At 40.4% G+C, this 70,059-nt stretch overlaps 4 protein-coding genes across 11 annotated transcripts in view; 2 read left to right on the forward strand and 2 right to left on the reverse strand.

Moving 5' to 3' along the window:
* The first annotated feature begins 244 nt into the window (after positions 1-244).
* Positions 245-41,063, forward strand: IRAG2 (inositol 1,4,5-triphosphate receptor associated 2). Of its 5 annotated transcripts, none has more exons than XM_042889731.1 (41): positions 245-281; positions 1,821-2,442; positions 3,130-3,240; positions 3,970-4,150; positions 4,364-4,440; positions 4,517-4,595; positions 5,640-5,798; positions 6,990-7,107; positions 8,519-8,569; positions 10,128-10,205; positions 10,654-10,710; positions 12,486-12,545; positions 12,655-12,719; positions 12,811-12,910; positions 14,434-14,565; positions 14,805-14,906; positions 16,702-16,865; positions 18,399-18,513; positions 18,945-19,107; positions 20,932-21,009; positions 21,220-21,281; positions 22,144-22,209; positions 23,156-23,270; positions 24,359-24,506; positions 25,285-25,366; positions 28,172-28,218; positions 28,300-28,364; positions 28,490-28,606; positions 30,554-30,627; positions 30,756-30,822; positions 31,617-31,671; positions 31,757-31,784; positions 32,372-32,512; positions 32,901-33,035; positions 33,837-33,984; positions 34,878-34,921; positions 35,568-35,645; positions 35,751-35,815; positions 36,241-36,342; positions 36,434-36,538; positions 37,730-41,063. In XM_042889731.1, exons 2-41 carry the CDS (start codon positions 1,848-1,850, stop codon positions 37,971-37,973), a joined length of 4,473 nt encoding a protein of 1,490 aa, XP_042745665.1. In that variant the 5' UTR covers positions 245-281; positions 1,821-1,847; the 3' UTR covers positions 37,974-41,063. The 5 variants fall into 5 exon arrangements, with proteins under 5 accessions (XP_042745665.1, XP_042745669.1, XP_042745668.1 ...); XM_042889735.1 differs by having other exon boundaries at positions 14,434-14,547; XM_042889734.1 differs by having other exon boundaries at positions 10,657-10,710.
* Positions 38,370-53,352, reverse strand: DNAI7 (dynein axonemal intermediate chain 7). Its single transcript, XM_042889737.1, has 13 exons — positions 53,289-53,352; positions 52,202-52,237; positions 51,586-51,723; positions 48,747-48,893; positions 47,879-47,982; positions 46,636-46,912; positions 44,886-44,991; positions 43,564-43,730; positions 41,713-41,857; positions 40,821-41,035; positions 39,988-40,155; positions 39,648-39,761; positions 38,370-38,701 (listed from the first exon to the last, which is right to left on the reverse strand). Exons 1-13 carry the CDS (start codon positions 53,298-53,300, stop codon positions 38,426-38,428), a joined length of 1,905 nt encoding a protein of 634 aa, XP_042745671.1. The 5' UTR covers positions 53,301-53,352; the 3' UTR covers positions 38,370-38,425.
* A 4,141-nt stretch (positions 53,353-57,493) lies between these two features.
* Positions 57,494-58,470, forward strand: ETFRF1 (electron transfer flavoprotein regulatory factor 1). 2 transcript variants are annotated; one of them, XM_042889592.1, is made up of 3 exons: positions 57,494-57,563; positions 57,997-58,092; positions 58,190-58,470. In XM_042889592.1, the coding sequence occupies exons 2-3, from the start codon at positions 58,048-58,050 to the stop codon at positions 58,403-58,405; spliced, it is 261 nt and encodes an 86-aa protein (XP_042745526.1). In that variant the 5' UTR covers positions 57,494-57,563; positions 57,997-58,047; the 3' UTR covers positions 58,406-58,470. The 2 variants fall into 2 exon arrangements, with proteins under 2 accessions (XP_042745526.1, XP_042745525.1); XM_042889591.1 differs by lacking the exon at positions 57,494-57,563 and adding an exon at positions 57,594-57,781.
* A 2,112-nt stretch (positions 58,471-60,582) lies between these two features.
* KRAS (KRAS proto-oncogene, GTPase) overlaps positions 60,583-70,059 on the reverse strand; it is a 25,026-nt gene continuing 15,549 nt past the window's right edge. Inside the window, exons 5-7 of one of the 3 annotated variants that reach the window (XM_042889590.1) lie at positions 69,782-69,897; position 67,151; positions 60,583-64,079 (exon numbers count right to left, since the gene is read on the reverse strand). In XM_042889590.1, the coding sequence (XP_042745524.1) occupies positions 63,963-64,079; position 67,151; positions 69,782-69,897 (234 nt within the window). In that variant the 3' untranslated portion in view covers positions 60,583-63,962. Of the gene's footprint in view, positions 64,080-67,150; positions 67,152-69,773; positions 69,898-70,059 lie in introns of all 3 variants that reach the window. The other 2 variants (XM_042889587.1, XM_042889588.1) reach the window with 2 other exon arrangements.

Here is a 70,059-nt window from a genome sequence, read left to right on the forward strand (position 1 = left end):
AATCAGGGTAGCACACCTAGCAGGCGCAAAAGACAACAAATAAGGTGGCAAGAAAATTGCAAGCTGACATTTTATTTGCACCTCATTGCAACTTGTTGCCCCATTGGCCCTACAGCTGAGTGGCAGGCAGCAGCAGGTGTACCTTGTTAAGGTGATTTTCCAGAAGGTGAACCCTCTCTGCCTGTATCACTACCAAGGTTCCTTTATTTAAGTCCTAGTCAGAGGAACAGCTAAAATAGGTTTAGTTGGTGTGTGCTGTTCTTGTCTGAGAGAAAGTGAAGGTATTTTTCTGTGTTTTATTCTGCTGTTGTGAGTGTAAGTCTTATGCTAATTTTTAATCAGGGGAATGCAGGTAATACTTAAAAAACATTATTGTTAAGTGATCAGTGTTCTTTTATGATCTGTTGCTTGTATCTGGAGGCATTTGTACGCTTAAAGAATGTAATTAAGCCTAACTGCAACGTGTTTGTGTTTTTTCATTTAAGGTATGTTGTCTATTATTAATATAGAAAACTGCGTTACTTCCTAGCATTTGTTTTTAGGACTAAATTCTGCAAACAAACCACAGTGATAATTAAAAATGAACTTCTTTTTTTTTTCTTTAAAAAGCATGCTGAGTATCTTACTATTGTTATTAATCATAAAGTATTGCTCAGACCAAGGATGTGGTCCATATGTAAATGTTGCTGCTTAAAGAATTAATAGTAGGAAATATATATATATATATGACTGAAGCAGTGAAGATCTCCATCTGTAAAACCAAGCAGTTAGTATGCACATAGCTTACAATAAATAAAATAACTGAGTATTTTCTGGCACTCTGGATTCATAAATACTTGCTTGTGACTTTCCTCTTTTCCTCTTTACGCTACAGGATTGTACATGCAGTATATCTTACATTAAATGTTAATGAAGCATGTTGCTATATTAGAAGAAAATAAATATTTGATAAAAGAAATAGCAAGGAATTGTTTAAACCATTTTTTATGTATCTAAAGGGAAAATGGGGAGTTAAGTTCCTAGGGAAACTGCTATTAATTTGTTTTGTTTTGTGATCCTCAGTCTGAGTAAAAAGATGCAATAGAATGAAACTAAAATCTACAGGTACCTGAAGCTGTAGGAGGTATCTTGAGAAAATAGCTGTTGCTGGTTGCTGTTAAACAGAAGTTTTGATCCTATGGGATCAGGAGGAAGCATATGCTACAAATATAGTCAGAAGTAATAACTAGGGAAGTTATGTGGATTTCTGTTTTTTTTTTTTTTTTTTTTTTTTTTTTTTTTTTTAATATATATATAATGTCCTATGTTAAATATATAATTTCAAATAAACTGGGATGAGGGGTAAAGGTGCTTACTGCTCCCTTTAAGAAGATAGGTAACTATTAGGCTGGAGGGGGGGATTTCAGTTTAACTCCTTTATTCCTTACCCTCCCCCTACCCCTTGGCATGGTTACAGATTATAGAATGGTTTGGGTTGGAAGGGATATTTAAGATCATCTAGTTCCAACCCCCTTGTTATAGGGAGGGACACCTCTGTCTAGACCAGGTTGCTCACAACCCTATCCATCTTATCTTGGATGTTGCATTTAAGAATGAGTAGGAAGATTTCAAAATGTATTTCCCACCCCTTCCAAATCTGCAGCACTTCTAGTTCCCTGGAGAACCAAATGTTGAAGGCTGCTGTTGTGGCTGGTGTGAGGACCAAGGATTTTCACATCCCTTGATAGCCAAGCTTTGAGCTCTCTGCTCAGTGAACGAGATGGCACGAAGGATGTGTGCCCATTGTTTTGACTATTACATCTTGTCCTTGTTCTTTTCAGACACTTTGCAAGAGTGGGGAATTGATAATGTCTTCAGAACGTGGTGCTAGCAAACGGCATCACAACCCAGTGGACAGTATATGCAGGAAGATCAAATCAATCCAAATGATGGATCAAGTCTCTAACCCTGCTTTGCAAATACCAAAATTTCAGTCTCGCAACTTTGACAGTCCACAGTGCAATATCAAAAAAAATCTAGAAGAAATACTGAAGAAAAGAACTTTCAGAAGTCGTAATAGTGCCAGTCCCCCCTTCTTCAGTCCCAGCAGTGACAGCGTTTTCTCTGCAGACTTGCAGTTGCTGTCACCTTGTTCCAGACGTATCTCAGACTGCAGTTCTGCAGATGCTACATACTCTGTCATTGAAAGGGAAGAGAGGTCCAGCAACACATGGTTGCCAGTATGTTCCATGGACAGCTGTTCTCCACCTTACTTCACATCCAGAGAGGAGAATGCCCAAAACCAGCGGTATGCTTTAGCAAGCATTGAATCTGAAGATGTGCACTGCGAACAGAAGTACGTGACATCCAGTCCGCATTTACTGTTGTTTGCATCTGATAAAAAGTTGGAAAGTCCTGCGATCCAGCCCCCTGTGCCAAAGAGACTATCTCTGAGTGAAAGAGGTAAAAGTTCTGGAAACAAAAGCTTCTGAGTATATAAACTTAAACAGATTAACTTCTTTACTCTTTAAATGGGTAACAATACGTTTTAGGATAAGCCTGACTTGATAAGTCTGTTAAAAAGCTGAACAAAATCTCATTTTTTCCCTGAGAAATGTGAATCTCAATGTAAAACATGAATAAAAAATACTTCAGACTTGTTGAGGAAAGGGGGCTTTAGCTATCTGTGTAGTCCACCTTTAATATAAAAAGATCAAAGTATACACATGGACTTTTTAATTAATTCTTATTATTGAAGCTTTGGGCTTGTTTTCTCAACCTGACCAAGATATGGGAAGATTGGAAGGGAAGAAGTAGATACCTGGCTTCATAACGTGTTCTATTTACGTAATATTTGCCTCAAGCAAAGGAAAAGCTAGAGTTCCCAAACATGCATGTATAGAAGTAGACATGTAGGCTGGTTCCCAAATTCAAGTCCTCAGCTATTATCAGTTTTCCTGCTGTTATTTCTTGTGTTTGTGTTTTTTTTTTTTTTTTTTTTTTTGTCACCTGAAAAAATGCAGTGTCCAAGCTGTGGTATGCTGTGCAGCCTTATGCTATTGCAGAAACAATACTGCAGTTAGAAGGTATCGTGCATGGAAATTACTATGAGAAAATGAAGATGAATAATGACAAATTGCTTCTTCACAGGACAGAAGCAGTCACGGGGCTGCAAAACTGATGACATGTATGATGTGAGCTTGATCTGTGAAGAAGACTTACTGACCACCATATTTCACGCGTGTGACATACAACGTACAGGTTTGGTGCTTTTTGTTGCTGTTTTTCCAGCTTTCAGTCAATACGTTTTCAAAACTAAGATCATGTTACAGCTTGGGGCATGGTGATCTGTGGTATGTTTAGAAAGAATAGCTGCCTTAGCTAGGTGGCTGTACATGTGGCACATCGTATGATCATGTCTCTTTTTTATGATGCATCCCTTTCCTTCTCCCCTCGTTTCTCCTCCACCCCAGATAACTTTTGCTGTACAGAAGTGCAGAGCAAGTAGAGTAGCAAGCAGTTCTGACGATCAGCCATATTGGAGATGATCTCTTATTTCTTAGAGTTTTTCCCGTTAGGAACGAACTCTGTGAAGCTTCAGAGCAGGAGGTTATTCTTCCAAGTTCCATCTCAAACATGACTAACATTGTTAGGCAGAAAAGTCCAGCAGAATAAGATGTCACATGTTTTTCTCAATTTGATGAGTGGCCTGAATGCAGTAACACAGTAAATAAGGCATGTTTGTTGTTCTTAAACTGATTTCCACAAATTTAGTAACTTTCATGCTTCTGCATTAGGGGAAGAAAGAAAGAAAAGCCACCACCACCACCAACAGAAAAAGCGTTTCATTTGAGCTGTAGTGATTGATTGCTTGTCTACAGCTCTAGAGGACAATTTTGTGTTCACTATGGCAGATCAGTAATTGCAGCTTTTTTTCATTAGCCTACGAGTCTTCACAATCTGGTACATGGTCCCATGTATCTATTTCAGGAAAAGTAGCAGTTTCCAAGATAGTTGATTATTTGAGACACACAACAAGTCGAGGACTAGAAGACAGTGGTCTTGAAGAGCTGTGCAACATGCTTGACCCAGATCAGAAAGATGTCTCTGTGGACCTTGAAACCTATCATGCCATCATGAAAGAATGGATTGAAGACTGTAAGAGGAAGTGGTAAGGGCTTCTTATCAATTTATCTCAAATATTTTGTGAAAAGTTTTCCTGTGGTTTGTACTTCCTGTACTTTGGAACATGCTCATGATGTCCAGTCATGACCATGAGGTGGTGTTTGGCTGAAAACTTTTAAGTATTACAATTTGGTAAGCAAGATCAACAAGTGCCTCTTTTGTACTCTTGGATGTGACTCTTGATGCTTCTGTATTTCAGGGATGGTAGTGCTACTGAGGAACCAACAGCAAGCATAGAAGACAAGGAGTTTAAAGTACATAGAAACACCTTTGAAGGTGCAGACCACTTTATTCTGATATTACTCAGTAAAGTACTGTGTCTCTTCCATAACCAAAAACAAATCTTTTTCAGTAAAAAAGACACCGCTTTGGATGAATGTTACGTCAGGAAGCTTGGAGGCATTTGGGGGTGATGTGTCCAAAGGAGACATGTAAGTCTGTTAAAGCAATTCTTTTGCAGAATTTGGTACTCTTATCTTTTGGGTTACTTAAGAGCAATTCCTAGAACCACTGAAGCTGATGGTTTCGGAAAACTATTTTGGTGGAAATCCTGATGCTCTTGATAGTGCCGCATTCTTCCTCACAGCTTCTACTCAAAGTGAAAAACAGTAGTAATTTTCCCCACTGGTATCTTAGTCCTTTTGTATCTGTCTGCCTTGTTAATTTCCTGTGGTCAAAGTTTTTCTGAGAGGGGAAAATTATGGTTTTTGTTTTTCTTCTTAATCTCTCCCTTCCTCTTTCCTAATTATTATTTTTTTTCCAAGTTCTTAGGTACATGATAATAGAATAGTGTTATCTCCTGGAAAATCTGATCATTAGTTTTGCTTAGGTTATTTCTTTATTAATAATCATGACTCAGATTTGGATTAAGTTGATACTGAAGTACTTAACACTGGAATTTTTAAAGATCACTTTTTGCACTTTGTGTAGTCACAGATCTTCAGATCTACTTTCTGACACTTCTCTCATTTTTAGGACCTCAGAAAAGTGGTCCTTGTTCAAGTTTCAGTTGAAAGTGTAGTTGCAGGGTGGTTTTGGGGAAGTGGAAGGACTCATTACTCAAGGAGTTGGAAGTATCAGCTAGAGCCTAAGAGTGGGTAAAAGTAAAGGCTGAAGTAAAGTAAAAGATAAAAAATAAAGGCTGAAGGTGCTGTCTTGCAGGCATAGGGATGTGACACTCACCTGGTGGCATACTTTCATCGTAGGGAGTAAAAAACACTTCTTGAAGACAAAATATTTGCCTAGTGCTAGTGTATGTGGAGTTTTAGAACTTACCTATGATTTGATATTTTGGATTTTGACTGCAAATGGCTGTTCACTGCAAGCATTGATAGTCCTTTACAAGCCGTCATCTTGCCCCTCTAATTGCTACCACTCAGCTTCAGGATTAAAAAAAAAAAAAGTCTAAGTTAGTCAGTCACTTTCCTTGACTTTGGTTGTTTTTTGTTTTTTCTCTGGTTTTGGTACTGAAACAGGGAGACATCTGACTTGATAACCTGTGTCGCAGACCTGCAGTACAACAACCTGAAGCTCCAGGAAGAGAACAACAAGCTGAAGCTTACCCTGGAAGCTGTGGATGAGACCAACAACAAATTACTGGCAGATAACGAGAATTTATGCCAACAAATAAAAAGGTGGGAGACCCTGGCACCATCTGTTCTACTGTGTAGTGTAATGTGGGTGGATCTATATTTCTACCAAGTAGTCCAGCCTTGCTTTGTGCTTGCGGCCTCACTAGTGCTTCTTGCCAGCAACTTTCTTGGCTTCGTATTGTGTTTGTGAGGCTTAATCCTCTTGCCTGATTGTTCTGCTCTGTACCTCCTGGTTCTTATTACAGCAGTTACTCATTTTTTTAGCCTGGTTCTTGCAAGCTGACTTGCATCTAGGCAAAATTTTAGAGTAAATATAAATAAACTTGAAGGGAAAATTAAAAACTGAGGTGATGGGGTGAAAGTCTTAATATTACCAAGAGAAGAGTTATGCCCTGTAAAGTTTCCAGTTCTGTGCTCCATTTTGGGGGGAACTATTCATTTTGCTTAGTGCCAAGCAGGGAGGAAATAACTGCGTAAGAGCTATTCTGCTAGTTTCCTGAGGAACTAAAGTATGTTGTCCCACTAGCAAGCATTGCTGCAGCCAGGGGAACCATCAATGCCATGAGTATAGGGCTTTTTTTTACAGTGAGTTCATAATGTTCATCTTAGCCAATTAATTCAAATGTGATGTAGTTATGTCAACTGCCAGAACATTCCCAGCATCTTCTGGGGATATTAGGGCAACAGGCCTGCAGCAGTGCTGGTGTGGGATGTGTGCCCTCATGTCAGACTGTGTGCTTTGTGATGCTGCACAGGCCCAGAGCGAGGCAGAAAAAGGGCCTTGCCACACTGACTAAATGTATATAGGTTAGGGTATCAGGCTGAGAAAATAACGTGATACAAAGCTTATCCTTGAAAACTGAATTGAAATGGCTTTCTTAACTGCTATTGATGAAGTGTTGAAGATTAATTTTCTTGCTTAGGTTAATCTGGTAAGATTAATCTAGAGTAAGCTAGATTGGTAGGTGGATGCAAACAAAAGCATACTGTCTTTAGTGCTATGCCTGCTTGGGCTCTCATCCCTTATTGCAAGTGTGGAAGAGATATGATAAAGTGGGTAATGAATCTGTGAGCCTTTGCTTAAAGCAAAGCCCGTAACTTTTGTTAAGTATCTGTGCCAAAGAATAAGTCCCAAGCAGCTTCTAAAAATACAATGTTCTTAGTATGTCAGCCCTATCTAATGACCACGTGTAACTTGCTGAAGTTTTCTTGGATTTATTTCCCTTCAAACAGCATCCAACATTCTGTGCTGAAAGCCAAATCACTGGAAGAAGAACTAGAAGAAGCAAAGAACAACCTGAACCTTTTGGAAGCGAAGGGGCAGAAAATGCTTTGTCAGAATAAACAGCTGGTAGGTGCTTTTACTTCTCAGGTTGTGTTGCACAATTTCTCATGCCATCTGTAGCACTGCCATGACCATTCAGAGCATAAAAACTTAGTAATATGGCTTTCCCTATGTCAGTAGGTACTGAGGCATTCAAATATGTTCAAAATGTAGTTTCTCAGTATTAGGGAAAACACTGAAGTTATTTTATGGAACTAACATAAACTGCAGTAAAGATTTAAAAGGGTCAGCCTACCATGGAAGTTGACATTAAGAGCTGTTTTTAATGATAACCACACCGCCATCATTAAGCTCCATCTAATTTAATGTTGGCAGTGTTCTGCCAGAAGTTTAGGTGTTGTGCATTACTACTTTTTTAAAGAACCATTGGGGCAGGAGGCTCTGTTCAGATGCACGCACAAAGGAGCTGTTTTTCCAAAGTCATCAGTGGGCTCTTGGAATTATCAATGTGAGCTGGTAGCAATAGCAAGGGCCCAGTGGATATCTGTCTATTCTGATTCTGACAGCCAGGAGCCAGACAGCATCCCTCATACAGCACAAGAAGCCCACATGAAGGCATCTGAATTGCACACTAGATGTCTGAGTGGCAAAGCCCACGTGATTGTAAGATATGTAAAGCAGCACAGTAGAGATGTTGATGCTGCAGCAGTTTTAGCAGGTGTTGCTAGATGCCAGAGCAGTCTAGCTGAAGACCATATTTCTGTGTTGCTGCCATGCTCAATGTTCAGTGACATCTGTCTTGCTGCATGGGGGTTGCTGTAAAATTCCACAGCTGTGTGCTGCTGATGGGGCACAGTATTCAGATGGGCATTTACATGAAAGCAAAAAAAGCTCTTCCATACAGAGCAGCTATTCTGCTCCACTGTGCATGTGGTTTTTTTGTTTGTTTGTTTTCTGGTTTGATTTATACAGTCTTTTCCCTTGTGAAAAGGAGATAAAATGGGAGGGAGAAATATGAGAAGTTCTGTAGTTCTGCTTACAAGATGCTTAGTTATTGTCTCCTGAGCTGTGGAGACACTGAGTAGGACACTACTATTCTTCTTCCTCTGAAATGGAGGGCAGTGATGGAGAAATATAATGTGACGCACAAGGTTTTCAGACTTGTCTGAAACATGAGCATAACTACCCTTGCTCTCTCTGACCTTGAATCCCTTCCTCCTGTCATCTAATGGTCTAAGTTTTATTCTGATTCGAACTGTTGGAGTCACACTCTGAGTTTAGCTAGTGTAGAAGCTGCATAGGTTTCAGCACTCTCTGTTCTTCTCTCTGAGACAAAGGAATGCAAAGTAACAGCTTTGTACTGGGCCTCGTGTTTGTGCTCCAACGCTTTTGCTTAGTTTGGCTTTGCATTTTGAACTTTATGTACTAAAAATGACTGTTCTGTTTCTGTGTTTTTTTTTTTCCTTCTATTAATCAGGAAAAAGAAAATCAATCTCTTCTCATCAAAATAGCTTCTCTTCAAGAAGAGGTAAAATAAATAATGACCTTGCAAGTACATGTTCTTGTCTAGCTAAATGCTTGTTAGTAATAAATTGTTTGTGGGACTTTGAAGCCTGACATGCTAATTGGATTGTCAAGATATCTCATGTTTAACAACAATGACTTGCTGTAATGCTCCTTATCTTGAAATTGTACTATGCTTCAGACTTTCCACTGGCTGGACAAGCAAGAGTATGAGGTGGGAAGCATGAAGGGATGGGATCAAAGCAGCTTTTGAATTTATTTTTCAAATTCAAAGCTTTAGAAACAAACTTCAACTAAGCTTAGTTTGTACAGCTGTGAATACACTAACTCTATATCAAAACAACCTCCAATTAACACTTCTTGATTGATATTCACTTCTGTAACTCTTCTGTAAGATCCAAAGGAGGAGTTCTTCATGGAGCTGTAGTTCTAAAGAAATATGGTGGCTGGGAATTCCACTCCCAGATCTGTCCTTGGCCCATAATGGATCTGCAGGAGGCTAATGGAGCTCTCTATAGGCTGTTTATTTGTTGAGCTTTTTTTGTGTGTGCTCCTTTTCAGAGGGGAGTTATTAATTCTTAAGTAAATATTCTATACAGAAGTCTTCATCAGATGATAAAATTTTAATACTCGCTTACAGACTGTACTTGTATGGTATTTAAAGTGAGATTACGGAAACAGATCATAAAAAATAATCTAAAAATGTGGTTTTGGGGAATCTATCATTATGCCAAAATATAGAATCATAGAATCACCAAGGTTGGAAAAGACCCACAGGATCACCCAGTCCAACCGTCCACTGATTACCGATAGTTCTCACTAAGTATATAGTGTGTGTAGTGTACTATCTACTGTACTTATTTACTATATACTTATATACTATATAGTAGTTGTTGTTCACTGCATGCTTGCTGTGTTGAGATTAGTCTTTCTCAAATACTAGTATGTCTCAATAGCCATTAATTAACAGCATGTTTCTGTTCTTACACTCATGGTGGGCCTGAAAAGCTGATGTTTTCTGGCATTTTGTCCTTCAGTTCAAACAGGGGTTTGGGGGAACTGGAAAATAGAAACTATTCCAGTAGGGCGAGCTTAGCTCATGTAGATGAGAAATAAACTGCTTTGAACTGAATTGGAGATGCTGGTGTCATCAAGTTAACTTCGCCCTTACAATGTTGCTTTCTGACTAAAAGCTTGTCTACAGTGAATATATGCCTTAAGATAGAGGTTGTTACCCTAAACATTCATATTTTTTTGCCTTTAACTTATAGGACTTGCTGAAGGGGGGGAAAAAAAAAAAAAAAAAAAACACAAAAACACAAGTAAGCAAAAAACTACAGTGCAATTCCTATTGTCCAACATGTTTGCAGCCTCAGACCCTTATTTTGATAGGTGTAGAAGCATGAGAGAAAGTAGGAGAATAAAGTTTGTATGTGCATAAATGCTGTTACTGCTTTAGAGTAGGCAGTATCTTGGGGGTGGATGTGTTATTATTCCTAGTTTCTTCAAAGAGAAGCTGTCAATCTGTTCAGCTGTGCCTAAACATTCTCTATTTTGTTCAGAACATTAGGAATAGCATGGACACTGATGGACTTCAAAAGAAGATTTTGGATCTCTCCAAAAACGCGGCAGAGCTTCAAGTAAGAGTTTCAGGAGACATGAGAAGTTAGACGATGGTTTAGTCAGGTCTAGCTTTGTTCTCTGAAAGGTAGACAACCCTGAACTTGTGTATATTAAAGAAATGCAGCGTGATCCTTATTTGGCCAGTTTGACAGCTTTGACAAAGGAAATTGCTGTCTGGAGGCTAAAAACCGGGCAATATAGGCAAACCACATTTTTATTTCATCCCTCAAAGTTAGACTTTCAGAAAACCCTTTCTTCACTGTTTGAGGAGATGCATTAGGAAGTTGCACTTTGGTTAATGTTGCTGACACTGCTGGCCCACACAGGCAAGAAAAGAGAAGGGTTGATTGAGACCTGAGAACACTTCTAATTGGGTGCGAGATTTGAATTTTGAGATATATCGTACCAGGTAAGAGTAGAATTGTTATAGTTCATGCTGGTGACTTTGTTCTCTCTACTCTTCAGATGCAGGTACATATCTATGAGAGCACTGTGGTGAATAAAGAGGCAAGCTTAATCCAGGTTAGTTGCTTTTGTTGATGCCTTGAAAATACTGAGATGGGATGCTTTATGAAAAGGCAAGGCTGTGGTCTTTGCTGTAGTGCTTTGATTTCTAGTGTTCTCACATGACAGAACCTGATCCTATAAATGTCTTCAAAGTAGGCGAGATCTGCTTTAGAACCTGGTAATGAGTCAGCATAACTAAAGGTTGCTGGAATTTGCTGTTCCTTATTAAAATATATATATATATCAGAATCTTTTAAAACAAACTTCCAAACTTCAGAAAAAGTGCGAAGACTTCTGAAAGCTACTTCCTTCACTAGACAGTAAAAGAATGTACCTGCAAATGATCTTTCTCCATCATCTGATTAGCTTTAAATGACTTAATTTTGTGTCAAAATAGCGATCCAGAACTCAGTGGAAAAGAAAATCTGTTTTCTCCATATTGAGATCTGTATGCTGCAGGAAAGCCTAGTTAACTACTTCTGTGATGATTTTTGTACTTGCGCACTTGTGATGTATTTTGTACTTAAATACAAAAACGTAAGACCACATGCAGGTTTTGGCATAGTGGATTGTGCGAAGTGCTTTCTGGGCTAATGAAGTTTCCATTTAGCTGAAGATGCTCTAAATCAGCTGATGAAATGCTTGACTATCAGTTCACTACAAAAAATGTGTGGTTTGAATTCAAATAGTGACAAGACAGAATCAGACTGTGATCTAGCTGGTAACTTTATAGCTGACAAGGTGTTCTTCTCACCCTCACTTCTGCTCCCAGAAGCAGCTTAATAGCTTGTACTTTCCCCTATTTGAACAATTTTAAACTTCCATGGTCCATGTATTCTTCTTTTCAGTGTTTATTTAGTCTGTTGTCAAGAAGGGAATATTAAATGCTGAATACTAGAGTGTGTACTTCTGTAGGTCAGGGTGATTGGTTTGCATCTACTTGAGGAAATTAGTGTAGAAAATTTGAAACCAGCAAATAGCTGGCTTTAGGATCAGTGGGACAAGGGTTTACCTCAAAGGTATTTTTATTAAAAAGCAAAACAACAGCAAAAAAAGCATAGCTCTGTGTCCAAAGAGAAATAGTTTCATCAGTTTGATTAAATAGTTTCAGCTCACTGAAAACAAGTGAGAAGAGAAGATAGAAGTCATTAAAGGGATGAGAGGAGACAGCTCTTTACTTCAAGTTCTTATTTTCTCCAGGAAACGTTTCAGTTGTATGTGTAGCACATAATGCAACTGAAGCCCAGTGCATAACCCTAAGAAAGCTTCTAGTTCTACCAAGTCAGTAGTGTTGTGAGGGTTGATGTGTTCTCTGTCAGACCTTTCACTAGACACTGTTTAATTTACAAAGCCCCCCATGCTCTATCCCTGTAATCATGAAAGCTAACGAGAATAAACGTCTTGGAGAACACAAGTAAATTTAAGGATCAGTTGGCATAAAAAAAAAACAACAACAACAACAAAAAAAAAACTTATGCTATGCACGATATGGTCCAGATTTTCAACTAGAAGTAGAATGCTGATACAGCAACTAGATAACTGATAAGTTAAAACATAGCACCTAGAAAGCATTTTCCTATGCCCTTAATTCTAGGACTTCTGGAAGAGGTCTACCAAGTGCTTCCTACTGGCCAGTAAGCCAGGCATTCTTCTGCAGCTTGCATCTGTGGTGTAATATTGAGTATGCTTTGTAACTAAAATAATACTACAAAATAGATAGCTACAACTATAGCTCAGTGTGCTAATTATCAGGTTGTATGCTTTAAAGCTTTTCTCCACATTCTTTGCAGAAGGAGCATGACATCAAAGAACTGAAATTAACCATTGTGGAGTGTACCTCGATTATAGAGGTATGGGAATAAGCTTAGTTACTGTCTAACTGGGGGAAAATGTGCATATCCTGTGCTGCCTCTGCATGCCAGACTAACTCTCTAACTAGCTCTGATAAATATATTTTAGACTTTGCGGGCAGAGAAGAGTAAACTACTGGAGGACATGCGGCACGTGCAGCAAGAGTTGATTGCGTGAGTACTGAGAGAGAGTCCCAGGAAAAATAGTTCATGAAAAATCAAAAAGGACTGATTCTTATTTTTATTTTCTCCATTTTTCTTTTAGAAATGGTTTGAGCTTCCCGTTGATGAGTAAAGTTAATGGCAGTATTCCTGAAGAGATGAATTCACTGGACTGTGAACTGGAGCTTGCTCAGTCTTCTGAGGTGTGAATCAGATCCTATTGAATCTTATCCCAGTTGTCTTGCATCAGTAAATTAAAAAAAAAAAAAAAGCTCATTCTCTGCAGATTGTTAGATAATTCCAGAGTTAGGATTCATTAGTCCTTGCACATAAGCATAGAATGTGAGGGTTAGAGTGTTGTTTTAAGTATGTCAGAGAAAGCCCAGATAAAAGCAGAGCAAACACTTGCTGATGTATATCTGAAAGAGCTTTGGTCACTTATTTATCTGGCAGAAGAAGAGACTGACAGGAGATGAGTCATCAAACATTTAACAGGCTAATGAAGAAAGTAAATACTGCCTACACTGGACACAAACAATGAGTTTTGCATTGCGGGAGGACAGATGTTTCTTGAAATTTAGTGTAGAGAAGAAGACTAAGCACCAAAGTAAACAGCTGAGAAGGTTGTAGTCTTCATTTAATTTATTCTTTAGAAACTGATGAGCATCTATTTGCAGGTAGCGTTCCTTTGCCTCTCAATAGGAAAGATGTTCCTCACATCTGGAAGTCCTGTCCAGCTGTTTTTTTCTGAAGTCTTTTGATAGGAACTTGGAAGAGAGTGTGAGAAGCATTCTTCTGATAAGTGAGGCACAAGCTGGTGGATCTTAGTGGTGCAGCTGTGCCTGTTGGGTTGGAGGTTTAGTGTTGCCTATGTCCTCTGCAGTTAATTTCTATGAGCAGCACTTTGGTCATGCACATTGGAAGTTTAATCTCTGATTCTCATAGCTTTTCAGTACTCTGGTGGAGAACTGGTGCACCAGCAGTCTACTTTTATGTTGTGGTTTTGGTTTCAGCTATTCTGTGCGCACTTCCCTAAAAGCACTTCATGGAGTCCTATCCTTCCTTGCAGTGTTGTTTTCTCTTCAGATGCAAGTTATTCAGTAGTGCTGATAACGAATGCCTTATTGCAGTGCTTTTATTTTTTAATTATTTCCCTGCAAGTCTTCACTATAACCTTGCTACTTGTTTTTGTGGTTGCTGCATTTTTCAAGAGGTAGGTAGCATTTGAGGGAAAAGATCCTGTGAAGGACTGAAAATGCAGGTCCAGGAGTGAGAGGTATATTTGGTATACCTTGGATTCAAAAGTAATGTCCTGCTACCTATTGCAACTCTACACAGCAGCAGCAAGTTGCTGTGTTTACCTCTCAAGTACTGAATGAGATACAACTCCACCTAATGACCTGTAAAGGAAGTAGGAGTTCTTGCTTTTACTTCACTTGGTAAAACCTACTCTGAATAAGAGGAAAACAAGTATTGACTTCTTGCCTACTTCTGACTTGAAACTTATATTGGATCATTCAAGAGCTTGGCTTGCTTGCTTTTTTTCTTTTACTAAATCTCCAGGACATAATGTGTTTGAAAAGCTTTTGCAGGCTTCAAGTTTCAGTAGCTCTGACCTTCTGGTAAATACAATGCTAGGATACTTCAGAGAAATCTAAATGTCACTGATGCTGGTTTGTAATAAGGATGTCAAAATAAGCTAGCTGGCTCTTCTGTGTCTTCAAAGATTACCAAGACTGAATGGATGTCCCTGGATGAAACACTGGACCGTGAAGTATTGTTCTTACTTCAGGGACCTGAATATGCAGGAGAAAAGTTTAAGGCTGTCATGCAAAACCTGGTCAGTGATCTATCTTATGTGAGTAAGGTTGTGGTCTGTTGTCAGTCTTTTAATTACAACCCGTTCAAACATTATTAATCAGCTCATATTCACTCTCTTTACAAAAAGTAAATGCAAGCAACTTACTTGGATGTAGAGGTGGGGCACTTCTAACAATTTTATTTGGTATATACTATTCCACTGCTTATTAATTGGGTAATGATGAGTAGCATTAGACTAGCAGTTGGATTTTTTTTTTTTTAAATCTTTATTTTCAGCAAGAAGAAGTTTCTGCAGCAGAAGAGCTTGTCAAGACTTCTTTAGAATGGGTAGAAGACCCTGATGTGAATGTGCAGCAGGCCTGGGAGAGAAAACTTGCGGTAATGTTTTTTTAATGCTATTTTCTGTCAGACTTGCCTAAAGTTTTCTGTACGGCCCCAGTATATCTTACTGTTGCATCCTATATGTGTTATTAGAGGTATGGCAGTCCATTTATAGGTCAGATATGGTATATAGGGAAAAGTATATTTTGTTCTAACTCTTAGGGGGGAAGGGGAAGGAACAACTTTTTTCTCTTAAGACCTTAACAACTAATTTTCTCTTAAGACTTGAGGGTATAGAATCAAAGTAACTGTGGCAAGAACTTCTCCCTTTGTTAGCAACAGTCTGCAGATACTGCTCAACCCTCTTGCTCTTGTCCTCTCCCTGACTTCTCCCCTGGTTTTCCACATAACAGTGGTTTCTCAGATGGCCATCATACTGGATGTAGGTTTTTTTTCCTCTAATCTGTTAAGAACTCTTTTACATGCTAATCCATTGTACTGCATATTAATGCTATATATAATCTTTTTATTTCTTAAGTAGATGCAAAACCTCTATTCAGCCTACTTTAGTAATAACAGGTAACACCACAAAACATACTGCTTTAAGCTGTTAGCTTTTAAGCAAAAAGATACTACTTTTTCTTTCCTCCAGTGTTGCAAAATATTATAGCTGTCCCCTCCATCCTTTCTTGGGCAGGAGGAAACAATTGTTAGAGTCACCCAGCCTTCCTGCACTGCTATAGGATTTTGGTCTTGAAAAACTTCCTCCTGCAATATTTCTTAGCTGAAAGATGCATGTTGATTTACCTTTCATGACATCATTGTATTCCCATTAAGCATGTAGAGCTGAGAACTTTTTAAGTGTTGATCTGTTCTGGCTCACCGAGTTTTATACAATTAGAAACTAGAGTAGCAGAGGTTCAAGAAATAGCAGGATGCTTTAAAAATAGGTCTCCCATCCTCAGGGTTCTGGAAGCATGGAATGACTTCATGTCAAGCATATTGTCTTCACTTAGAATGCAGTGGATGTGTGTGAAATATGGTACAGGGAGCTGAACAATAGAAGATGCAAGGAAAAAAGCACTCTTTTTAGTCTTACAGGCAGCTTTTGTGGAAAGTTGGTGAGGTCTTTGGAAACTGGGACCAGCCACTGTCACTTTAAGCTTAAACACTTTTTTTACCCCCTATCTTCTGTAAAATACATTATGTGCATGCTTTGCTGGAATGCTTTAAATTGTTATAAACAAGTAAATTTCAAATGTATCTGTGTGTGTATGTGTGTTTAAGCATATATACATGATGACAGTAAACACTTTTTGCCTCATTCCTGCTGGAAGATAGGGCATGTGTACAGCATAACAGTCTTGATATAAGTCTCTGCCACTTATGTGTCAAGTTATGGTATTTCTAACAGCAAGTGCTGCCTGCTTTGGCTGAGGAACTTATCTTCAGGATGTGGGCATTTGCTCGTGGCCATGTCCCATGTCACTCCAGTAAACCGATCTAATGAAAATGCTCAGGCTTTTTTAGTTCTGTAGTGTGGTACGTTATGCGCTGCTTTTCTTTTGTTTGAAGCTTGTGAACAATGTGAACTCTAATGTGGCCCACATCTGTGGGATCAGTGTTTGTTCCCTTTGAACCAATGTAAGCAGATATGGCTTCCATGTTAAGCATTCTTTAAAGTCAGAGGCCTCCATTTTTTTGCGGTAACGGATGAACAGTGTCAGAGAAAGAGGACTGAGTTCTTCTTTCTTGATATTTTATCCTGCATCACCTAATTCAGGGTTCTAGTTTACCCTGTGTATCTGCTCTTCCTCTAAACATGTGGCAACTCAATCTCAAAATTCCACAGGTTCTCAAGCAGGAGTTAGGAGAGAAAAAACACCTTTGGATCCAAAAACTCAATCTCTTGGAAAAACACAAAGAATCTCTAGATAAGGATTTTATTCGAATGGCAAGCAACCTGAGGAGAACCAAAACAGAGCAACTTCACCTAAGGAAAGAGCTCTCTGCCAGGTACCCCTTAAAAAATAATGTATTTCATTTGTATTAAGTGTATTAAAGTTTACTGAATTCTGAAAGCATTTTTATTTTCCCCATGGATTTTTGGAGAATGGATCTGGTTTTAGTGTAACATTACAGCATGTGAGAGTTTAGGTTTGTGTATGAAATAACTTAACAATCTTGAATTCTTACTTGAAAATATGAGGGAAGACCACAAGCTGAGAAGTTAGAAGGGGATAAGTGGGGGAGAGCACTGCCTACCTCGCAGGTGCAACCATTAAATAAACTGCTGATTGCATGTGAAGCAAGACCTGTGAAATACATATCTATGGCTGTTACTGTTTTTGGTATAACTGAAGCTGTACTCCTGAGAAAACAGGACAGTGAGGTACCTCACTAAATATGAAAATATAGCTTTAAATCTGAGGTTTTAGCCTGTAGTTCCTGCTGGGAGATTTAATATAACAAATACGACAGCAAGTGATAATAAACCTGAAATCTTTCTTTCTTCCCTCTCACCTCTTCTCAGACACTTAAGAAGTGAGCTAGCCAAGTTGGGATTTTTCTTTCTAATTTTCTTTCCAGAAAAATTGATCTCAGTTCTTTGTCCTAAACTTATTTATAGTGTCAGTCTTCCACCATCCTATGCTAAACTGTAAATTTTTACATGCTTGCCATTCCCTAGGTTCAGGATGCAAGCAGCTTACTAGCAAGGCTTTGCATTCCTGTGAGCTAATGCAGAGCAGTCACACTGCGCTCTCACTTCACTCAAATACAACTCACATTGTTAATGTAGACCTCCCACCTGCTCTTCCTTCACTGAAGAAGGAGCTGGCAAAAAATACCAATTTCTTAAAAAAATACTGCTTTCATAGAGCTGCCTCTACATCACCATTCTTTGTGGTGGCTGCAACAAGAAAAAGAAATAATCGTATAAATGAGACAAAAAATAAGCAAGTAAAATGTTTGTGCAGAGTAAAAGAGGCTTTTTGAAAGTGGTCAACTTTAGCACCTGTTCTGTGGTACGGAATCTGCTCACTGCCAAGTGAAATATCTTCTGGAGTACTGGGAGATCAACCAGAGGAAGCTATTACCTGCAGGCACAGCTCCAGGGTGTTTTTGCTAAAATGATTGTCTCAATATTGATAATTTTATTAACTTAGACCAAGCTTTCACAATTTGATCAAATAAGGTTTTTAATTTTGAGATGTCTCTGAATAGTCTATAAGCTTTCACTATGACGCCCAGTTGGCAGAGGCTGGCACAGCTCTTTTTCTGCTTAGTTAGAAACCAGGGAAAAATCTTAATTCTCTTCCTACTTCCAGAGCTACTATAGGGGAGGAGGAAAAAAAAAAACAAAACTGTTTGCCTACTAGGTTAAATTGTTCTCCCTAAGCTGAAAGCCTCTGTTGCTCAGTCCTAGAGATGTAATGGCTGAATATGGTTCTTAATGCGTGTCTCAATGACTAGCATGTGTCATCTCCCAGGCATGCCTGCTCTAAAATGTCAGTAACGGATTGTGGTTTGTGCTCTTGCACCCTGCAGGCAACGTGAGATGGAAACTGTCAAACAGTTGCAAGAAGAAGCTGCTGGCCGGGCAGAAGCTTTTGGTTTGGAGCTGCAAAAAGCTACAAAGCAGCTTGAGGATGCCAACAAACAGGTAAGGGACAGACTAGTTTCCTCTTTGCCGAAAAGATGCAGGCAGATGCAAAACACTGCATACAGTGCATTGCTGCTCTTGGGAAAGGAAGTCCTGCATTCAGAATGGAGAGCCTTATTGCGAAAGTGGAACCAGCGAAGGAAGTAAAATGTGAGGGGGTGGTGACAACAGTTTGCTGATGAAAGAGGCAGCATCGCATATTTGTGGTGGCTTTAAAAAAAAAAAAAGCCAAAAATAGCTTCCATACACAGTCCACCCCAACTGTAAAAATGCAGAAGTTCAGAGAGAGCTTTATCACTTCCTGAGAGAAAACAGATGCAGTTCGGTTTTATCTACATGAACTGTAGAGGCTCCTTGTATTAGGCAGGCTGTTTTTCTTATTTTCCCCTTTTTTTTTTTTTTTTTTTTGTTAAATATTGTTTTGTGCTTAGAGAGAGGACCAAGCTGAATCCTTTCGCTCTGCCTGTGAGGAAGCTGCATCCCTGAAGTGCAAGTTAAAGGAAGCCATTTCTGAGCAGCAAAAGCTCAAGGATGTGAATGCAGCTCTAACAAGCACTTGCCAGTTGCTTCAGGAAAAGATGGAAGAGCAGAAAAGTGAGTAACTATTGGCAATGTGACAGCATTCATCTTTCCGTGGGCAAATACTTTATGGATAAGTTATGGCAAAAGGGAATAATACTGACCTGCAGGTCACCTGTGGTAAAATGCTCTGTGGAAGTGAGTTGGGTGGGATTCCCATGCGTGGTGGCTGGGCTGGACTGGAGCTGTGGACTCCTAACACTACCTATGAGGAAGGTTTAATAATTCCATGGGAGCCTCGCCTTTACTGAAGGTGCTGTTCGTATACCTGCATAGCCTTAACAGTCATCTCTGTGTCTTAAGCTTCCTGTATCAAGGAGACTTGGGTTTTATGCTCTGTGTTCTGCTTGATGTTTAGATTTGCTCTGTGTACACAAATAACTGCGTGGTATCTTTGTTAGAAAGCGATCATGTCACTTCATTGTACATGTGCGACTTCTGCTATGGAACTATGAAAACTTATTTCAACATCTTGCTTGCTAATGTCCCCACTTAACAGAGTTGGTTGAGTAAGTTGTTGGTTTAATTCCAGTGTACATGGCTTTTCCTGTCCAAATCCAAAGTAGCTTTTGCTGCCAGGTAAAGCTAACTTATGCCCACTAAATATCTGGCCTCAGGCATGCATTTCAAAGTGCAGTGTACAGTGTGATTTGTGTTGGCAATAAGCTCAAGGCACGTGAGTGTGAAATTACAGTTTTTCTTGTAGAAAAATTACGCTGTGCTCTATGCCTTAGCCTTAAGGTACAGCTCTTACACACCCCTAGCTGTGCTGACTTATGGACAATGCCAAAGCATCAGTCACATGTGCATGCTTTCATGTTTACTGCTTTCTTCAAGCTATATGGTGTTTTGTAACCAAAGGGCATAACAGTGGAAATAGAACTGAAAGATAGCACTAAATAGATGAAGTGTTTCTGCAAGTCAAGCTAGCATGAATCAAGAGTGAGAACTCCAGATACTACAAAGGAGGCTGATGCCACTGATCTAAAATAAATAAACAAGACCTGAAGTTTCCTGCCTTGAAAATGGCCAAGACTTAGGCTATAAATGACTCCAGGTAGTTTGTAGGGGTCTTTCTAAGATAAACAGAAATAAATTGGTAGTTCTGTCGGAAAGTTGGAATTTGTTATAAAGAACAGGGCAAACAGGGTTGGGGTCAGGACAAGGACAGTGCTTTATATTGGCTCCTGCAAAAAGGTTGGTGGGCTACTGCCTCTTCTGACAAAAGGCCTGGATTACTTGTTTGTTTGTTTGTTTGTTTTCTCCCTGACTCTCACTCCATTTCCCCACTTCCTCATCCTACGTGATGAGGTAACAGATCAGAAAACCTGATAGATGAGGAAGATTGCTGCTAAACCCATGTCAGCCTGGCACAACTCCTTGTGTGTTTCAAATGTGGAGTGATGACTTGAAGCTAACTGCTAATGCCATCATTCAGTGAAAAAGCTGAATGACCTGCTTTCAGTTTTTACTTGGGCACTGAGATGACACTGCTTATAAAAATCTTTCTTCCTTCTCCTTACTTGCACAGTATTAGATTTAGTTTTTATATCACAAGTGTCTTGTATCAAAGTAAAAACCACCGGGGCAGGCCCCAGCGTAACCAAACTTGAACAAAGAATGTTTTTAAGTATGAAGTGAAGCCTATCCCTGGAAGTGTTCAAAGCTGGTTTGGATAGGGCTGTGGGCAACCTTATTTCATGCAACCTTATCCCAGCAATGGTGGAAGTGCAGAACTCTATGGGCTTTAAGGTCCTTTCCAACCCAAGCCGTTCTGTGTAAACTCTTTGTACAAAGCCTTCTCTTCCAAAAATCTGTAATAATCATTCGTTTCCATAGGGAACTGTAACACTGACAGTGTGGGGAAGAATCCCCCCTTCACAGAAGAACAAAGGAGGCATAATCGCAAGTTAAAAGGTTCCCAATTTTGTCTGCCTGATGGAACTTTTGAAACAAAGTATGCTTTTAAAACTATTTCCTGTGAAAACTATTGTAAGTATAACAACACCAAAGCAAAACGTGATAAGTTTGTGACAGGCAGCATTGAGTTTACAGGCACTTTAATACTGGACTGCTCCTTATCAAATTGTGAGGGGCACTCTAAAACTGACAAATGTCTCTTCATAGCCACTGTTATTGCGCTGAGAGGGGAGCTGCTTACAGAGCGACTCTGTGAAAGGCTGTATCAGGTATGAAGCTTGTCTGGTTGGGGAAGAAAAGGTAGGCTTGCACAAGAGGTGCTTTGGTGAAAGGGCATCTATAGCTGAGCTATGCTGCCAAATCACTTGTGGTTCCATTACTTTTTTTGGCTGTGGAATCCAAATGAGATCTATTTGCCAAGCTGCATGACGTTCTTCTCTCCCAGTAAAGATGGACTAGAACTCACTGGTGTGCTGTTGGTCTCAATGTAAGCAGTTCTACATGATGATATTGAATGTAGATTCAGGGAGCTTTCCCTTATGCATGATATGATTTATTACTTTTTTTCCCCAACTGTCCCCTTTCCCAGTCATCTCCTTCTTCTGCAGAGAGGCTCCTTAAAAAATGCTTCCAGCATAAAGGGATTAGGATAAAAGATATAAAATGATTTTTACCTCATGCTCCTCTGTGGAGATATGTTGGAAATTATATAACTTCAGAATAATTTGCTTTGAATAAAAATACTTTCTTCATCTTTAGGAGGAGGTGGAGGGGGAGACGTAGTGGGAAGACTTTCTCAACTGGCTCTAGTAAAAAAATGTTATAGCTTATGGTCTGAGCAGTCTGAATTTAAAAGAGAATAGGAAGGTATTTATAAAGACAAACATAAGATCCTAAAATGTATCTTAGACTGTAACGAGAGCATCAGAGGAGCAGAATCAAAACTCTGGACCAGCTGCATGTGAAATAAAAATTCTATTTGTGCATAGAGGTCTGCAGAATTAAAGACTGAAGACAGCAAGGGGAAACAATTGTGTGTCTTTCCTAATAGTTGAAAATCATTAAATTAGATAAAACTCCTTTTTTTTTTTCTTTTTCTTTTTTCTTTCTACTGCTTCTCCACTGCAACAGCTCTGTGTAGATGAAGAATCTATTTACAGTCTGCTACCTACATCAGTGGAACCAGTGAGAGGGAAGGTAAGTGGTTCTGACCATTGCCAAGGCTGCTAAAACATGATGCTTGTTTTAGTAGTATTTTCCTTCATTACTTAGGGGAAAAAGTCTCTCCTCATAAGAAACTTTGCCAAGTCAATTAAGTTACTTGATTGTATGTTTTATATACATATTTGTTTGTATGTTTATGTATATGTGCACATACACTAAAGTATATTCAAATATGTATTTCAAAGTTTACTATTGCTTCTGAACAGTGCTGTTACAAAGTACAGGCACTTGGTAAGGTGCCTTTTGAGAAGGATCAGAGACTGAAGATGGAGCTGCATTTCTCAATTTGTCTTCTATTAATCACATTATACAACATTTGATAAAATGCAGCTGTGTTAATATTTCAGATGTTTCTTTTAGCCATCTGGAGATAACCCCTCTTCAGCACTATATGGCAAATAAATGGTGTGTGTCTGTAGGGTATGTGGGCAGTGCCTTCTCTCCATGCAACAGGGCTTAAGCTGGAGCTGTCCAGCGACCCCAGCTGAAGGAAACTCGTTCTGCTTAGTAGGTGCCAGGCATTGGGCAAGTGCTCCCTGTCTTGGTCTGCCTCGTTGGTCTTACTCTGGCTTTATTGGAAACAGAGAAGGGGGAAAGAATGGGGTGGCTTTGGTTTGGTTTCTTTCCTCTCCTGTCCTTCACACCCTGCATTTATGCCTTCCATCTTTTTTTCGTGTTATCTACTCCCAAACGTAGCTGAAACCAATATTACCTGCTTCAACTGTGAAGTTGGATCTTGAATTATTCTACTTCTTGTATCAGTTCTGCCCATGAAGGATTTAAGTTTTTTCTAGAAAAAGTGTGGGTGGAGGGAAATGGCATAACTTAGTATTATATAATGCAAAAACAATTCTGCATGTGTGTGGCGCTGATGGCACCAGTACATTTATCATGGTTGAACTTAAGTACTTTTTTTTAGGGCAGCAGAGCTGCTAATAGAAAAACACTGTGGAGTGAGAGACCTACCCTGTGCACTGACTTTCCCAGGACCTTGCCCTCTGATATTTCATACTGGAGTCTTACTCCTCTGCTAGGTAAGACCTAGTGATGTCTGCCAATTTTCTGCCTCTTCCTGAAGTACAGAGGAGTTAATAAGTTGTATAGAGCAGTCTTGCTGCAGCCAAATGTGCTTCTAGATTGTGGAAAGCCTGCTGTTGGCTTTAGCCTATTTTGCATATGATCTGAGGTTGAACCATGCTTTTAATGCTTTCAAATAAAGGTTTCAAAAGGTGGCTGTCTGTTAGTCTACCAATGGTCCTCAAAAGCATAGGGAGCCTATTGAACAAGTCACACATGCAAGTATACTCCTGGCAAGGTACTTGAATTGATGGGACTTATGTTCTTCCTATTTATCCTGTTGAACACGCTTAAGGCAGTGAGTGGCATCCTGCTACTGAGATGGGGACAGTCCTGATTTAAAAATTCAAATGGGTAGCATAGTTTTTGAGAATCAAATAGTAGTATTTCTGACTTCTTTCTTTATATGTGGTTTGTGCTTTCCTGCAACTCTCAAGCCTTACTCCACTGCACAGCAGAGTGCACTTGGGACAGTATTTCCTCCATGAGTAAAGCTGGTAGAACACAGTGACTGTTCTAGTACAAGCTGTGAAATACCCAAATGTAATCTAGCCCCATACTGGGGGGAAATAGAGGATAAACTTGTTTGATTGTATGTGCTTTCTAAAATGCACTAACGCAGTGTAGCTGCAACTTGCTGTATTATTGTGATCCTGCCATAAAGAAGGCAGGTTTTTGTGTCTTGCATCAGTCAAATATTGTTTTAAGAAGTCCTCAGTCAAAGATCTATTTTTCCACTGCCCTCTACCACAAAACAACACTTCACTAGACCAATACTCTGCCATACAGAAGTTTCTGTGACCTGACTGATGGACAAATCCCTTTCCTTGGGTGCTACAGGGAAGTAACACCCTGTACATACTTCCATATACAAAAATAGGCAAAGCCTGGGTAATCCAACCCTTCATACAAGACAAAAACTTTCTTAATCTTTATTAGATTGGTCTGTTTCTTTATTATCTCAGACCTAAGAAATGAAAATTGATGTGACTGTGACAACTTTGCTTGTGGCTGTGCCTCTTCATGCTGCTTTCACTTTCTACAGATGCTCTAAACCTGGAAACCTCCTGCCCAATTAACTTTCCTGTGCACAGCTGGAATCCCCCTTGCAGATGGAGATCTGTCACCAGCCTCTTTGAAAGCTGTGGTCTGTGGCATGCATCCATTTCAGATGTGACATCAGTAGGGTACAAGTAAGATGGCAGGATAACCTCTTTGGGGTAAAGGGTGGAAGACTGCTTGGGATACAGCAGGTCCTGGAAGAAGCTCAGCGCACTAGGTTCAAAAGATGAGCATCTCTTAATATATTGGGCACTCAGTGGCCAGCTAATGGTGTTTTGGGGGAAACGCTTTGCTCCTCTTTTCAAGAGCATTATTAAAACTTTACTGAACCACTGGTACGGCCATCAGGCAGATATGGTGGCAGTGAACAGCATTTCATGCTGAGGCAGAAGGTAGGTGTTCTTGTGTCTATTTCAGTATTTAACTCATGATGACACTTGCATTTTGGAGCCAAATTCTTATCCATTTTAAGGAGAACTTCTTTTGGCAGAATTTAGTGCAAGAATTCTAAAATCTTGCCTATCAAACTGTCTCCTTAGATCTCTTAAACAGATTGAACTATTTAAGACTCTGTAAGCAAGCTAACTAAAGTCAGTGAATATTTAAAAAGCAAGCTAAGGATGTTCCTGGAGATGTAGAAGCAGGCAGTCTGCAGCTTCTGAGGAAACTCAGCAGCTTTTGAAGCTTTTGCCATAGGTTTTCTCTAGAGCAGTGCAGTGTGGAGGAGGTTGGGAAGGACAGGTGGTGGTTCTTGCTGTTTGGGGGAGGAGGGATTGATGTTTGTCATGAATTTCTCTTGGAGACCAGCTGTCTGACTGTACAGATAGCAGTGACTTTGGTTGTTATGTGCTTAAGGCAATGTATCTCACTGTTGTTCAGGCAATATGCAAATAAAATGTGTATTGCCAGGTGGAAAATATACTCTGCTGGTGGCTATACTGATTCAGACCTTCCTGTTTCCATTACAATGATGGACTCTTCACTTACTGAGGTGAGTGCTGTCTCTGATACCCCAAATGTAGTTCTGAATGGGTTCGTGCACTTTGTGCCTTACAAACAGGCAGATGAAGATTTATCAGCACTGCAATGGAGCTGGCACTAGCCAGCAGGGTGCAGAGATGTTGTTTTTCTGGGATATTTCCTTCTGCTTGGGCTCTATCCTGGAATACTGTTACTGACCTAAAAGTATTGATGTTCATGTGCCACTAGGTTATGGTTTTAGCTGGGAGATGACTTTTAAATGGTTTATAGGCTTCAGCCAGTGCTCTTTGAACAGAAATGCTCTGTTTTGCCGGGGAAGTGTCAGTGACCTCACCACATTTATACACCTGTAAGTGATGACAGGATTCTTTAGTTGTGAATGCTGCCTTTCTCTGCACTTTGTCCTATGTCTGTAACAGCTGAAAAATGATGTATTTGCTGTAAGACCTTCCTTCAGTCATGTGCTCGGATATGCTTTCCCTGCTGTAGTGAATCCTGCATCTATCAAACTGCTTCCTCCTACTGTTTGAACTGTCAGTCAGCTTTCTCATGGTGATAGCCACATGAACCATGTCTCAGCACTGTGCTCAGTGCTGCAGCACTCACTGCTGAAATCCAGACCTCAGCCCTGCTACACAGCATGGCTTTCTAATTAGCTTTACAAGCTATAGCATGGGCAGCAGTAAAAATTGGTCGGTGGTTTCTGTGAACCTGGAAACAAGTTGTGCAGCACCAGTGAGCATGCAGCCTCAGAGCTGCCCTGGTCTCAGTGCAGTGCAGAGTGAGGCAGAAAGTGCAATGAAGGTAGAAAGTGGGAGATAGATACTGCCTGTGGTCTCAGCACACTGCTCAGCTGGGAAAGAGAAGGTGGGGTATTCCCTCCCTGGTGCTGCTGCTGCTTATGTTGTCTTAGAGGGGTAATTGCAGTGATTTTAATCCTCCTGGGAAGCGGCAGCTTTGCAAAGTTGTTCAAAATGTCTGTCCTTCATTGTTCTGGAGTTTTCTGTAATTCCAACTGGACTTGCAAGTGGCATTTTCCTTTTCCTAAAGGAAAACAAGGAAAAAAAGGAAAAATGTAAGTATTAAAGCTTGCCCTAAGGAGGAGGTAAGCAGACTGTGTCCAGTACCTGTTCTGAAACCTGTGATGTGTGGAGACATTTGAATACCCCAGATCAATAGGAAAGGTATCTCTAGTGCTTTTTATTTTGCACTGTGGTTGCAGATGTGCTTGACCAGGCTGAGACCTTCTGCATGTAAGTAACTCCAGGGCTTTGTCAGTGCTGTCATTTGTAAGAGATAGATCAGGGGATACTAAATAAAGGAGTGCTTGTGAAGCTAGATCAGAATTGGGCATTTTATGCTTGTTTTGATGGTATGAAAGTAAAATGTATAAAGTGTTTTAGTTGTGGTTGTTCTAAGTGTAGACTTTGCAATCCCAGTACAAGCAGCCAGTATGAGGCCTTCAAAAATGGAGTTGAGGATTTTCCTTAATTGCAAAACAGGAAACTACTGAGGTTACCCAGAGAGGTCATGCAGGATGCTGTGTTGTGCTAGTCAGCTCCAGGTGCCATCTGCTTTGTGTTGGCAGTGCATGTTTGTGCTTCAGGAATCCTTCAGAATTCTCTTGCTTCATTCCAGTGCACCATTCATCTCTTTTCTTCTCCTCAACTACTCCTTTAGTCCTACTGGCCTGAACACAATGCTGAACTTCCTTAAGCTTAATAGAGAATTCAAATAGGAATAAAAATAGCCTGCATTTGCATTAGAGGAAACATCGGCTGGCTGAGGCACAGACTCTGCGAGGGCAGTCAAGCTCTAGTGGAGGGGAAAGAAGGATATTTCCCATTCAGTGTCTCTCTTTGCATATTGAAAGGCTAAAGATGTTCTTCTCAGCTGTGATGCAATAAGACTTGGGACCAGAACCACACTGCAGTGGCTAAAGGCACATGAGCAAAACTAGTTGTTTTTTATGTCTGTGCAGTCAAGTTGTTAAAAGTAATGCACTTATCTATGTAAATGAGTTGAATATTTATAGCTGAATGGAGTTCTGTGCACTTATGACCTTGAAAAATGGGTGCACCCTTAAGCATAGCATTGGGATAGCCAAGTGGTATAGTAATACATGCTTTGGTCATGTGAAAATGTGTTAGAAGCTAAATGTGTTGTCAGGAACAAAATTACCTCACTAAATTTCTGCTGAAAGTTATCACTCCTAACAGTAGTATCACAGTAAGCTGTATGATATGAGTAGAGGTGGCTATAGACTTTGTGCTCATGTACCATCTGGTTTTCTGCTGCTGAGGTAATTCAGGTACAGCTGGAGTAATTAAGATTTTGAGATGACACGATCAGAGGGCTGGAGCATATCTGTTATGAAGAAAGGCTGAGGAAGCTGGGCTTGTTCAGCCTGGAGAAAAGAACGGTCCAAAAAGACCTCATTGTGGCCTTCTGGTATTTAAAGGAAGCTTATGAACAGGAAACTGACTGGTTTGGTAGTGATAGGACAAGGGGGAATGGCTTTGAACTAAAAGAGGGGGAATTTAGGTTAGATGTCAGGAGGAAATTCTTTACTCAGAGGGCAGTGAGGTGCTGGCACAGCTGCCCAGAGAAGGTGCAGGTGCCCCATCCCTGGAGGTGCTCAAGGCCAGGTTGGATGTGACCCTGGGCAGCTGGGCTGGTGAGGGGGCAGCCCTGTCCATGGCAGGGGTTCGGCTGGGTGGGCTTTAAGGTCTCTTCCACACAAGACATTTGATGGCATAAAATATTTTCTACTTGCAAGGCAACCTGATACTAACTCTTCTCTCTTCCTGTTAAGATGGACTGTGCAGAGCCGTCAGTACCACTTGGTCTGATCCCATCCAGGTCAGGTTTTGTGTGAGGCTTTAAAAGTATTAAGATTGTATAATATGGATGAGCATCTAAAAAGTAACTTTGTTTTGACAGTGATGGCTTAACTTCTCCCCAAGAAGTTCTTACATCCTCTTCAGAAAGCACTGCGCCGGTAACAGGTAGGGCCCTTAAACCAGAGTGCAGGTGTGTAAATGTCTTGTGCTGAAACTCTCAAAATAGATATGGTGAAGTCTCTGCATTTACTGACTGATAAGTGCTCTGTCTTCTGTGGCCTGATACCTAGGCGGCCTTGTGATGGAGGAAAAGCCACCCAAGAACTCATGCGCAGAGGAGGAAGTTGTGCCAGCTTCTGTGACAATGGAGAGAAACAACAATCAGGATGCAGCTGGTTCTGTGTCAGGTACAGTAACTGCTGCAGCCACACTGGTGTTCGTGCAGTGAGGAAACAGTTTGCTTTCAGAATGCCTTTAAAATGAAGAAGCTGAGTAAGAAACTAACTTCAACTTCTGAATTTTTGCTGCTGCAAACACTCACACCTGCAAGTGCTCTCAAAGCTAAGTAGGAGTAAGGCTGTGCCCAGGAGGGTGCCTTATAGTGTTGAACGTGAGCATGAAATAACTTGGTGAAATCAGCTGGTGTAACACTGTGTGGGTGCTAAACCCCAGGGCATTCGGGGAGGAAAAAATCTTTTCATTGTTTCATGAGGTTTGGTAACTGTACTAAATGGCATTTTCCTTTGAAGTTGATGTTTAGAGTGTAAAAGGATGGGGTGGGCCTGGAGGAGAGATGAGATGGAGACCTTTGTGTATGGTCCTGTCTTTCCCTATAGTAACATGTATCCATAATTATCACTTTTACCAGATTTGCTGGGGATTCTCTCACTTAAAAACTAAAAGCAAAACAAAACTAGAGTGTGTGCGTGGCTGATCTGAATAAGCACCACAGAACTCGTGGTTGTTTGTAACTATCTTTAACCTTTACCCAAATATAGGGCTCTTTTCTTGTCATCTTGTTTCTTGTTTTGTTTTGTTTCTTGGGTGCTATCTTCCTGAAATCTAATTCAGTCTCCTTTCTTAATATATTTTCTTTCTACTAATTTGCCTTTGCAGTTAATTTTCATAGTTGATGAAAGTACCTTTAGCAAGGAGGAAACAGACATGCAAAGCAGATCAGGAAGAGTCCAAATAGCTTTAAAGTCTGAGATCCTGCTGCTAGCTTTACATCTCCCAGCAGAAAGCATTTCTAGCATTAGGATGGGAGTGTTGTTGAATCTGCATTTGTGATCTTTAATACTACTACACAACGTCTTCTAAAGGTGCTTGGGAGCCAGGTTGGATACTTAGGGCTGTGTAAAAAATAGCAGGGGCAAAGGGAGCACTGAGCAGGGGATGTTGGTTATGTGAAGGATGAAGAGAGAGAGCACTTCAGACCTGAAACTTTTCTTTTCTTGTGCTATTTCTTTCCGTGCATCTGTGTATGTGGGTGTGTGTGACTATATAAACAGCAAAAAAAAAAAAAAAGAATTCTAGATGTTCTAAGAGCTATAAATAGCTGCCAGAGTTACTTGCACACAAGAAATCAGTTTAACTCTCCAAGACTTCCTTCAGTTTCTTAAATATTTTCCCTTTAATAGCTGTGTTTTTGGAGGTTATTTTTGACTGCTTCAAATGCTTTCTACACTATGGCACTTGAAAGAATCCTAATTGGCATCATCAGTTCCTGAACTGAGCAATTTGTTGCCACCAGCCTTTTGGCAAGGAGAGCTCTTCTGTTGGCTCTGCCAGCACCCTACTGGTTGGTGGTTTTTCTGAGTAGGAAGGGCAGCCCAGGTGTCAGGCGTTGGAAGCTTATAGGCTCCTGATATACCACGACTCTGTGCTTTTTTTTTGACCTAGTTACGCTCGAGATGCTCTGTAATGGTAGCTGAATTAAGTTCTGTATCTGATGTGTTGTCTGATGTTTCATAGCATGAAGTTGAAGAATTGCAAACACTCGCTGCTTCTTCTCTAGCTTGTGCATGGGAATTTATCTCCTATATTCCTGTGCTAATTGAAGTTGAAATAAAAACTCATTATAAACTCTTTCTCTAAATAACAAAGAAAACAGCTGGGCGGGGGGGGAAGGACAGAAAATCCAAGAGACTATTACTTGAACTTCTGTGTTCTGTGACTTCACCTGGAGCAACTCCGGTCAGAAGTAAGTCTTGCTCATAAACATGTAGTGCATGTTACTACACTTTTTTTTTGAGGTCTGTTGGTCAGTGGCTGGTACTCTGGGTCTTGGTGTGTTGGAGGCTTGTTTTGATTGTATTACATTTCTTTTCTGGATTGTTTTTTTTTTTTTCCAGAACCTGACCTCATCAAGAAGGAGTCCACCTCCATGATGGAAGAACACAAAGCAGATCCCATGAAGAAAGACCTGGTGAGTGTCCTGGTGATGTGGAAATGTTGAATTGTTTGGCTGAGTGGTAGCGATGCTAAGCAGCAGAGGATGGGCCCCTTCAGGGCTTCTACAGCTTTTGCCTTGGTCTGTGGTTTTTTGTGTTCTAGGAGATGGAAAATGAAGCTACTAAAGAACAGATTGAGGTAACACCAGCCATGGTTCCCAGCAGGAAAGGTAAGAGATTTGTTGAGTTCATTTGCTTAACTTACCAGGTGTGTGCCTTGGTCACCTGTGCCAAGAGCTGTGCGAGTGGGTGTAGAAAACTGCCTGGGCTGTGCCAGTAGTTGTATGAGGCTTCTGTTTTTAGGGATGGATGTTGCAGTTGAACACCAGAATTGGGTTAGCAGTAGAGAAAGGAAAGATGTTAGCATACAAAAACTTGCTTCTCTGATTTCTGCAGATACTGATCTAACCAGCTCCAGCTTCCTCTAGGCAGGAGGAAGAACTTAAGAGCTGCAGAGGAGCTGGGGTGTCTGAAACTGACATGCCTCCTCCTGAGATTTGTAAAGCAGCATCCTTTATGCTAACTAAAATTTAGGGTACTGTGTTCCAGATTAACTGGAAAATGCTTCTGCTGAACTGTGCTTAGTGATCCCCACTCTGTCACCTCACCTTTTGCCTTTGGAGAACAGCAGCGAGTGATGGTGTAACATTCTGAACCTAAGGGTTGAAAGCTTAATCCAAAGTTTATATTAAGCTTTCCCATGCACGCAAGATGTGAGTTGAAATCACATGAACTAACTTCTGTGGTTCCATGCAAGTGTCAGTGCTTTGTTGTTGCTGTTCTACTGAGGTACACAAGAAAAAAAAGAGTTTAACACAGAGGAATTACAGCTGTGGCTTCTGCTGGAGCTCCAAAGACTGACACAAACCATTTTGGTGGGCTGTTGGTTTTTGTTTTGTTTGTTTTTTTTTTTTTCATTTTGGTTGAGAAAGCTTCTTTTTTTTTTTTTTTTTTTCCTTTTCAGGGAGTTCACCCACTACAGGTGGCCTTAAAGGAGATAAAGCAAAGCAAAATGAGCCGTAAGTGTTCTGATTTTCAGTGATACCTGCATATGGGAATTCAGAGTGGCAGTTTGTTACATGATTGCTTCTTCTTATCTCTCAGTGACTCTCCGAGTGAGAAGGAGGTGGAGGTAAGTCTCTACTGCCTGTATCCTTACATATCGTGGACAACAGAAGGGCCTTGTACATAAGCCATTCATTGTGGTTTGCTATCTTTTCCCATATAAAAGAATGGTGCTGAGTAACTTAAACCCAGTCTACTTTTGTGAATTGGCTTTTGAAGTGTTGTTCCCAAGTATGTTGACATAAACAATGTTTCTGTATGTCACAAATATGGAAGGGCTGCGATATGAGAAGGTGGAAATCTGTAAGACTGACTAAAATACTGTTGCAACTGAAACACTCATTTGCAAGGGTGAAGGAGAGCAGAGCTGTGACCTCCTCCTGGCAGAGTGTATTGGTTTAGCCCCATTTTTTCAAAGGACGCTGCATGCTGTCAGGATCTCATCTGTCCTGGCTACGGATTATTTTCTCCATCACTATAGATGGAAGGACTGGCTCTGGGGAAGCAAGCCATGTTTGTTTTATCTTCTGTATCTCTTCTGTAACTTCATTATGGAGTATATTCCAAAATGTCATTTCAGCATTCATATCTACTTAAAAAAAAAAAAAACTGCACTGCTTGGATTGTTCTGAAATCATTTTGTTTCCACAATAGGCAGAATTTCTAAGGCTGTCTTTAGGTTTTAAGTGTGACTTGTTCACTTTGGACAAGAGGGTGAGGCTTGAAGAAAGATCCCGAGAGTTGGCTGAAGAGAACTTGAAAAAGGAGATTACAAATGCTTTGAAGATGCTGGAGGTGAGTGTGAGTGAGGTGCACAGGAGCAGTGGTTATCAGTGTCTTCCAGTATGGCGCTCTTTCTCCAGAATTTGTAGTACATCATGAACTAATCTGAACAAAATTAGGTGATGAATGAGGGAGGGTTAACCTGCATCTGAGTGCTCAGGCAGTAGGGAATTTCTCTATTGCACAGGTGTCCAGAAAGAACCCTGTACTTGATTGATTTTATGCTAGTTAAGCTGAAGTCTCTGCCCACTGGAGCTTGCTATCAGGGTGCACTGAGTGAGGCTGTTGAGTGCTAGTGTGGTGACTCTGAGCCTGAACACTGCCCTTCAGCATCATCAGTTGAGTTTGCCCGTTGTTCTCTAAAGACAGCTCACGTTTTTCTTTTCCGTGTGTTTGTTAGGCTTTAGTTCCTTTGTGTGAAGAAGATAACCAAGCACAGGAAATTATTAAGAAGCTGCAGAAAAGCTTGCAGTTTCTCAGCCAGTATGCAGCCAGAGTTGCCAGCAGAGCAGAGATGCTGGGAGCTATTAACCAGGTAATGCTTCCCACATACACATTTTGTATAAAAGTTGTTGAGGGTTAGCAGTACCTGTTGGCTGGGCTTCTGGTTTCAGGACTAGATGTGGGAACTCATGTAAGCAGAGGAAACTGACCAGTAGGGTCTAGTCCTGGCTCTGCCTTCTCAGACTGCTGCATGTGTTGCTATTGGGAATCACAGGCATTGTGAGAGTGACTGCATTATGGAGGAACACAGCACCAATGTGGTCCTGATTTAAAATAAAAAATGAAACAAAACAAAAGGAAACTGGTAGCCTAGGGCTGCTTACAATAGAGAGCACAAAGATATAATGTGGCAACAGCAGTCTTGTTGCTCTAATGGTAATTGCCTGCCTTCTGGGAAGGGTCCTAACAGGGCTTTGGAGGAAGTGTAAGTGAAATATATGGAAACTTTTAAAAAATCTAGTCAAATGTTGTGTGTAAGCATGTGGAAGAACAGCATGAAGGTAAGTCTTGACAATACAGTGAATGTGTAGTGGGTGTTCAGACTGTTGCTCAAAGGAGGTGAGTTATAAGGACTCAGAACATTAAAGTGTGAGCCACGTTAGAATAAGAAAAGTCACTGAAGAAGTGAGATTTGCGTAACTTTGGTGTGAAGTGAGAGATGGCTTGCAGTGAAACTTTGTAGATGTGATGCAACATCCTCTCACTTCTGTCCACTATGGTACAAGATGGGAGTGGATAGATGATGATGGAGAAAATAGAATCTTAAAATCTAAGCACAGTGTAGCTCCTCAGAGGGCCACTTCATTGACTTACGGCCGTTTCACTCTGTCAGGAGAGCCGTATCAGCAAGGCTGTGGAAGTAATGATTCAGCACGTGGAAAACCTGAAGCGCATGTACGCAAAAGAGCATGCAGAACTTGAGGAGCTGAAGCAGGTCCTGCTCCAGAATGAGAGGTCATTCAGTTCTCTTGGAGATCGAGGTAACTCAGACCAGCCAGTTGGGCCCTCCTCTTGTTGTGGTTTGCCAGGCAGGCCTGCCTAGTTGAGGCTCAACATCTGAGGTAGAGAGATTTGTATGACTGATGTATCTCCTTTTCTAGAACTAGAGGAAAAATACTATGTTACAAGCAAAGTTGTATATAAAGTGTGAGGAATTGTGGGATAGTGGGAAGAAACACTGCCAGGATGTGGCAGTGTTCTGGCTTTTCCACAAGTGCACTGGGGGTATGGTGATGGTAATCTTACTGCTTCTGAACAGTACATTTAGGTGCTTGCTCACTCTGCAGTGTTCCCAGCCTGTTATTTCTATGTAGTTTAGTTTTGACTTTGTAGGTGCTTGCAGCTCTTTTCTAAATTTGAATTTCAGCTGTTGAACTGCAGGTGCTCTGAGTTTCCCCCATTCGGCAAATGGTAGAGTGGTTGGGTTCTCAGACGGTGTCATGAACTTGTGGCTTTTCCAGGAGGAGTGTGAATTTCTTCTGAAATGAAGCGTGCATTTTAAGAGCAGATAAGGTGGTCTTAGTTGTGCACTGCTAAAAATCAGGAGCCTAAACCACAGGTTAATCTTAAATTTTGTCTACGAACCATAAATTACTGTAGAGATTGGCCTAAAACAGGGTGTTTGACTTGATAATGGTAGAAACGCTGATAGCAACAGGAATTGATCCTTGCAGAGGATGTGTAATATATGCATATATTCAGAACTTATCTAGAAATAGAGAGCTTTTTTTCCCCCTGAAATCTCATTTCTGCTTTCTGGGAGCATTTTGATGTACTCTCTGCTTAGGCAGATACTGCAGAAAGTCAGACCTCTAGTTGCAACTAAAACACACTGCATTTGTGTAAACCTTCCTGGTGTCTAATCTGTTCACAGATGAATCTACAAACAAGAAGCTCCCCAATTCCTTTAACTTCAAGGTATGGCCCTTTTAGTTTAATGTGGTGTGTGTGTGTGTGTGTGTGGTTTCCTTTGCCAAGTCGTACACTGGCACTGTGGTGCATGCTTGACATGATGGTTTTCTCTCAAATATGGGCTGGTGTCATCAAACACAGACATATTTTCTCATTTGCCTTGATTCCCCCTTTTCCTCCAGACCCGAGGGAGTTGTGTGTGGCCTCTCTTAGGGCAAATGAGGGGTTCCCAAAAGCTGAAATGACTGTGCTCTCATGTAGCAGCTAAGAAATATTGTTCACATGTGGTTCTCCCATTGGCGTTACAAGAGAAGGGTTTAGCACAGATGAAAAATTAAATTCAATTCCTGTTGACTGGAGGAATTCCTGTGAGGGAATGCATTCACTTCTGGTGTTTTGCTGGAAGCTGTGTGCCCAGCCTCTACTTAGGTGGGGAGGAGCAGTTAATCTGGGAAGATGCTACTTTAAAAAAAAAAATAAATAAATACATGTATTTGGGGCTGTGTGCATCATTTAATTGCTTGTTGTGTGTCACTTCAAGCTAAGTATCAGTGTTGAGTTTTTACAGTTTGTGCCAAAACAGATGGTGTCTTGTGCACTCAGTGAGTAATCCAGTCATTCTTTGAGCCAGTAATGCCTTTTATTCCTGCAGCCATCACCATCCTTACGAAGAGTTAGCATTGCAACATTGCCTAGGAGCTCTGGAAATGCAGGTGTTGGGGTGCCACTGGTGAGTAAGGGCTCTTGTGTGGTGAGGCACGTGTCCCTTCTCAGAAGTGGCTGAGTTTCACTGGGAAAAGGCAGCTGCACTAAGTGGCTTGTGCTTCTTCTCTAGGCCCAACTGCAAGAACCTGTTGGAGATGAATGGAGTGATAAATTCAACAGGAGATCAAGCAGTTGGTAAAGTTGCTCGGCTTCTTCTTTGTCTAGGGTTAAATAATTTTCAGCTCAAGCTGTGCCTATATAAAGCAACCTATGGAGCATCCTGAGGTATAATAACATTAGGCTGCATCTTTCACGTTAGCTCTATGTGCTTCATTAGGTAAATGAGCTTTTGTGACTAAATGCTGCAGCTTTTCTTTTCTAAATCTCTCAACCCTTAATTGAAAAATTATGTTCTCATGCATTAGAACTAAAATACGAAAACCAGGTAGCTAATGTTAATGGATTTGGATTTAATTTTTAAAAATCCCTAATTTTAGGTGACTAATTTTGAAACTTATTTGTCTAAGTCCCAACCAAATGAGTAGGCTGCTGCTAAACTTGTAATTTCATGATATGTTTCTGGTGGGGAAACTCAGGCAAGTACATTTAAAATATGACAGGGGACGACTAGGAGCAAGGCAAAATGAGAAGCGTCCTTCCCTACAGCGATTCATTAGCACCTATTCCTGGACAGAGTATGAGGATGAACATTTGGAAACTAAGTAAGTTCCATGGCAATGCCCTCCGTGTTATGAGCTGTCAAATCACATGCTTGATGGAAAAGCTTTGGAACTGTTGCTTGCTTGCTTTTAGAAATGAGCAGCTGGAATTGCCTGCTGAAATGCAAGAACAACTATCAAGAAAGGAAAGTACCTCTGAAAAAGGAAAGTGTCCATCAAAATGGAACCTGAAGTCAGCGTAAGTTTCTTTTGTTTTTTCCCCTCACATGGTTGTGAGGTAAAGCAGTGGATGGCTGTGGGAAGTGGAACCAAAGCTGTCGCTTTGGGTTTTGTTCTCAACACTGACTGCTGAAAAAAAACAAACCAGGAATGAATAACATCTGATGCCAGACTCTCCTCACGAGGGATCCATTAGGAACCTTAAGGGGGAAGGTAATGAGGAGATAAATGGGAGCTTCATGCTGCAATCCTACTTTTACTACTCTGTGCCTGTATTTATAGCTGAGCTCTGAGCTACTGGGGCATGTGACATCTACTCTCATTTTAAAAACACACAAAAAAACACCATGGATTTTTTTTTTTTTGAGGCCTGTGCAGCACCTAGTAGCAGGTACAAACAGAGACAAGCAGTTATCACCACCAAGTCTAGATTATTGCAGCTAATTTCTCTGGGTCTTCTCTGGGTCAAAGAAGGCTGTCCTCAAGAAGAATCCTTTCAAAGCCCCTAAATTTAAACTCCTGCCCTACAGGAAAGAAATCATGTGTTCTGTACAGGAAAAACTGCATGAATATCCTAAGCTAAACCTATAGTTCAAGCATTCCTGGGCAAGGAGACAATTGCACGCTAGCATGTAAAACTGAAAAGACAGCAGAAAGAACAATGCAATACATTTACTTTCTTTCTATTGTTGGACAAAGAATACATGTTCCCAATTTCATGACAGCTTTAAGAGAGGAAAAGTAGGAAAGAAAAGTCACCGAAAAGTAGGTGAGAAAAGACTATTCCCTAATTTCATGGGAGGCACCAAAGTCCTAGAAACAGTGAAACACAGAATTTTTCACAATCTGCAAGGCAGCACTTGTGAATCCTCTTCAGAAATAGTGTAGAATGGAGCAGGTGGCTGCCTGAACTGGGCTTTAGGTGTGTCACCTAAATCCTGTATCAAAAACTTACTGATCTGCAAAATGTCAGCTAGCACTGTGCAAAGCTCCTAGTGCAACAGAATCCTTGTCTGTCACCTGTGATAGTTAATGATGTATGTGCTTTTTCAAATCTTGGCTTACTGTCTTGATGAGTTATTGTGTTAATTTTTGGTTTGTGGGAGTTTTCGGTTGGTGGGGCTTTTTTTGTTTGTTTGTTTGAGGGTTGGGAGTTCCAAGTTCTGAAGAAGAATGGAAGGAGCATTACATGACTTACTGTATTCTGCAGGTGCAATTTAGTGTCATCGTGGGCATCCCATTTCAAGACTTCCTTTTCCAACGCTAACAAAACTCTCTGGGTTTCCGTGTCCATCCTGGTACTGCTTGCTGCTTTTACAAGCTTCCTCACTGGGCTGTCCCTTCAGCGACCAGCGGATGCAGCACCTGTAGGAACAGGGGACTCCTGGACTTCACTACAGCAACTGTTGTGGCCATATACAGGACTTCAACACAATGGGCCGCCCCCAGTATAACCAAGGTTTGGACCTGTGTGAGTGACACGTCTGAGTTCTAGTTGACAGTATGAGAAGCTACACTGAGATAGGTAATATATTTAAGGTCATGGTTTGGGTTGTGGGCCTTTTGAGGGTTTTTTGTGCTTTTGTTTTTTCATGACTTGAAAAATACTTTTTTCTTCTCATTCTGGCAAAAGTTAACTTTTCAAGTTAATGGGGGGAGCGGGGAGTCTTAGTTCTATTCAGGTTTAGAATAAAACAGGTAGTGATTTTTGAATGTGGCTCACAATAAATATGACTAAATGGTCCAGCCACAAGAGAATAAGTAACTTATTTTAACAAAGATGCAATGGTTACATTTTAGTCATTAAAGCTGTTCCAATAGTTTGAATAGAAAAAGACTGAAGACTTGAAATGTGACTTTATTGGAAGTTTTTGATAATAAAGTTTTAAATGAAAGCATGAAGTATTTAAGAGTATGTTAAAACTCTCGTAGCAAGGAGCAGCTGATAGACAACATCAACAAACAGAAAGTTAGCTGTATTCACTTTATCAATTGCTGCTTTGCTGGCAAAATCTTTCAGCATGTGGTAGAGAGAGGAGTGAAATTCAGAATCTTCTTCTAGTTCCATTGAAAAAGCTTCACTGACTTCAGTGATCTTCAGCTTCTGTGCTCTCTGACCATTAAACATGTAAAGAGACCAGTCTTCATCTTTGACAAAATCTGCTTTAAGATGCTCACTTACCTGATGCGGAAAGAAAATGGGCTGTAAGATAAAGCTGACAGAACTAATTCTAGTATGTGTTTGAGTTTACTACAGAAAATCAGTTTGTTTGGTTTTTTTGAACTCTTAATGTAACATTAGGTCTTCACCTAAATGACTGTGTAGAATTACATCAACACCAGCTTATTCCATGGTTTGCCTCTGTAAACTGCAGGTATCATCACTGCCTTTCTTGCTGTTCTGACTTACACATAAAGAAGAGCTAGCTGCAATGGGCATCATGTATTTCTGTTCTGCTTAGATTAAGTAGTGGGCTTAAAGGCACATGACATTCAGACAAATATTAACCCGGGGAGGAGAACTCAGTATTTCAACAGTATGTTCTGTACCTACAGCCACAAATGGAGGTATTTCTCTGTCTGGGAGAAGTTTTGACCATGTGCCACTCAGTGAGGAAACAAATCAAGTTGTGTGTTCCCTTCTTTACAGTACAGAACAAATGAAAACACCTATGAAGCTAAGAAGTAGCTTCCAGGTGGTAACTGGATGGTAATTCAGAGGACCTTCTTATAGGTTACTTTGAGAAATGAGCATCTACCAGTGTCTCCTAGCCCCAGTAGTTGACCTGTATCAGCTGTACATCTTAGCACATTAGTAAGTGCCTTTGTTATTGAGAATTGTACCATTACAGCTCTCAGCCTTGTTCCTCACAAATGCAGGAGTTGCGAAGCAGGAGAGAAGCAGGCTCTGCTCAACACAGATGTGCTCTTGTTTGTGTGTTGGTTTTGTTTTTTTTTTTTTTTTTAACCCTAAATAGCTAACCTGAAATCTCAGAACTGATGTCCTACGTATATAGATCAGGACAGGGCTTGAAGACAGAGACAGAAACACCTTCCATCATCTGTGCTTTTGTGTGGTATGTTTCTATACTGGTTTGTCCCTGGAAATTTGGTCTAAAGCTACGAACCTTGAACACTACTTGATCTTGACCTGATTCCAGATTCCACTTGCTCCAGCCAAAAGCAAAAGCAGATGCAACCAGGGCCATTTGTTGATATGCCCTAAATTCTGTTAGAGGAGCCTGTAATACAAAGTTAGAAAACATGCATCATTTTCTGCCTAATAAAGCTTAAAAAAAAAAAAAAAAAAAAAAAAAAAAACAACTTCCTTTAAGCAGACACTTGTCTAAGCTGCCACTCACAACTCTGCCTGCTGCCTCTATACAGCTTGCTATATGAAAATGCCTACAAGAAGAGGTGGAAGGAAAAAAAAAAGGGAAAAAGGCAAAGCTACTTGCTTGCACGCACCTTTTTGTTCACACAGATGTATTTGTATGAGTACTCTTCTGGGAAAATATTCAGACCACACTTCTTCAAAACTCTTCTGAAGGTGACAGGGCACATCCATTTTCCTATCAACTGGGAAAGCGCGTTCTTCTCTCCCACCACTACTGCAGCCAGCATGCATTGATTACCCTGTTGCATAAACCAATGAAAGCATCTTGCTGGTGAACAAAGGTTTTTTTTCTGCTTCAGGCATCAACTATTTATTGCCTCATGGCTATTCCGGATACTGCCTACATCAGGTATCACCCTGATCTTCAGATCTTAATTCACAGATCTTGCAGAAAGCCACTTTACTGCCCCATACTTACAGTCACGCTGACTTTTCAGTAACAGACATGATTTTAACCAATTTATATGTCAACAGGAATACGAATAGTTGTGCATAGTTTGAACCTTTGGAAGGAATGAGTAGCATAAAATATAGGTTGTTTGAAATGTTTTTATTTCTTTTGGCACAGTTCGGAGGGGAAAGAAGCAGTTTTTCAGTGCTGGTGGAGCAGTTTTGACTTTGCTAAAGTAGTATCAATATCAAAGAACTTTATTGGAATGTTGCACAACAGATGCTTTGTTCTGACCAGTCCACTGAAAATAATTTAAGTCACCTGTAATTTTGGTTGGATTAATGCTTGGAAATGAGGAGAATCCTTCCTTATTTTCAACAGAGAAGGACTGAAATTCAAGTTCTTCTTGTAGAAGCACATATAGTTCTTAACAAGGGACAGCATGGTAGTTCTATATTTATTTTCAAAAAAAAGCCTACAAGTCTTTTATATTAAATAACTAAATTACAGTACCTTAATTTGTATCTGAACCTCTGCAAAGACTGTGGTAATTACAAATACTGCTTCATCTGTACTGGTGGGTCGCAATTCCCATGCTTGATAGGGCATGTTGAGATGAATGTCCTGGAGAAATGCTATTGTATAAAAGGCATCTATCTCAAAAGTGATGTTTTCCTCCTCTGTTTCATATGTTATGTTGCTGATGCCATCTGTTCTCCACTGCTGGCCTTTATGAAAGAGAGGCAAAAAGAAAAAGCTGTACATGTGAAACTCCTTACAGTCAGAATGAGTTGAAATAAATTAATTCTCTTTACTTTGTGCCTAGTATTTTGGGGCAAAAGCTTCCCTTAGTTTAATAAACACAAAGTTGGACTAATCCTGACGTTAAAGGTTCTCCTTCAACTCAAAAGAACAACATGGACTAATGTAACTGTTGCTTTTTATGTAGTAACAGGAGTCTGCAATCTTATCTTCAACAGTAACTTCAGCCATCAAACTATCTTAAACTGCCTATTTTTGTGAAGTCAGATTTTAATAACTGAATATCACATTTGTTTTTAACTTCAGAATTTTGAAGTAATGTGACTGTATGGTAGGGACTAATTTGGCTCAGAGCAGGCTTCATCCTAGCAAAACTTGATTTGTGCTACAGCGGTGTTCTGCTGCCCCATTAAATAGTGCAGGGTTTTTCTATTAATATCAAAAGCCTCAAAGCAGCCCTTGACTACACACAGTGCAGGAGCAAAACAGAACCAAGAGGAAAAAAAATGACTCCACAAACTGAAATCTTTAAAGTATTTCTTAGCTGTGAGCTGGCTTTTACATTTAGGTAGTTTTCTAGAAGATTCAAACTCAGCTAGAAATTCTCTTAGCCAAACAAAATGAATTTATTTTAACTTGGTACCTGCAGGATCCCAGCGGGCTATCACAGGCTCCTTCCAGAAGATGACACTGTCAGGAAGTCCGAGTGTTATCTGAATTGGTGGATGTGTGGTGTCTTCAGACTCTTCTGGGGGATATGGGTATTCCTCCAAGCCACTGTCAAGTAACTGACAAAGTAGGAAGAGAACAGACAAAATGTTTTATCAGAAAAAGAAATAGCCTGAACTGACTGAAGTCCATCTAACCACCTGTAGATCTTTATGACGTACAACTTAAAATTTACTAGTATAAATGGTGTGCTAATATTGCATATCTCCAACAAATATTTTTCCTTATTACATCCTCCTGCTAAAGTATTTTGCTAGACTTTTACCAAGCACTAATGTGAAACATAAATGTAAAATGTAAATGAAACATAATGCTTGGCTGAACATGAGCCGACAGTGTGCCCAGGTGGCCAAGAAGGCCAATGGCATCCTGGCTTGCATCAGAAACAGCGCTGCAAGCAGGAGCAGAGAGGTGATTATTCCCCTATATTCAGCACTAGTGAGGCCGCGCCTCGAGTACTGTGTCCAGTTTTGGGCCCCTCACTGCAAGAAAGATGTTGAGGCCCTGGAACGTGTTCAAAGAAGGGCAACAAAGCTGGTGAGGGGTCTGGAACACAGGCCATATGAGGAGAGGCTGAAGGAGCTGGGAATGTTCAGCCTGGAGAAGAGGAGGCTCAGGGGAGACCTTATTGCTCTCTATAACTTCCTGAAGGGAGGTTGTAGTGAGCTGGGGGTCGGCCTCTTCTCTCGTGTCATTAGTGATAGGACCAGGGGGAATGGTTTCAAGCTACGGCAGAGGAGATTCAGGCTGGACATGAGGAAGTCTTACTTTTCAGAAAGGGTGGTCAGGCACTGGAATGGACTGCCCAGAGAGGTGGTGGAATCACCGACCCTGGGGGTGTTCAAGGAAAGACTGGATGTTGCGTTGAGGGACATGGTTTAGTAGGAGCTATTGGGAATAGGTGAACGGTTGGACTGGGTGATCTTTTAGGTCTTTTCCAACCTTGGTGATTCTATGATTCTATGATTCTAAGTTCTGCCGCAGTGCATGTTTCCCTTCATTGGAACTACAGTGGTGCAAGCAGTAGGAGGGTTCAAAGGTCTCACTGGTAGTCACCCTTCATGTGCTCCATTGGCCCTTTCAGGCAGCTATGTGGTAAGTGAAGGTATTTAATAGAGCTGGAGTCTACAAGACAAACAAGGGCTCCTAGCCGGTAAAAGCCAAGACAACTTCCGTATGTCTGCACAGTGTCAGAAGGAATGAAAGAGGTCAAATGTGAGTGAGAGACATGAGAGCTTTGCCAGTCTGCCCCCAGTCCTGCTTTGTTTAGCCTGTACATTCATTCCACTTATTGTTTTCATCTTCACAATAAAAACTGAGACTACATGTGGGAGAAAAAAGATATGTTCACCATTTGTGCCCATTTGATCACAAACATCTTGTGGAGTCTGAAAGTGGATTTGCTAAATACTCTTACCATCTTTCCTTATACATTTCCTTTTCACATATGAAAAAGTAAGTTTTTCTTTTACTTCCCAAGAGCATTTTCCCGCACAACAATCTAAGTTATCTGTGTTAGCTGTGCTAGTGAGCAGGGTCCAAGTGCACACCTTACTGTATGCACATTTGTTTACCTCAGCTGCTGCAAAATTGACCAAGTCTAATTGAAAACATGATTTGTCAACTTTGGAGCTTCAATTAATTAACTGTTCAAGAGATCAACACGTGTATAAACTGTGTGTATGCCCTGGTGCCAGCTCTAGGAATGGCTCTCTGAGGATGGCAGGGAAAAAGGCTGCACGAGATGCAGTATTTCTTCACTTACCTCCACCACACTCCAGCTGTTGATTTGCTGGACCTGAGGTGGAAGTTGTAGCCCATCGATGTGGTACACACCACCCACAGGGACAAATCGTTGCAAATCAACAGTGTTTTCATCAGTTATCATCTCCTCTTCTTCACTGGTCTTTTCCTGCATCTGTAGAATTTGAACTACATAATAACCAAGCAAGGTGAGTTATCGTGGTGCTTAAACTAAGCCACTGACATTTCACGCTTCTATTATTTTTTACATTTGCACCAGAAATCGTGTGCTTGAAGTGCTTCCCCTTCTGTGGCATTTCAGCTCCACCTACTGGTGTGCCATGTATCCATTAGCAGCTGATTGACACAGAAAGAGGATGCTGGACCATGAAAAGCATTTCTTGTGTTTTAGTACTGAGCGCTCTGAAGATTAATCCCTATTCACACTTTGTGGTCAACTCAAAGTACTTCATACTGAAACACAGTTCCAGTGACAGAAACTGGTTGCATCACTAATCACAGAAGAATTTCACAGGTGAACAAGACAGTAAATTGTGGCCAAGTTCAGTAAGATTGTATTGGTGAGATGACAAATAAGGGAAATAAAAAAGATATAGTGCAACTACAGGCCACGTGCTGAAGGTGAAAGGTAGATGGTATTTGAGGACAAAAGGCACTTAAGTGAAACAAAATTTTTAGAAAAAGTAATTTGTAGTATTTTTCTATGTATAACAGATGTATAAATTCAAGTTTTTCCTCAATTAACTAAAAAAATAAAAATAAAAAAAAATTAGATGGCGTTGATACCGTGGATAAAAATGCCCAGAAAAATGTATTTAAAAAACAACAAACACAAACCATTGTACCAGATGTTGCAGAAGAAGAAAGAATGTTACCATACAGTAATGTTTAAATGTCTTCTAAACAAAGCTATTAATTTTTCCAAGCTAAATTAACTTCTTAACACTGGTACAACTAAATTAAATCCAGATAATAACCTGCAAAAGTTCTTGCTGTTCTCACTGCTGCCCTCTCCTATTTTCCTCTCTCGTCCCTTGGCTGCCTGTTGTCAGTGGATTTGTGGTAACTTAGTAGTGTCCTTTCAGACTCCTCCCAAAAGTGGCTGTGTGAGTTTGCCCATTTGCCATTTGCCTCTTTGTCCAGTTTTCTCCTGTCTTTAGCAATCATTAACAGAAATGTCAACAAGACTGCCATTAGCTAGACAGCAGTATAGTTACCAGCTTTGTTCTATTCCAGTGGAGATCTGTATCACCATCCTTCCATACTGTCAACAAGACATTTAGAATAAGCAGTGTCATAGTGTTGCAAATAAGAACACAGTACCTTCTGGTGCTATATCAAAGCTTTCTGATTTCTTCTCAGTTTCCTCTTCTGTCACCTCATTTATATCAGTTATACCATTTGTATTTCCTTTAAATGAAATGGCACTCTATAAAAAAGGAAAAGATTTTTAATTAGGTAGAGAGACTCAATAAAAAAAGAGAGTATCACTTTGTTAAAGACAGTGGCTCAAAGAGAAAGAGTACAGCTTCACTCCTGCAGCAGTATTTGCACTGATCTTGCCACAGGATTAAGGTTTTAGGAGAAATGCTTTTTACCTACCTGAGAAAAATAAATTGTATTGAAGATACCCCTCAATTTTAGAATTTAACATGTAAATAGAGATAAACATAATTGTTTCAATTGCAAATTCCACCTCCAGCATTTAATCCACCGTCAGCATTTAGTCAAGCATCCAATCTTTTTACTAGCAGTGTGTGTACTCAAAACTAACATTTATGCTGACTTTAGAGCTAAAGAGTGCCACAACGAAAACTGAACTGTTCAATCCAAAGCCACACTGATAACTCTGCCAGAACCTCAGTTTACAGTCTTAGTCTGTGCCTTGCCTGTGATACTTACTCCCTCTCATACTGTTCTCTATTTCTAAAACATCACCATAGATTTCCAGCCAAATTTCCAGTCCAGATATGATTTCATCCCTGGCATAGCTGACTCTTCTGGAAGCACAGCAATAAGCAAACAATAGTTCAGCACACACACCATGCATGTGGAGGCACAGGCACTCCCTGTGTGCCTGCCTGGGAGCAGGAGGAGCACGCACCTCCTGACCTGGGTTGGGAGGGGAGAAGGTGTTACCCACAGAAACATGGGGGAGCTGAAGGCTGAGCCAGACAGGAGGAGTGACTGCAGTGGCTGAGAGAAGCGGAGGCTTCAGAGAGAACGTGGTAATGCACAAAAAAGAGAGAAAGAGAGTAAAACCTGGAAAAAAAATAGAAGCAATGAAAGTGTACGTAGGACTGAAAAACATAGGTGAAAACTGTCAATGGACAAGTCTTGTCATACAAAAAAACAAGAAAAATGGTATTTCAGGCAGTGGTCAAGTCACTTATCTGGAGGTCACTGATGATACCAAAAGTGGAAAACCCAATAACAAAAACAACAACAACAAAAAAAAAACACCCAAGAAACCCCACAACCAAATGCCCAAATGCCATTACACTTCATTGAAGACTGCAAAGAAAGAGAATCCAGCAGTCAGAAACAGATTTTGAAAGCCCTCTAGTGGCAAAAACATCAACATACAGGAACTGAGCAGGTAAACTGCTCAACCAAGCCCCAGTGAGCTCTGAATCCTATTTTTTGCATTCTTTTGATTTTCCTAAGATTACATTCTTGCAGTTATTTTATGGGGCTGCCAATGTATGGGGTGCAGAATATAATCATCTTGATATACATCACGGACTGCAGCAAATGCCCTACAACAGTGCCTAACAATCATCACTGCTTGATCCTGCTCACAAAATGCTGACCAAATGCCATCTCATGCGTGCCAACAGACAACAACTGCTATGTCCTGTCAAAACTTCCCCCTCCACCATTTTTAGGTAGTCTGTGGTCATGCACTTTTCCATCCCCTCAGAAGATTCATGGCACAGTGTTAACACAAGTTGTCTTTACCCTTAGAAGTTTCAGAAAGTTGTACAGGGCACATTAAGAAGCAATCACACAGCAGCTGGTCTCCAGTGGGAGCAGTGCTGTAGAACATCCTTTCATGAGCTGATTTACCTACATTTCTCTCAGCAGGAAGCATTTCTTGTCCAGTAGTCACTTTGGGCTCCTCTCTGGCTTCCTTTTCCTCTTGTGGTTCTCCTGCATTGTCTTGTGAATGCTGAGTCAACTCTTCACTGTCTAAGACTTCCAGTCTTGGCACTCTTTGGCACTGCAGCCAAAGTGGAGATATGTGGTCGTAGTGGGTGTGCAATATGCGAACAGCAATGCTGCTCACAGCCAGTGACTTTGGAAGATCAAATCCATGATGTGTGTCACAAAAGACATGATTCTTGAATCTGTACATAAGTTAAAGAAAAAGAAGTTCCCTAGTAAGATCGTCAGCACTCAGTTTTACATTTTCTCATGACTATTCTTGTTGCTGTTCTGCACTAAAAGTCACCTAAATTCTCTATTGCCACATGGCACAGTATTAGAAATGGGTGTCACACTGCACCTCCTGTCCTGTACTGACAACTGTCAGTATGCTTCTCCAGAAAACCTGTAGAGGCATTAAGGGGATCAGGAGTTGCCAAAAAGTAATGGTCCCAATAGGAAGACAATGCAGCAGAATCAGGTGACAGCTGTTCTACACAGGACATTTCTGCTAAAACAGACTAATTTAATGGGCAAAGTCCCATACAGGTGGAATCACCGCTGTCTGAATTACATCAGCCTCAGCATCTTCCATATGAAATCCAAAGACAATTCTGATCAGCAGCAGCACTACACACCCACCAATCCTTGGGACAGCCCAGGAGTCAGGCTGAGAGCAGCACAAGAGGCCAGCCATGGCAGACACAAACTCCCGTGGGCACTTGCTGCCAGTCAGTCTGACTTTGCTCAAGACCCAGCCTTGCAGCTATCTTAGCAATGCTTATAGCAGTGGGTCCTCAGTCAAGGCAAAGACCATTTACCAAATCTCCTATTTTCAGGCTGGGAGTGGGAAGTCTCAAAGAAAAAAATGGTGTTTCGGAACTTGTTTTGAAAAATGTATCAGTTAAATGGCAATCTAATAAAAAATCTTAAATTCAGAACCGACTGTGGAGAATATTCCCAGCGCAGGTTCTGTCTTCTTTTATCATTACTGAGAACTGAGTGTAAAGCATCATGCACCACTTCGTAAGAAACTGAGACAGCTTAGGAAGGTGGAAGGCTGTAGAATAAATCCTATTCAACACAAAAACAATTACAAGAAACTGGTTCTTGGAGTACTTGGACAAAGCCAAGTCTCAAAGTAAATGAAGAATTTCAACATGCTGTACCTTGCTTTCTTCTTCAGATTGGCCCAAATACAGAAAGTAACATTTTTATCCTTTATGACTGTCTGCATATTTCCAGTGTCAGAATCTTCATACATAATAGCTGACTACAAAGAAGAAAGCAGATGGAATCACATTCTCTTCTTATATTGCTTGGACTTACTTAAATCTACACTGGAGTAAATTAAAAAAAGAGAACACATAGGAGCAAAAAATGACAGCAGACCAATCTCAGCTAAGTTTTATTTATGTACTAGAACATGCCAGGTTATAAATTCAGATCTCTTTGCTAAAATCTTTTCTTCCTCAGACATCATCAATTCTGTCAATCAAAATACCACCAAATATGAGTCTTACATCATCCCCTTCCATGGGACTGCCTGTCTTCATTAGTAGTTTGTTTTGTATTTCTCAGTGGAAGTTTCTTATAAAAACAGTGTTTACTGAGTAATACAACAGTCCTATGCTTTACTGCACAGATACTTTTTTACAGTCCTTACTGCACAGATGATATTTTTTGTCAAAACTTATGACCCACTTTTCACACTTGCAAATTTCTGTGCGGTCAGCCAACTTCTAATTCAACTCATGGAGACAAAAGGAAACAAATTTCAGAGGGAGCCACTTGCTTCCAACATCTCCTAAGATCACAGTAATGGAATATTAAATGCCTTAATTTAAATAGCAATTTCCAAAGGAAAGCTAAGATTCTCAGAAGATTTGAGGTCTGGTAGCTGTTCCATACGTGGTTTGTGTCACAATATAAGAAACAAAACAAAACAACACACCAAGAACAACCATCACAGCAAAAAACTTGAAGCAAAATTTCCATGCACTGCACGTGTTGCAACTTGGAAGCAGTAAAACTTACTTTAAGCAGCTGTTCTGTCGCTTCATTGTACTTCTGATGAAGAAGATTCTCCAATTCCAGAATCGTTTCCTGGTACTGAGCTGTTTCTTTTTCTGTTATCTCACTTGGTGGTGTGTCCAACAAAAGAAACTGCAACTTCTCAATTAACTAGAAGACAATGAGAAAAATATCTCTGTTTTGCCACCAATCCTGCCATACAGGCTGTTCCATCATAAAAACAGAGGCAGATTTGCTTCTTTTGTGCCTAGGCGTATCTTTGTTACAGAGATAATTCATCATATGCACTGAGATTGTACTAAACCAGCATAGACAGGCAACCATGCAAAATGCTGGAAAATCCAGGTCAAGTCTGCCTTCCTTCATTCCTGCAGCCCAATTCCTCCATTCCTCAACATGGAGATGTGAAATTTTAGCTTATAAAACAGACCACATGTTGAACCAGTTTGTCATGTCTTCGAAGACACTTGTTGGCCAAAAATTTTTTAATGAAAATCTTACGGACCTGTTTTTGAAACATATTTTCTGCATCAATTATCTCAGCTCTGAAATCAAATGAATATATAGTACTGAGACATACAGCAATTATGCTTTAATTCCGAGAATAATCCTTAGTGTGAAGTTTGGGACTCCACGGTAACACTGTTGTCTTCCAATACATGCCAATATCTGAACTTCTAAATGAGCGTGGAAGACTAAAAAATTCCTATTTGGCTGAAGTTTTAAAGACACTGAAAGTGCACAGGATGCACTTATTAACACACTCTCCAGTAAAACTAAATTTCAAAACTCTTGATGGAATTTTTATTACTATTCACTCCCCATCCACAGATTACACCCATTCATGTTAACAGATGCTGCACAGAGAGAAGAATAACTTGCTTTACTTTATCTATGTGACCTTTTCTTGCTCAACAGCTGTCACAGTGAAATACTAACTCTAACTGGAAATATTAACTGATCTGTTCTGCTTAATGACAATCATCAGGAGCTGCTGTCAGCTATGAATGACATGGGAAGCAGATCACACGTGCTACTGTTATTGTGTTAACTGATGCTATGAAACCCTTCAAAACACACACCCAAAATGCTGTATGGTAACTAACATAGCAAAGCAAAGGAGAGCTATCACTACAAAGGCATCTTACATACCACTTTTCTTCACCCAGATCTGCAGCACTGAGAAAGACAACCAGATTATATTTCATGCATCCCTTCCAGATTTGCCAGACTGTTTTCCCTCTTAACCTGAGGCGCTGCAGTGCTGCCACTCACTGAACAGCAGGATAATAACTAGCACTGCCACTGTCTTTAGATTTTACCTTTCACTCGGTCCTTATCAGGAGGTCCCTACCAGTTAGGAGCTGCTGATCTACAGCTTCTCACAGCCCTGAGTGTTCAGAATTTTTCTCCAGAAACAAGTACAGAGCAGGAAAGAAATGCTCAAATCGTGTTGGGAGCCCCCAACACAAAAAGGACATGGAGCTACTGGAGCACATCCAGAGGAGGGCAACAAGGATGATCAGCTGGGTCTCTTCAGCCTGGAGAAGAGAATGCTGCCAGGAGCCCTTATAATGGCCTTCCATTACAGGAGAGCTGGGTAAGGACTTTTTATAAGGGCATGTAGTGACAGGATGAGGGGAAATGGCTTTAAACTGTAAGGGTAGATTTAGTCTAGAGATCAGGAAGAAATTCTTTACTGTGAGGGTGGTGAGACAGTGGAACAGACTGCCCAGTGAGGTTCTGAATGCTCCCTCCCTGGAATCATTCAAGGCCAGGCTGGATGGGGCTTTGAGCAACCTGGTCTAGAGGGAGGTGTCTCAGCCTAAGCAGGGGGTTGGAACTTGATGATTTTAGAGGTCCCTTCCAACCCAAACCATCCTATGATTCTATGAAACGTTTTGCACCATGAGAAAATAGCCACTCTTTTAACACTCTCTGACATCACCTTGACTTCCAGTGGGGGCAAAGTGAAAATGCCTGTCTTTCAGTATCACATAAAACTCTACTGATCTTATCGTGTAGGGTAAGGATACTTTCGTAGGATGTGAAAGACCTGTAACTCTTCAGTGTTGAACGGGAAACACAGAGGAGTAAGGAAGAAGTACATCAGGGGAAAGACATAGCAGCAGGAGAGAAGGAATGGAAGTGAGCAACTGCTATACATTCTGTTTGGGTTGCAGTGTAAGAGAGAAATTCATGGCGTTCACAGAACCATAGAATCATAGAATCACAGAATGGCTTGGGTTGGCAGGGGCATTAAAGCCCACCCAGTTCCAAGCTCCCAGCTGTGGTCAAGATTGCTGTCCGCAAGGTCAGGCTGCCCCAGGTCCCATCCAGCCTGGCCTTGAATACCTGCAGGGATCCTGTTAGCTGTTGGTGTTCTTGGAAAGGCCTACCATATTCCTTGCTGGCTCAGAAGAGGACAATATGTGACAGATGAAAATCTTAGCATCCAGCAAGCATTGCAGGAAGGGAAGTTTAACATGCAGAACAAAAGCAGCCCAGCAGAAGTTGTAATACACAACCAACTTTCACCCCTTTTCTAGCTGGCTCAAGACTTTTTAAGATGTAGATAGCATGGAAGAGCTCAGTGTAGAAATGTTACACAGAAGTCCCTTAAATACACAGCATGTTTAAAGTCTATAGTCTCCTTCTTTATACTTTACAATAAATTTGTAATTAATAAAAAAAAAATAGGTGAAGAAAGAAAAGGAATCTGAAGATTATAACTGATTTCAGTCTTTGGAAAAAAAGAAAAGGGGAAGAGTACTGATGAGCATTATTAAGGATATGGTTAGTGATTTTATACTGAAGAATACCACTTATACATAACACTTACATTTAGCACCTGTTCTCCCCTCTCCATCACAAATGGAATGTCCTTATTTTGATCTTCGCGCCATAAGTTCATGAAAGTATTTATTTCCTGCAGTACAGTTGGGTCAGGACTTCCATCACAAGCAATATAATGTTCCCACTACAGAAAAAGCATAAAAGAAAAGTAGATATGGGCACATGGTGCAAATGACTTCCATAGTTATGACAAGAAGGATTCTGAAAGACAAATGTAGTGATTTATTTAGTGATATTTAGTGATACATTCACACCTGTGTCTAAACAGGACTGTAATGCTATCTGTACTCCCATCATCATCATTATGCCAGAAAGAAATGGCTTATTTTCACAATAATGTGTTAAGATACTTCTGCTCCACTAACATCGTTCTTACTGCTGGCATAAACTGTGGCGCCCTACTCACCCACACAGCCTCCTCACTGTCACATTTCTTTTCCATGTACAACGAGGTATAAAAAGGAGAGTGAGCAGGGCAAATTCCTACCTTGAGATGGATGAATTCAAGAAACTGAAGTATTCCTAGGTCCTATAAACAGACATAGCCTAAAGCCTCTGTGTTGTCTAAACTCTATGGCAGTGGGCAGATCTCGAAAGCTTACCTTTGTATAAGCTCTGAATTCTGTTTTCCACCTTTGTGCACACACAAACTTCTCTTCCAGTGAATTAAGTTCGGCTAGTTCAACTTCCCTCCGTTCTTGATCCTGATAAAATATTTGTATATCAAGCAGAGGAATTAAACTTTTTTCTTTCCCCTTCTTACAAGCATTTTCTATCAAAGAAAATAATCAGGAATATTTGAGTGAGCTACTATTTAAACAAATCCAAACGTTGCTTTTTAAAGAAGCATTCAATTTGTAAGCTGCAATAGTTAGCAATATGTTATTGTCATCACACTAGTTACTGAGCCATATGACAAACACGTGTCATATGACTGTTATCCTTACACATCAACAGTTTTCACATCATCATCACCATCCTACAACTACCTCTAACAAGAGCTGATATAAAATGTAAGCACATGTTGAAAAAAGAATGCAAGAGGTTTTGTGTTTGGTTTTTTTTTCCTTACAATTTCTATGATTTAAATTTTCTTTTTTTGGGGTGTAAGGGAAAAAACTCTGTGTGAAGGACAAAGGTGCACAGGCAAAGTGGCTTTTACTGAAGAGAAAAAACAATAAAAACCTCAAAACAGATGCAACACAAAATTTTGGGGAACATGAAAAAATTATCCAATTTAAGCTAGAGGGGAATTTTGATAAAAATAATTATTTATTCAAACTGGAGTATGACATGTCCCCAAAGTTAACATCTTTAACCACAGTACCTTTGTGTAACAAAACTACCTTGCCTTAGGGAATTTTTCTGAACCAAGCAACACTAAGCCAAACATTGCCTTAGAGAAGGAATACAACACACTACCACTACAGCACCATTTATCTTGATTGCACTTGTACTGTGCTTTATTTAAGCACTACTGCTTCGTTTGCACCTTCCCAATTTTTCTTTTTGCTTTTGTGATTTTGATCTAGTGATGCTAGAAAATTTCCTTCCTTTCCAACACTAATGAAAAGGAAATTCCATTTCATTCTCACATTAAATTGCTAATGTTTTACGGACCTTGTCATAAGTTTGGAAATGGAATTAGCATTTTGCAGTCACTATTGCCTATGAACTAACTTTTGCCTGAAGCTTTTCCATATGCTCCCGTTCAATCCTCTCCCTTTCAAGTCTAGCTGCTTCTTCTTGTTCAGCTTGCAGTCGGGCTTCCTCTGAAGTTTGGGAAATACATCAAGAGCACAATTACATTTTCTTATTTGAACCAGACACATTATTTTCTTATTAGCTGTAATGACAAAACAAGTATAATATGAAGCAACATATCTGATATTACCCAGAATCTTCCAAATGGGATTAGATAAACTCATCTGAATCACAGTACTAAAACCCACTACTACAGCACTGCCCTAATCAGCCCAAGACAAAGAAAGTGCAGAAAGGGATCAGCAGGCTGCCTTTTTCCCCTCAGAAACAACAACAGATGTTCCCTCTTCCCATCCCTACAGCTTGAGTAGGCCCACAGTTTTAATCCGATGTCTGCTGTGAAATCACCTGAGTGGTTCAGTTCCCAGCTACTCTTCTGCTTTCCTACATCCTTTGATGGAAACTCCATCTTACAGATGTTTATTCAATGAAATAGATGAGTTTTTAGGCCTGTCTCAATGGCTGTCAGTTCTCCTTAGGATCAGCAACTTTGATCACAGCTTTAACTGCCACAAGGACAGCAAAGGGATAGCGGACACCCAGCTAGCTCTTGACAATAGGTGTACCCTATCAACCTTCTCTGAAAAAGGCCTTTTCAGAGAATTTCTCTTACCTTCTGCTAATGAGGATTGAGAGAAGAAAAACACAGCACACTGCATTTCCATCCCACTGAGAATATTTCAAAATGGAATGGTAAGAGAGAGGAAAAAAATCTAATTCTTCCTGACACTCTCATCCCCAGGCTCCTAATCATGGCAGAAGTAATTAGAGGAAAAAGTATGGCTCTCGCAGGAAAGTGAGATGTGGAGGCAGTAAGAGGTAACACAGAATTTGACCCACACAAAAGAAGAGAAATGCATTTTTTGAAATACAGTGTTAACATCAGTGTACTGCAGCTCGGCAGGTAACTTCTTTCTGTTTAATTAAAATAAATGACTGTGTCATCACATTCCTTGTAAATGAAGTGCACGGTACCTTCCTCTTTCAGCTTCCTTTCCTCCTCTTCTTTCTGTAATCTCAGTTTTTCAGCTTTGCCAACTTTTTTTTTTCCACTGGACTTAATGTTCACCATAAATTAAAAGAAACCAAATGTCAGAATTATTTAAATGCATTTGGGGAGGTATTGACTCTCTATAACTCTGCCCATCTAATGTGAGCCCTGAATAAAGATTTTTGACTTCCTACACAGTCATTGAAGCCTCCAGAATTGCAATGTACACCCAAATCCATTTTTGTTCTTGTTTCATGGTGTGATGCATGCTCTTACAGCTATTATACGTAGGTTGCTCTGAAAGCATTGCCTCCCATTTAATTCCATGGGAACTACAACAGATACACAGACCACAGTAACATTGTTTGATAGAGCGAATTTTCAGCTACAAAACACCTCTTCAACACAAGTCACCACCTTTCGCTATGCATTTTCACCAGCGATGAACAAGAGCCTGCATGCTATGCTCGTAAAAAATCTGCACCAGCAGAGGTGACCCACTGTTTCACAGCTGCTGTGATGGAGTTGCTGTTAGGAAAATGTCGCCCATACAATCCATCTTTCATTGGCCTGAATAGATGAAGTCAGAAGGAACCAAAACCAGACTATATGGTGGGTATGTTAGGACATTCCAGCCAAAATAGGCAACGTGCTCCACAGCCTTCCAACTGCCTGGCATTATCACACTGCAAAAGAAAGGCTGTCTTCTTCTCTGGCCTGGCTCTGGAAGTTCAAGCCTTCAGCTTAGTCAATGCTGTGATTGATGTAGCGGTCAGAGTCAATGGTTCGTCCACATTCCATGAAATTCAGAAGGATCACCTCGTTCCTATCCCAAAAGACAATGTATCACTTTACCTGCTGAGGGCTGCATCTTGAACTTTTTCTTCAACGGGCAATTCACGCGTCACCACTTCATTAACTGTAATTTTGATTCTGGCTTGTAGCGGTGACACCACATGTCATCACCAATAATGATGTGATCCAGGAAACTGTAATCTTTGGCCTTGTATTAGTTCAGTAGGTCCTGACAAACTTGCATTCAATGTTTCTTCTGTTACTGTGTGAGGATTTGTGGGACCCACCCAGCAGGAACTTTGTGATCCAACACTGCCACCATTATTTTCAACACACTGAAGCAGATACTTAGCTCTGCACACAGTTCCTTGGTCGTATACTCTGTCAATTTGTGCAGATGAGCATGTAAGCTCATTGTTTTGTGGTGTGCCACCTGTGTACGGCCATCCCAAATGTAGCTTGGCTTTCACATCATAGTTGCCACTGCTGAAACGCAACACACAGTGCCTCTCTGTGCTCATATCCACTGCTGGTCTCCATAAACATTCACCAAGTGCTGATGAGTGTCAATGGATGCCATTTTTTTCTGCATGGATAAATTCAGTGGCATCCCTTTGCTTCATATGCACTTCCATGTCAGGCATCATTTTGTCAGACTGTCCCTCTGCTGCCATCTGTCACATGGCAACAAAATGTAATGAATATTGGCAGGAAGGTTTGATTTCTCCTGCCATACAACCAATATCTGCCTGACATCACTGGCCAACATAATAAAATAGGAGGCATTACTTTCTGAGCAGCCCTCATATAATTTTGTGCTAGGTTTCCTGAATACAGAACAATAATTTTTAATCTGGAAACTGAATAATAAGCAAGTAGATCTGGTAAGAAAGTAGCTGTTACAACTTCAAGTATTATTTTTTAGCATTTAGTGGTGCAGTAGCACTGGATGGGCAATGTGCAGCCTGATTCTACATGAGTGGGTGACATGCTACTGGGGAGGAGTACCAATCCTGAAGGCAGGTGCTGCGAAGACAAGGCCCCAGTACAACAGCAATCAGTGACCACAAAGAAAAGCACACACAAATCAGTAAGAGACTACTACAGTGAGAGATGTCGGAACAAGATGATCCTTAAGATCCTCTCCAACCCAAGTCATTCTATGAAAAGGAAGGATGGGCCGAGAAGTAAATCAAGTTTATGGAACTTGTGAAAACAAGGCAGCTGGTTTTGTACTGCAAAATGAATTCACAGCCTACAGTGTTGGCTGAGTGTGGTTGGGATTGCTATTATTATTTTTTTTTTTTTATAGGTGAGGAACAAAAAATTATATTCTGCACAGGCTCCAGGGTCTGGAGATAACAAGGAATGACAGAAGACTGAGCTATAGCTGAAAGCAAAGCTGCAGATGACAAAAGACATGAAGGAAAAGGAATGACTTACATCAGGTGGGGTATGTGTGCACTGGCTGAACAACAGCATTCTGCTGCTGACAAGCAAGGAAAAGAAATTCAAAGAACGTGTGTTTGATTTTTAAAAACAGAGAAAATAGGGAGTGTACATGAGTTCAGCAGACACGACAACGTGAGGGGAAGATGCATCACCATTTCAGGCAGCTACCCTGGGTGTTTCATTTTGGAGAACTGAAATTAGGACTGCGCATCCCCACAGGTGAGAGACAAGTGCTTACAAGGGTTCAGTCTGGAAAGGCAACACGCATAACTATTTGGAAAGCTATTCACATCACTTTGCACAGTGATAAATAAATGCATGAATGTGACTCGGGATACCAAGGCTACCAGAAAGCTCACACCGCTGGTGGGAGTTCAGTGCCCACAACATGCGCCCAGCAGGGTTAGCCTGAATCTTTTTGTTTTTAAACATATTTGCATACAATAACGTCGTCACAACAGCTTTACTGTGACCAAAAAAAAAAAAAAAAAAAAAAAAAAAAGTCCTTACAATACTGTAATACTGTTTTTGGATGCGCTGAATCAAGAAGTGACAGACGCTTTCTTCAGCTTCAGCATGAGGACTGTGTCTGTACTGACAGAACTGCCCTGGTGCATCGCAATGAGCACCGCGGGGCGCGGGGCGATCACCGCAGCACGCTTCCACCTACCTTTTTTTGCTTTTTTGGACCCTAGAAGTTTGGGGACAAAAACAAAAGAAAGGAAGAGTCAGAGAATGGGGCACAGAGCACAAAAATCATCACAAAAGCCGCCCACCCCGTCGCTAAATAACGCTACTACTCCGGAGCTAAACCACCCCCCCCCCCCCCCCCCCCACCAGGGCCCCGCCGTGTTGCCATGGCGACGGCCCGCGAGCTTCTGGTCGCCTATGGCGCGGAACACGGTGCGTCGCGTGACGGCCGCGTCGTAAAGCAGCGCGCTTTACGGCGGGGCGCGGAGCGGGTGAGGCGACGACCTTCCTTTCGCCCTTCTCTCCTTTTGGTGGGGCGGGGGGCGGCCTGAGAGGGAGGGACCGGCCGAACCGACGGGCAGCGAGCTGGGGCTGGCTCCGATTTATAGAAATAAAAAAGCATCGCGCTTAACGACTAACGCTTCTTTATTGATATGTCGTTACTAACAGCGCTTTGGCAGCAAGCGTTTCTGTAGCAGGCCACGGAAACGTAAGCGGGCAGGGCGGCCGTGCCGGTGTGGCAGGCAGGGAGGCGCGGGGCAGAGCTGCGGGCGGGAGGAAACGGGCGCTGAGAGGGGTGGGGGCGGTTAGGGCAAGGGGGCTGCGCTGAGGCGAGGCTGGAGAGAAGCTGCAGTCGGTGTGGGAAGTGAGGCTGGGGTGTGCTGGCTTCCGTAACAGGCTAACGTCGCGTTGGTTATCCTGCAGGTAAATTAAGCGTTGCCACGCGTAAGAACTAAGAGTTGAGTGACATGTGCAATGGCCGGCTCTTTAAGAGGTGAAGTACTGAACCTTTATAAAAATGTAAGTGTCTGAAGTGCCACAAGAACTTCCTTTGGCTAAACAAAATCCTTGTATTTTGAAGCCTATCTAAAAGCCTATCATTCTTTTCCCCTTCAAGCTGCTGTACCTTGGAAGGGAGTATCCCAAAGGAGCAGACTACTTTAGAAGCCGGTTGAAAGCAGCTTTTCTAAAAAACAAAGATGTGAAAGATCCTGAAAAAATTAAGCAGCTAATTGCACGAGGAGAGTTTGTTATAAAAGAATTGGAGGCTCTGTACTTCCTCAGGAAATACAGAGCTATGAAAAAGCGCTACTACAGTGATGACAAAGAATAACTGCTGCGACCCTAACGATACAAAGCCATAAACAGCCAATAAAAGAAGTGAAACTTCACAAGAAATGAACAGTAAATCCTTCCACCTCATTTAGAATACAAACTGGGACTTCATTTACCCTTAAGGAGGTGTTGGAAAGATTTGGGGTCTGTGTTACTCAGGTAATTTTTTTCTCAACTTCTTTTGGCCTTCTTGAACTCTAACTGAGAATAATTCTGCAGGCAGAAGTGGTGATAAGGTTGTGTTTCCCTATACGTGCTGAGCAGATCACTGCTTCTATATTGGTTCAGCTGTGCGTTGCAATGCTGATTTGAGGTGCTGCACATCTTTTGTCAGTTAGAAGAGGAATCTGAATTTGAAAGTCTTCCACATTTAATGAATATTTTTCACCACAATTGAGCACCTTCTCAAAAGGATGTTAAGATTTTGGCTATATCTGCATAGCATGCAATACATCAACAGACTGACGTCTTACTGTGATACAAAGAACACCAGTGGGTCAGGAAGGGAATGGACAGGAATATAAATGGTTTGAGTACTCAGACCCCAAAGACAATTCCTGCAGCTACTGATTTCTGATGCTGCGTAACTGTTTAACTAGTTAAACTAGCAAGAGTTTAGAACTCGATCCTCTCCCCTGCAGGAGAAGATTGACCCTGGCTGTTTGCTCCATGGATAACTTTGTGAACTTTGGCACAACAGGCAGACTTTCACCTTAACTATTCCTCTCTACATGCTCTGCTGATTTGCTGCTTTAGGTTTTTCTCACATAGAATTAAATGACGCTGGAGATGATAGAACAGAAAAGATCTTTGAAATGTAGGTAAATAATCACTGCAGCAGAACTGTTGGCAACAGCCACAGTGTTAAGATGCCTAGGTTCCAGAAAAGCAGAAAAGTTTTTTTTAAGCAAAAGGCCAATAGGAGACTTGAGATGTGTGCTTCGCTTCATACTGCACTGATCTGACAAAGCCCTTCTGTATCAGTTGGATTAACTCCCCTACAATATGTTGCAGTGAAACCTACTCTGCAGAAATACCTTTACATAAAAAATGTAACTAACCCTGCCCAATAACTGGTAAAAGATTGTCTAGATGTCATTATAGATACAAAGGGCCAACTTGCGGGAACAGTAACAATTCTACAGGTTGTTTTGTTTCTTTTTTTCCCTAGGACACAATCAGTACTAAGGAAATGCTTTTATTTTCCTTAAGTTCACAAAAGGCATTTGATAGAGGTGTTGTGCACAGCTGGTAATGAGTACAGAATGACTCTTCTGACCATTTCAGGCTTGCAGACAGATACAAATTCCTTCTGCTATTATAGTAAGAAAAACCTGGTCTCTGTTCCTGGCTGGGAGCGACGGCCCTTCGATTCAGGGAAGAGATGTCTACACGCACCTGCAACTGAGATGCACCTGAGGCCGGGCCCTGCTCAGAGTGCAGAGCCAGCATGGCCCACCAGAGGGCTCAGCGTTGTCATGCGCTGTGCTGTGTCAGTGCCGCTTATGGCAGGCAATGAGGAGAAATAAGCTGCAAACAACTGCCAAACACGTGTGTACTTCATAGAATCATAGAATCGCTCAGGTTGGAAAAGACCTTAAATATCATCAAGTCCAACCACAGCCTAGCCATACGACCCTAACTCTAACAACCCTCCACTAAATCATGTTCCTGAGCACCACATCCAAAAGGTTTTTAAATACATTCAGGGATGGTGACTCAAACACCTCCCCGGGGAGCCTATTCCACTGCTTCACAACCCTTTCTGTAAAGAAATGTTTCCTGATATCCAGCCAAAACTTACCCTGGCACTTGAAGCCATTTCCCCTCATCCTGTCACCTGTCACCAGTGAGAAGAGACCAACCCCGCTCTCGCTGTAAGCACCTCTCAGGTATTGGAAGAGAGCAGTAAGGTCTCCCTCAGTCTCCTCTTCCCCAGACTGAACAGCCCCAGTTCCTCCAGTCTCTCCTCATGGGGCATATTCTCACAAACCTTGTTGCCCTTCTTTGGACATGCTTCAGCACCTCAATGTCCTTTCTGTACTGAGGTGCCCAAAACTGAACACAGTACTCAAGGTGATGCGTCACTGGAGCCGAGTACAGTGGCACAGGACTACTCCACTGCAGAGATGAAACGCTGAAATTCTTGGAGAGAAAAGCAAAGAGGGACAGAAGTTCACAATAACTATTTTTTTATTACATTACAATAAATAGGAGCAGTACAGTTTGACAAAAAAAAAAAAAAAAAAAAAAAAGACAAATTCCAGATCACCTCACAGCACATACTCCTAAAAACATTAAAAATTTTAAAACAAACAGAGGTTTTTTGTGTTTTTTTTTTTCTTTTTTTTTTAAATGTAGTATCTGGTATTACCAACATTCCTAGGTCACGCAACCAATGATGGAAAAACTGGATCACACTGCATATGTTCCACATCAAATAAAGCACGATGTACAAAATGTGCATGTTTCAGTTTACACTATACAAAAATAGTTAAAATACATTCCAGGTAAACATATTACATTAAGAAGTCATTCTAGTAAGAAGTTGGCACTCAAGAGGAAAAAGCAGAAGTATTTTCAACATGAAAACACAAGACAGTGGAATAAAGAAATGTTAGGAAAGGTTTACCATCTATGTAGCTTTATGTAAACTTCAGACAAAATGATTGGTATACAGTTTGATGGTCTTTGAAGGTAATAATTGTATTGCTTCACAGAAGGAAGTGTAGAAGATTGTGTGTCTGTATTTACCTATTGCAGAGATCCTATGTGACATAACTTCTTTTTTTCCTAAGTTAGGGCAACGAGACTGGTTAAATAATGTTCAGTTCTGAGAAAACCAGTAATAATGTTTACCAGGGTTACATAAAGCTACTGTAAGAAGGTGTTACTCCCTGACATATGGCAATGTAATGTATTAACGCAGCAAGTGATTCACATGTTCAGTTAGCAGTTACTGCCAGAAAAGAAAGCATCCAGGTGTGTCCTTTGAAAACATTTCAAATAGGGAAAGACAGAATAATTGAGATCAACTTGTGCAAGCTGCAATCCAACATGCTTCACCAAATCTCTACAAATATTAAGACAAAACTGCACAACAGTGGCAAGGATGAGTATTTTTCTTTTCTTTTTTTTTTTTTTTCCTTTAAGTCAATAAGGGCTATTATAGGGCAATTTTATAATAATTTGATTAGATTGGTAGCTACAGATCAGACCTACTGAAAAACTTATTTTATCCATATATACCTTGATAGCAGAGCTGTATAATCCACGCTTGATTATTAAGATATTTCTGCTACATTTATTTCCCCTAACAGTTTTTAGTTAATTAATATGAGAATTTCAGAGTTTTACATGCAGTGTGACTCGGTTACCAAAAATCTTTAAAGTCACCTTAAGATTGCTGTTGTTAGCTCAGGGTATACTATCCAGCTTTGCTATCTTCTTCATATCTAATCATATATTAACTACCATGTGCAAATAACCACCTCCAAATTGTTTTTAGCCTTGGAAGCTGTAAAATGTTGTAGGACATTAAAAATACATCTCACATTGATGCTGAAAAGATGGGGGCTGATGGTGGGCTGAGAGAGCAGTCAGTGCAGGCAGGCAAAGGCACTCATTTGTTAACTTCTGAGGCGCATGAAAGAACGTGCAGCAACCCAGACAGCACACTTCCCCTGCCAGCTTTGCAGCTCTCCACCTAACAGTCACTGCTGATTTTTGCTGTAGGAAGCAAAATGTGTGCCTGCAGTCGCACCTTTGACATCATATAAATGGTCTAAGTTACACTGGTAGATTCAAGTGATACTGTGTAAATTTTCCACGCAATGGTTTAGTTATAGGTTAAGTTTGGGCAATGCTGCTATTCCCTTTTCCAAACTTTCAGAACTTACCAGTGCACTGTCCTACACTATCCTCCTTCAGTGACTTCTGTTTTACTTTTGGTACACGAAGTCATGCTTCCAATTCTGTTCTGCAGCTGACTGGGTACCAGTGTGCCTTATGGCACTGAGGCAACTAACACAGCCGAGCGCTGTAACTTTTGCAGGAAGAAAACAGGAACTGGCAGCACTGCAAACACTAGCTCTTACTTCGGTGCAGAATAGTTAGACTACAGTACCAAAAAGGAAACCTGAATTCTGCATTAATTCTGATCAGAAAGGAAAAAAAAAAAAAAAGAATCACAAGAGACTTAATCACGGAGAAAGACAACATTAAAACCTTGGTCTAGTTTCATGACAGTCTAGACATTGGAATGCCACTCACCAACCATTTAATCTGTGCAACAAAACTAGCACTTCACAGACATCACATAAACAACACTGAATCTGGAAACCATGTTCTATGCTGAAGATTAGTGCAAATTCCACACCATTTTTATGGCATAGTGGATTTCCAAATTATTTGCATGAAGCAGCTAAGTTCAAGCTCATTCATTCACTGATTTGAGGTTACTAGAATTTAAAATTCTGCTCCTATTTTTACATAAAATGGGCATGTGGAAACATTTCATGCCACCCTTGGGGAAAAAAAATCAAATGGTTTTGATTTACTATATAATTTAGGATTCATTCTGATTTAATTCTTATGATAAATTCTGGATCCATGTATGAAGTAACCTAAGAAATTGAATCAACTTATCTATTAAGGCTTTCTAGTATTTCCTGGAGACACTAAGGGTGAAATCTCGTCCTACTGAACTACTTGAAGATTCACCACTGGGAGCTCAGGAGAGCTAAGATTGCACCTTGGTGTCTTCAGACAGAAAAAGTTAAGTGAAAGTTTTAAAGCAATACATCAACAACAGGAAATCAATCTAATCAGAACTTTTACTTTTTCCATTGCCAGATGTGCATTAGTGTCTTTTTTTTAATTTTTCTTTTTTTTTTTTTTTTTAATAGAAAAAATATAGTATTTAAGGAGTGACTGAGACAAATTGCAGTGAAAAAATTTTTTTGTGAAAGTTTTATCTTTACATTCAATAAAGTTGATCTGAAATGCTACAAGACTAGATGCCTAGAAGCAAAATCTACAGGAAGACTATAAAGGCTTCTGGTCTCTCTATATTGCAGTCAGTCTAAACTAAAAGAAAATCTGAAAATAAATTCTTTTTTTGCTAACTAGTCTGTTTTCCCAACCAGATTTAAAAAATAAAAAATAGTAAAAATTAAGGGGGATGTTAGAACATGTAGAGCATCATTTCATTGTTTTGTTTACACACAGAACAGAAGTTCACAATCAGTAAGAAAAGTAGTAAGTTAGCAACTGTGCATGCACCAAAGAGTCCTAAGACAGTTCTCAGGTTTTTGTGTGTTTTTTTTCTGTTTTTATTTTTCTTCACAGGCATTGCTAGTTCAAGAACCAACACTCAAAGAATACTGGCACTTTAAGAGGAATGAAGTTTCCACTGTCATTTAAAACAAGCATTCAGGTAAAGCTAACAGGATCATGAAGCAGAAAGTAAAGTAATGCTAAAAACAAATGCTAATAATTTAGTGTAATGTACAAAAATTACTTCAGTACGTCTTAAGAATAAGGATACACTGTATTTACATAATTATACACTTTGTCTTTGTCTTCTTTTTCTTCTTTTTACCGTCTTTGCTCATCTTCTCTTTGTGTTTTCTGATTTCTCGAACTAATGTATAGAAGGCATCGTCAACACCCTAAAAAGATACACAGATACACACATTATGATCACCTTAACAGACTCGGCTGCCTGCTCATGTACAGCCTCATTTCACCTAAGCTGATCAGGTGAAGTGTTTTCAATCGGCAGCCTGCCCTGCAGGAAGCTGTGTCAGGAGAGCTGACAGCATCCCCTCCTCGCTGAGGCCCTTACAACACCCCAAGAGCAGGCTGTGGGTTGTAGGAGTTGTCGGGACACCAACACCTTTTTGAGCATTCCCTTGTCTTTGGGAATGGGCATGTTGGGAAAAACTGAGATGGTGGGAGACTGCAGCTGTCTCCTGTTTGCACGAGAAGTTACATGAGAATGCATACATCTGATGGCATCCCTGTGTGCAGCTCTGCAGGAGAGCAGCTCTAGGGAGCAGGTGGCCACTGTGTGAGCAAATCCTCCTGGCTGCAGGCTGAGGATCAGCCACCTGAATGAGCCACATTTAGATTATGAGGATGTATAGTACTACTGCTGGATTTCAGAATAAAGCTCTGAAGCATTTGTTAGCTTTGCTTATGCTTAAAAATCTATACATAGCTTTAAAATACAAACACGAGAGCAGGAATTCAGTACCAAAGAGATAGATATGACTCATCCACGTACTCAGCTCCTTTTATCACACCACAGGTTTCTTAAAAACTCTACATAAACAAATCATTCGAATCAATCATGTTGCAATGATCAGTCAACATTTGATAAATCTTTCCATTCAACTTATGCGAAGACACATGGAACAAACTGTCTGTAGTCTATCATATATCATGTACAGCCACTTAAAACCTTCAGAGCTCCAACAGTTACGCTACAGACACAAAAGCTAATGTTTCTTCACATTGAATAGTTTGTCTACTTTTGGGGGATAACTGTAACTGACAAAATTTATTACTTTTGACCAGACACCCATAAACCTGATGTGACTCATAATCAAGTGCAATTTTACAGGCTTTACTTTGTAATGACCTATTTATGTGCAGTAGCTGCATAACGTTATCATATCACAGCAGCCAGCAGCACCAGCACAGAACTGGGCTGAGAAATCCAGCCCTGCAGCCAGCAGACCTCCTGTCAGCTACCATGCCCTCAAGCTGCCAATAGAAATGAGCACTCTTGGTTTGCTCCTGTGTATATTAACACTTACAAATAAGCAATATTAGATCAAAGCCCTTCATTGCCTATCCTCTGAAACTGGTAATAGAGTTTTGCAAGGTCTTATAACATATGAAATACGTGTGCAATTAAGTTGCTCTATATTTGAACATATTATTTGCTAAAATAAAATTGATGTAGTGTACCTTGTTAGAAGTACGCATGGCTCTGTAAAAGGTGACGTTCTTTTGAGAATCAGAAAAGGTTGGTGTTACTTTATAGAGGGAGAATATTTTACTTATAATTTCAGCCTTAATGCACAAAGTGAACATTTAGCAAAGTTCATGCAGGGAATGATCTACAAATAGCAACAGATCACAGTGTATCTTTTGCAGTTCTTATCCCAGCCAACCAGGAGGGAAGTATTAAGAACCAGTCATACAAGGGCTTAGGTTGGAAGGGACCTCAAGGATCATCAAGTTCCAAATCTCCTGCCACATGCAGGGCCACCAACCTCCACATTTAATACTAGACCAGGCTGCCCAGGGCCCCATCCAACCTGGCCTTGAATACCTCCCTGGGCAGCCTGTTCCACCACCTCACCAACAGAGTTTGTCACAACGGTCAACAACAGAGTTTCATTCTTACAACATAAGAATGGTGTAAGAACGATCTTTGCACAATATTCTTCTATGAGACTGTTCACATTTTGTTATAAAACTACCCTTCAGCACTTCAGGCTCATCACTAATGTGTTACACATTACAACATTCATTACAAGGATAGTTGATGGCTTTCAGCAGTGTCTTCAAGCAAGATGCGCTTAACAGTAATTGTAACTCAAGTCTTCAAATGAGCAACCTTCTCTCCTCAAACTAGTTTTTATACAAGGTATTTTATCTGTGTTTTAAGTAATACTGTGGCCCTTTAAGCATGTGACTTCACAGTTAAGGCTGAAATCTTCCATTGCATCTCCTAAGGTAGTAATCTCAAAGACAGCACACGTTGCAAAATACTTGGGAATAACTTGCTTTTGTCCTTGCATTTATACCTTTGCAGAGCAAGCCTTTACAGTTGTTAACTAGGTAGTTTTGGTTCTGTCACAATTCATTTTAAGCATAAACTGTAAATACAACATAGAAAATATTTAGAGTATTTGTGTGTTAGAACTGGAGATTCTAGAAAAACGGAGGTCCTTCACTTTTCAGTCTGTGAATTAAATCTTAAAAACGCAATTAGAATACAAGCAGTGGACACTCCACAATTACAGAAGATCTCTGAAGGCATTAATACTACAAACAAGATCAGGAGTGGTCAATTTCCCAGTTACCTCTTTCAGTAGCAAGGGACCACATGCAGCAGACCTTTCTCCCTCTAACACTGGAGTCATTGTGTACAAACTTTTCAGAAAGCAGGAGATGTACCGAATGAGCGCTTTCAATCCAGGCTCAGGATTAGAAACTCGGAATTCAGAGAGCATGCTCAGAGCTGTAGCACACTGCTCTGGAAAACACTGGTTTAGAGCAACTTGCTGCATATAGGACAGCTTGCTCGTGGCATTTGTTTTTCCAAAGGGCAACTAAGTGAAGGGAACAGAAAAATCAGAATGTTCAGAAAGCAGTCCAATCCTGCCTACAGCTTCTCTTTGGAGCACTACAATTGCGTTATCTAGTGGCTGTACAGAAGTCTGGATGTCTGGTTATGTGCTTACAGACATGCAAGAGACTTGGCAAGTAGCCTGAATCTGTCACCCTACACACCCTAATTTCTCAAGGAACTCAGATTCCTAAGGACTACAACCTCAAATAGAGTCCTTGAAAGTGTATCTCATACACACACAGAGTCATGAGAAAAAGAAATTACGCATACACTTCCACAGTGCTACTGAAAAATCATGAAATTAGTTTTAATTAAGAACTGGTAAGTTAATGAGCTTTCATAAACTGGATATTCCAAGAGGTACAAAAACACCCTGAACAAATTTGATAACCCATAGGCAAGAAAGGAAGATATACACTGTGCATCACTCCAACACTTGTTACAACGAGCAAGCCTCAAATACACCATTAGGTGCTGCTCACCTTAGCTCATCTAACATACAGCAGGCTGAAATAGAATGCATTTAGTCTTATTAAGTGGGCAGTAATACAAGCCGGAGTGTTTTAAATGCTGGATTTCTCATGCCACTATCATCACTACTGTGCTGCAGCTGTAGTGCAAGAATTTTGGCATATATCATCCCTAGCTTAATCTCCAAATATGAAGTTGCTGCAAAGACTATCAGTAACTTGAAGCTATTTATGTAGAATTCATTTGAAAATGAAAACAAGTGTTTCCTCTGCTGAGCAGATACTGAAAGCACTACAGCCTTCTGTTTTTCAAGTAAGGTATGCAACAGAAAAAAAGGAAAAAAAAGTTATTGATTGCTGACAAAAGATCTTCTTCAGAGGTGAAAAAAATAAAAACTCATTTCTCTTTGAAGGAGACAGAAAAAGTTGGAAGCAGATGGAAAGGAAATACAAGGGCTGCTCTGAAAGTAATGCCTCCGACTTTATGATGCTGGCCCATGACTTTAGATGGATGTTGTTGATATGGCAGCAGAGGTTGAACTTCCCTACCAATATTCCATTACATTTTGTTGTTGTGGGACAGATGGCAGCAGAGCAGGCAGTCTGACAGAATGGTGTCTGACACAAAAGTACATATGAAGGTTGTGTCACTGAATTTGTCCATGTTGAAAAATGGCACCCACTGACATTCCTCAACACTTTCTGAATGTTTACAGAGACCAAACAGTGAGGTGGTGCTCTTCAGCAGCGATGACAGCGGTGGCACCTTTGCTAGTGCACATTTTCAGGAATGAGTCGTGCAGCTCTTGTCCATTTCTGGTGAAAAAGCATTGCTAATAGTGGTGACTATGTTGAAAAAGAGCATTTTGTAGCTGAGAATGTGCTCTATCAAATAGTGTTATTGTGCTCTTTGTATCTGTTGCAGTTTCCACGGAAATAAATAGGAGGCATGGCTTAACAAAAAACCTATACTCCTCCTATGCTCCTCACAGGAAAGTCCACAAAAAGGAAAATCAAACAGCATTAAAGTACGAATATACAAAAGAAATTTTAGTTTGGGTTTTACAAATAAATGCTTCCATCACTCCCCATTATCAGAATTAGTCCAATAAGTTTCTGTAAATAAGTAAAAAGAAATAAACTTTCCCATAGGAAGAGGGGCTCAGAAACAAGGTCAATCCATTAACAAGGTGTAGGGCAGGGGCTTAGTAGTAACACTTAAAAGCCCTTCCAAGGAAATAAAAGACATTTCACATTGAGACTATACAAAGAGCAAGAAATGGAAAAGCTGGCCTTAAGAATGCTACTTTAAGGATGCTTAAGCAATTTTAATTCATATTACTCTCATCAAAAGCAGCCTTGCCAAGCTGCTTTTAGTTATTTTTTAAATAACTACCAAAAAAAAAAAAAAAGGTTTTTTATTGGCACTAATTTTATTGGTACTTGGATGCAAAACTTGGGTAGCGTCATTACTAGAGTTTCCAGTTTCATGAAAAGGAAGCCTTTGATACAAACAGTATCACAAAGCATCTTTTTTCTTTTTTTTTTCTTTTTTTTTTTAGAAAACATCTAATGATGCAGCTCAAAGCAGTCATTCATCACTAAAAAGCTAAGAATATAATAAGTTTTTACTAGATGTGCTCATGCTTATAAAAGAAGATTCTCCCCTTCCACCCCCACTCCTTATTAAAGGAAATCTTCCTTCAGTTACAACAGTCTTCTAAAAGACAGAAGTCAAATTCCTCTTACTTTCTGCAAGCTGTTTTACAGTGTGAAAAAAACTTTTTCAATGGGTTTTTAAGCAATAGGAAACTCCACATCATCCTCCATTAGAGGAGTAACAGACCACACTCTCACAGTAAGAGGCAAAGAATCAACTCAAGGGGCTATTGCGATGGTTTACCCAAACATCACTGGAAATGATTTAGACTAGCACCTCTCACACACTGCCAATTCTTCCCTCTCCCCTTTCTTTTGCTTGCAGTGCACTGATTTAAAAAAATGATTATTTGTGAGAATCCTGCAACTGTTCTTTCCAGTTGTACTTCACCATTGCCTTTTCCTCCCCTGTATAAAGGCTCCAAAAAAAAGATAAATAAAATAATCAAGAAACCTCCTTCTACATCTCAGAAGGACTGTAAGTTTTATGATCCTCTCCCCTCAGTTCATCAGCCTGAAGATGCACTCAACATACAGCTTCTGTAGTATCTGCAATTAATCCGTGTTAAAACATTTTCCTCCCAAATTCCTGAGGCACAAAACAAAATCTCTATTTTTACAGACGGAGAACTTGATATGTAGTAAAGATCTTCTTTTAACCTATTTATCAAAAAAAGAAACAGGAAAAACAAAGTAAATCTATAGGTGTTTGCTAGGTATATTATTCAGGACTGCCATACTGAAATCTGAATGATATTATATAATGTAATCAGTTAATCATACAATATCTGATTTGCAAAATACTGTTGATCAGTGTTATTCAGCAAATGACTTTAAAACTTACCCTATGACATTACAAAACTTACCCTGTTACATTACAAGGCATTTTTTAATTTTCATGCACCCTGGAGTCTTTTCTTCTTTGCTGATTTTTTTCACTCTGTACTGTCGAATCTCTCGCACCAATGTATAAAAAGCATCCTCCACTCTCTGCATTGTAAAACACAACTCCTTAAAAACTGCTTTATTGACAATCTTGACATATTGGAACACCATGGCAGGGGAAAAAAAAATACCAAAATTATGAGCTTTACTTGAGAGAAGTCTATGGATATCCAGATGGCCCACAGAAAGTCTGCACTCATAGTGGGT

The sequence above is a fragment of the Lagopus leucura genome, unplaced genomic scaffold (genome assembly GCF_019238085.1).
Source record: "Lagopus leucura isolate 7727_CA_CO unplaced genomic scaffold, USGS_WTPT01 Super-Scaffold_100159, whole genome shotgun sequence".
Classification (NCBI taxonomy): domain Eukaryota; kingdom Metazoa; phylum Chordata; class Aves; order Galliformes; family Phasianidae; genus Lagopus; species Lagopus leucura.

Excerpts from the sequence above, each read along its gene's own strand:
- IRAG2 (XM_042889731.1), top strand. The coding sequence starts at position 1,848 with ATGTCTTCAGAACGTGGTGCTAGCAAACGGCATCACAACCCAGTGGAC. Across the intron at positions 16,866-18,398 it reads AGGAAAGAGCTCTCTGCCAG|GCAACGTGAGATGGAAACTG; the intron begins GTACCCCTTAAA and ends TGCACCCTGCAG. Across the intron at positions 28,607-30,553 it reads TGCAGCTGGTTCTGTGTCAG|AACCTGACCTCATCAAGAAG; the intron begins GTACAGTAACTG and ends TTTTTTTTCCAG.
- DNAI7 (XM_042889737.1), bottom strand. Across the intron at positions 41,858-43,563 it reads ACAGCTGGAGTGTGGTGGAG|TTACTTGACAGTGGCTTGGA; the intron begins GTAAGTGAAGAA and ends CTACTTTGTCAG. Across the intron at positions 38,702-39,647 it reads AAGATCAAGTAGTGTTCAAG|GTAAGTGAGCATCTTAAAGC; the intron begins GTTCGTAGCTTT and ends TTTCCGCATCAG.
- ETFRF1 (XM_042889592.1), top strand. The coding sequence starts at position 58,048 with ATGGCCGGCTCTTTAAGAGGTGAAGTACTGAACCTTTATAAAAAT. Across the intron at positions 58,093-58,189 it reads TACTGAACCTTTATAAAAAT|CTGCTGTACCTTGGAAGGGA; the intron begins GTAAGTGTCTGA and ends TTCCCCTTCAAG.